The sequence below is a fragment of the Silurus aristotelis genome (genome assembly GCF_946808225.1).
Source record: "Silurus aristotelis genome assembly, chromosome: 9".
NCBI lineage: Eukaryota > Metazoa > Chordata > Actinopteri > Siluriformes > Siluridae > Silurus > Silurus aristotelis.
In genome coordinates, this window is record NC_139582.1 from 20,190,281 (window position 1) to 20,262,369 (window position 72,089).

The window sequence follows — 72,089 nt, forward strand, 5'->3', positions numbered from 1 at the left end:
TATGTTTAAACTCTGTAAATGTTATTTAGAGAGCAAACAGTCAGCTGGAGTGTTATCTATCATGGAATGGCCTGCCCAGTCACCACACCTAAATCCTATTGAACTGCTCTGGGATGTACTGCAAGAACTTCAAGAGAAAGAAATCTCCAACTCTGACAAAATAAAGCTAAAGCTGTTATGCATGCTAATGGAGGATTTTTCAGTGAAAATAAAGATCTGTACATTTATATATTTGTTGGGTCACATCTTCATTCAAATTCTTCTAATTTTGTACATATAAACAAAAGGATCATAAACCCAGCCATTATGGATGCACAAGCCAGTGCACTCTTAGTGCCGGTCCCAAGCCTGGGTAAATGGGAAGGGTTGCGTTAGGAAGGGCATCCAGCGTAAAAACATGTGCCAAATCAAATATGCGGATCACAAATGAGAATTTCATACCGGATCAGTCGAGGCCCGGGTTAACAACGACCGCCACAGGTATCGTTAGCCGACAGGGTACTGGTAGAAATTGCGCTACTGTTGGGGAAGAGAGTTTCTGATAGGGTGATGATCGTTAAGCTGGAAGTTGAAGGGATGATGATAAATGTTATCAGTGCCTATGCTCCACAAGTTGGCTGTGAGATGGAGGAGAAGGAAAAATTCTGGAGTGAATTAGATGAAGTGGTGGATGGTGTACCTAGGAAAGAACGATTGGTGATTGGGGCAGACTTTAATGGGCATGTAGGTGAAGGGAACAAAGGTGATGAGGAGGTGATGGGTAGGTATGGTTTTAAGGAGAGGAATGTGGAAGGGCAGATGGTGGTAGATTTTGCTAAAAGGATGGAAATGGCAGTGGTGAACACTTATTTTAAGAAGAAGGAGGATCATAGGGTGACGTATAAGAGTGGAGGAAGGTGCACACAGGTGGATTATGTTCTGTGTAGGAGATGCAACCTGAAGGAGATTGGAGACTGTAAGGTGTTGGCAGGGGACAGTGTAGCTAGACAGCATTGGATGGTGGTCTGTAGGATGGTTTTGGAGGTGAAGAAGAAGAGGAGGAGAGTGAAGACTAAGAAGAATAAGATGGTGGAAACTGAAGGAGGAAGAGTGTAGTGTGAGGTTCAGGGAAGAGGTCAGACAGGGGCTCAGTGATGTTGAAGAGGTGTTGGATGATTGGGCAACTACTGCAGGAGTGATGAGGGAGGCAGCTAGAAAAGAACTTGGTGTGACATCTGGAAATAGAAAGCAAGACAAGGAGACGTGGTGGTGGAATGAGGAAGTGCAGGAGAGCATAAGGAGAAAGAGGTTGGCAAACCAGAAGTGGGATAGACAGAGTGATGAGAAAAGTAGGCATGAGTACAAGAAGATGCGGCAGCAGGTAAAAAGGGATGTGGCGAAAGCCAAGGAAAAGGCATATGAGGAGCTGTATGAGAGGTTGGACACTAAGGAAGGAGAAAAGGATTTATACCGATTGGCCCGGCAGAGGTACCGAGCTGGGACGGATGTAATGCAAGTTAGAGCAGTAAAGGATGAAGAGGGAAATGTGTTGACTAGTGAGGAGAGTGTTTTATGTAGGTGAAGGGAGTATTTTTAGCAGCTGATGAATGAGAAAAATCAGAGAGAGAGAGAGAGAGAAGGTTGGACGATGTAGAGTTGGTGAAGCAGGATGTAGATAGGATTAGTAAGGAGGAATGAGAGCAGCGATTAAGAGGATGAAGAGTGGAAAGTCAGTTGGACCAGATGACATACCGGTAGAAGCGTGGAGATGTTTAGGAGAGATGGCAGTGGAGTTTTTGACCAGATTGTTGAACAGGATTTTGGAAGGTGAGAAGATGCCTGAGGAATAGAGAAGTGTGCTGGTACCGATCTTTAAGCATAAAGGAGATGTGCAGTCTTGCAGTAACTACAGGGAAATTAAGTTGATTAGTCACACCATGAAGTTATGGGAAAGAGTAGTGGAAGCCAGGCTGAGAGAAGAGGTGACCATCTGTGAGCAACAGTATGGTTTCATGCCGAGGAAGAGCACCACAGATGCCTTATTTGCTTTGAGGATGTTGATGGAGAAGTATAGAGAAGGACAGAAGGAATTGCATTGTGTATTTGTGGATTTAGAGAAAGCGTACGACAGAGTGCCAAGAGAGGAGTTGTGGTATTGTATGAGAAAGTCAGGTGTGTCAGAGAAGTATGTGAGGGTGGTGCAGGACATGTATGAGGACAGTGTGACGGCAGTGAAGTGTGCAGTAGGTACGACAGACTGGTTCAGGGTGAAGGTTGGACTGCATCAAGGATCGGCCCTGAGCCCTTTCCTGTTTGCAGTGGTGATGGACAGGTTGACGGACGAGGTCAGACAGGAGTCTCCCTGGACTATGATGTTTGCGGATGATATTGTGATTTGTGGTGAGAGTAGGGAGCAGGTTGAGAAGAGCCTGGAGAGGTGGAGGTACGTGCTGGAGAGAAGGGGAATGAGAGTCAGCAGGAGTAAGACCGAGTACATGTGTGTGAATGAGAGGGAGGGCAGTGGAGTGATGCGGTTGCAGGGAGAAGAGGTGGAAAAGGTGGAGGAGTTCAGGTACCTGGGGTCAACAGTGCAAAGTAATGGAGAGCGTGTTACAGAAGTAAAGAAAAGAGTGCAGGCAGGGTGAAGTGGGTGGAGAAGAGTGACAGGAGTGATTTGTGATAGTAGGGTATCTGCAAGAATGAAAGGGAAAGTTTATAGGACTGTGGTGAGACCTGCGATGTTGTATGGATTAGACAGTGGCATTGAGTAAAAGAAAGGAGGCGGAGCTGGAGGTGGCAGAGCTGAAGATGTTGAGGTTTTCGTTGGGAGTGCCGAGGATGGACAAGATTAGAAATGAGTTTATTAGAGGGACAGCGCATGTAGGATGTTTTGGTGACAAGGTGAGGGAGGCGAGATTGAGATGGTTGGACATGTGCAGAGGAGGGACATGAATTATATTGGTAGAAGAATGCTGAGGATGGAGCCACCAGGTAGGAGGTAAAGAGGAAGGCCAAGGAGGAGGTACATGGATGTGGTGAGGGAAGACATGCAGGTAGTTGGTGTGAAAGAGGCAGATGTAGAGGACAGGGTGGTATGGAGACGGATGATTCGCTGTGGCGACCCCTAACATAAGCAGCCGAAAGAAGAAGAAGAAGAAGAAGAAAACAAAAGGATCATACATGTGTCTTTTAAAAAAAATAAATAAAAAAAAATAAAAATACACAGTGTATTTCGATTCACAGCTTAAGAAGTAATGAGGTGAATTTCACACAATTTCACCAAAAAATTACTAAAAATAAGTAAATCTTACATTTAATTACACGTGAAGTTGTATAGAAGTTGTTTAGTGAATTTAGATTGGGGCATATTATTAGAAAGTACTAAACTATATATACCTCTGTATATTATTTTAGTTTCTTAGGTTTGTAAAGTGGTTCTGTCTGGAACCCTTTAGAATTAAGAAACACAGTACCACACCTTTACAGTATCCTTAGTGCTACCAAAAGTAACTATTATTTGGTAATAAAATCATAATATCATATTGATGTCATGATGAGTGAAAATTTTATATAATAATGTATCCCTGATGAACCATTCTAACCTCCAAGAACTACCGTCTCCCACTTGCTGAACCCTCTGCACCATCCCCCTGCTTGAGTTCTCCATCCTCTCTCCCCTTCACCTCACCCTTGGCGGTCCTGCACCTCTGCCAAAACAGCACAGGATGTTTTCGAGTTGCGGGCGAAGGCAGCATGACAGCGAAATTGATATCCCTCCCCGTCCTCTTCCCAGGCAATGTGTCGCCATTCTGGGACTTATCAATGTGATTGATGGGCAGGGTGGACAGCAGGAGGGACCCCAACCTTAATCAAATCCAAACACCCTCGACAAATTGGACAGTGGTAGACTAACATGTCCACTACCTCCCGACACTTAAAAAAATCATCTTGGAAAAAATCCTACAGGAGATACAATAAGAGGAAGAAAGAAAAAGAGAGAGAGAGGGAGAGAAGGAGAGAAAAACAGAGTATCACAAGACAAGATATGAAAGTAAAACAACATTGTAGTGATGAAAATCCACACCTCTACAATGCAATAGTATTGTCAGGTCTTATTTTCATTGTCATGTTGTATTGACAGTGTAATATTACACTCACTATATGTGTCCCCTTACCCATGCTTCTGATCACAAAACATAAGTTTATTGTATTAATTTAGTTAAAAAAAAAAAGGTTTAAATATGCCTTTGCTCGGTCGTTGCGTTATTGACATTGAGCGCGTTCCTCTTTTCAAAGTGCATTCACCTGCTCACAATGCACAGTGTCACATCCAGCGAGATAATCGCACAAAGCCCATCTCACATCTGTCCTGCAGCTGTCTCGCTGTATCGACAGTGTCACATTCTTTTTTGTGTGATTTTTTTTTTTCTCTTCCCACACCATTCTTTTCGAATTGTTTCTCCAAACTGCCGGAAAGACGGTTTTCCGATCACCGATTGATTACCGATAACCTACCTCTCGTTCCGTGACATCTCTCTGTTTTCTCATTCAGATCAAGTTCAACATCCTCGTCTTTGATTCGCATATCCCGCTGTCTTTCCTCTATTAGTATTAGCATAACAAACTATTCAATGAAATCCTTACACATCTTAGCTTTGTGCTCTTAAAAGCTAGCAAGCCCTTCCTCTATGATATAGTTTACAGGAATCTCACATCATCTGATTTAGAAACCTTACTGATGTGCTAGTATTTTTGGAGTATTTTGTGTATCCTGGAATTATGGTAGAGGACAATCATGAGCTTTTCCAGGTAACACTAGGTGTAAGCAGGGAATACACACTGAACGAGACACCAGACAATGGGTTAGCGGTAGGGTTAGGGTTAGGTTTCAGGTGCCTTCAATTGGCGAGCAAATACTGACAGCATAACAAAGTATTACAATTTCAAAAATTTATGAACAACCAGGAAATGAACAGACCCCATTACAGTACAGTAAAAGTGTGAATCATGTCTGGGATTGCAATCAATAGTCCACATGCAGTAATGTGTAAATTTTTGCTGTTGAAATTCATAGTTGCCATACAGAAGAATTTTAGCCTTGTGCATTTTCAATCATTGTAATTCAAACATCAGGAAACTGAAGGATCAGGATCAGTGCTTGAATTAAGGGGGGGCTGGGAGGATCCAGGACCCCCCGTAAGGCATTAGGGACCCCCATGACAAGTAAAACAGACTTAGTGGGGTCTTCAAGAATATTTAAGTAAAAAATATATGAATTAAACAACTGGGGTTGTACTGCTTTAAAAAAAAAAAAAAAAATGCACATACTGGTTTGCAAATATTAAGAATGATTTGAAAAATGTTCCAAAGCAACTGAGAAACACTGACAATAAATATGTGATATTGGAATTCGTTTTGGAGGTACATGCGAAAAAAAAAAAACATATTGCGGCAAACAAATGTTCTTGGTTCGTCCTTGCACATTAACGCATTGGTGAATGCTTCCCTCTGTAAATAAGTTAGAAGTCTGGGGGTGTAGAAGTCCGGATGCTTGTAGATGAGATCGGGTCGTGTTGAGCGCAGTGATTCCCTGAGCACCAACATGCAACCCTGTGTACCTCACTGCACTGATGGTATCTGTGGGTAGATTGATGGGTACCTCCGGCTTAGCCATTTCTGCAGAGAATGGCCAGGCTCCTTTGCCTAATGATGCCCCATCCATCCTGAGGCTGAGAACGCAAAAGAGGGGCAGAGAGGATGGGTAAGCTGCCCCTGATCATGCTCTTATTGGCAGCAGGTGCAGTGTTTATAGGAAACCCTATGCAATGCCCATTAATATTATATATAGATACCCTTGTCAGGGATTTACATCCCGTGATCCGAAATCCAAGAGCCAGGAAACAAGGGGCTGCTGGTGTAGAGGTGATTGATTGTATAGAAAGTTGGTAACCAAGGGAGAGAAAAGCAGTGGGAAAACACAAGCTGAAATTTATTAGAATGCCTATGATAGGGTTTTTACTACCAGGCTTATCATTCTAGAATGGGTGAGATGGCTTGGATAATTACAGTCCACATTTGAATAGATTCTCCATGTAATACTTTTCAGCCATTCTTTTTTAGCAGATGCTTTATCCTGGTCAGAATCATGGTGAAGACTGGGTGCACTGTCAGAGAATTCACCCCAGTTGGGATCACAAAATCCCATTCACACCTAGAGGCAATTAAGGCTTACCTGTGTACATACCTGTATGCAGAGATGGGAAGTCATAAAGTACAAATACTTCGCTTCACAATATTTTTTCATCTCATTACGCACCATTTTCAGCCCATCAACCTATTTTAAAGTCATTGTGCAGCTTTTTCGACCTAGCACTGGCGTATAATTTCGTGGCTATCAAGCACCACAGACGTAGGCTGAGACGTAGATAAAATGTATTAATGTTATAAATGTTATATATATATATATATATATCTTTTTTGTCTGCTTAAAAGGACCAAACAAATTTGTGTAGCTTGTATTAAAGCAGTTAAGATTTGGTGCTTCTAGTACAATTCTCTCATACTGACCACTGGATGTTTGACATGGCACCTCATGGTAAAGACTCTCTGAGTATCTGAGAATTATAATTGTTAAATATAATTATAATTGTGCTCTCCACAAACAATTGTTCAATTTTTTTTGCAACAGTTTAAGGAAGGATCACATTATCAGATGTCTACATAGTTTTGGCTATATAGTATGTCATTTGAAGAAAGCACTGAAATGCCAGTCCACTTGAATTCTGCAATATATATATATATATATATATATATATATATATATATATATATATATATATATATATATATAAATATATATAAATAAAATAAAAAAAAAGAAAAGAAAAAGGGCATTAGATGTATTAAATACTTACAAAAATGTATTTGATAAATTATGTCTTTGGCACCATCTATTTTTATAATAATAATAATAATAATAATATATTTTTTTTTTTTATACTTTTATTGACCCACAGAGAAATATCTAATTGCTAACCCAATAACCACTGAGCTACAATCTCAATAATTATTATTATTTGTATTATTATAATACCAGTACCAGGATAGCACTATTGGAGCCCCTCCTGTGCATGGTGTGATAGCTTGACATTAATAAAGACTGGACAATCATGTCAGACAGCCATATTTTCCTCAAAGCGATGCCTAACTCCAGCTGACATGTTATCATGGCAGGAAATCGATACGTTATGGATGTAATGAAGTAATAAGTGTTTTTTCCAGCCCCTGAAGCAATCACATGCAGCTTTAGTCACAGCCACAAAGCTTAGCTCATTTTAGCTAACAACTTCATTTCCCAGAGTTTAGTTACACTTCACTAGAGCTCCTCTCTCAGGAAGAGCAGGGCTGAGGCTGTGGTGTTGAATTGCTATGCTGAATATGTCAGGTTTGAGTCCCTACACGTTGTGGAGTTGGCCATCAGCTTAATCAGCCCGCCAGTCTTGATTAAAGTAGTAACATGTACCGACCTCATCACACCAAGTATTGGCAATGATTTGATATATTCGGGCAGCTCATTGTGTGTTTTTTTTATTTTTTTATGTGATTTGGTATTGATTTCCAAGCCTTTGCTCCTAAGACTGAAAAGAATGTGTGTTGTTTTTTTAACATCAACACTGCCTTATTAATTGTAAATCGCACAATGAGTCATCGGATAATCGTAGACACGCCATGCATTTCTGTCTGTCTATTTGAAAAATATTAATTAAAGTTTCCTGATGTGTGTGTCTTACATGCTGCTACACTCCAGTCCGATGGTGAGTAAGTGATACCGATCGATCGGTTGACTTAATCTGATTAGGATTTGTGCAGGAATGCGTAATTCACCTTGAGAAGCATTTCTTTAGCTTAATCTAATATTAAATTGAGGGTGTGAATAAGGTGATGGAGAAATCGATATTTGTCGATGTCGAGAGACTTCTAAATACCAGCTGCAATTTTCTGCATTGTTTGTCGGGACAATGTCATTCCTTATTTATGAATTGATTTTCATTTTAGCTTCTTGAGATTCAGCTCGCTCGGTTAATGGACGCTGTTGTCCTTTCTATCGAGTCAGTGCTCACTTGATCACATTACGCACGCAAACGTAATGACATTAAGAAATATGCTGAATCAAAGAAAGCCTTAATTGTCCTCGGTTCTCTGTGATGTTTCGCGAAGAGACCTTACGACATCTGTGCGACTAACTAGTTTCTACTGTAGTCCGCCGCTCCGTTATGATGTCTGATCATTTGGCCAAACTCACGCTAGACCGAGTGGCACTGTGTGTTCTTTGTCTGCCAAGGTTTCTCTTCGCTGTGAAAACATTCCTGGCATCCCAGCGTTTCAGGAGGAAAAGTCAGGAAAATGTTCTCGGGGACCTCTGTGCTTCAATCAACCAATTATAAAACCAATGGATTTCACATTGTGCAGGCTGACAATCAGCTCTGCCAATTAAACACCCTTCTGGCCTCATGTGGCCATTCCATTACTGGGCTCTTGCGTTCGAGCGGGGCAGGCTGATCAAGAAAAATTATGCCCCTAATAACAGCGAAACGAAAGAAATTTGGACAAAACGACTCTCTGCATCACAGATTTTGTTTACTAGTGGGTAATTAATTCTCCACATATGTTGGGAACATCTGTCGCAATGACCTGCCATCGTATCAGGGAAACAACTGCTGTGCTGTTCCTCCTCCGGTCATTAGCGCAACCGTTTGAATTACTCTTCCTCTCTCCGCCTTGACCAAAGAGCTTTCCAACTTTGTTTTCCAAACATCGCCAGCCCTCCTCCCTTGCACATACCGTACCCTCTCACTCTATGCAGTCATGTTAATGAATGGCCAGGAATGTATGTTAATATACTTAACATAATACTTTATGTTCATGTTCATATTTGAACAGGTGAATCGTGGTTTCTGTTTCCAAAAGATCTAACTCTAATTCAATTTTCAATGGACTTTGGATCAGAAGGTCACAATTTCAATTCAATTCAATTCAATTAATTGTTTAAATGCATGAATTAGTTTTTGTATATTAGGTATATGGAATTGGGTAAACAGATGGTCCCCGAGTTACGATGGTTAGATTTTTTCGATCTTACGATGACGTTAACGATACGCCAAAATTGTAATAAATTGTAAAACTTCACACAACAAGCACAGACAGCAGCATATGATGTACGATACATTGGACGTGTAGCTGGGATGAGCGTATCTCTCGGCCTGTAAAATTTCCCTGCTCTCGCTAGCGGCCGACGGATTAAAGGTGTCTCAGTGCGTATGTTTTTCTGTTTTAAACGGATACAAACAGCAATTTTAGTGATAAAAGCATGTCTTCCAAGTGCCCAAGTATGTCTCCTTCTTGTAGGGAAAAAAGAAGAGGAAAGCCATCAGTTTAGAGCAGATAATGAAAATTATAAATCAGCATAAAGCAGGAAAGGCTGTCACAGTCATAGTACCATCTTTAACTCACAATATTTTTGACTTACGATGGAGTCGTCGTAACGTATCTCCATCATAATTAGGGGACCACCTGTATGTGGAGAGCCAGATTTCTTAAGGAGGAGGAACTCAAAGACAGGTGTTTGTTTTATCTCTCAGGTTGTTTGCTGAAACAGAGAACAATTGTTTCTTCACTTAAATTATTTTTTCCCCACTTTAGAGGGGGTGGATTTTTAATGTCCCTCATTAACCCCAAAAAATTTTAGTTTATGTTTAAAAATGTCCAATGTATTGACATTTTTAGTTCCAAATCAATAACATCAAACACCATTAAGTTCAAAAGTAGAGAAAATAAAAGCGTAGTTGTGTTGGGTACCCTAACTGATGTTGGTTTATTTTCCTTGCATTGATGATCTAGTTGTTTTTTTGAGTGTATAAACTTTATTTTTATTAGAAAAAAATCGTAAATGAAAATGGACACAAAAAATATTAGAAGCCCTGTAGATCATTGTGCCTCATCTCTCATATCTTTATTTTCCACTAGAGGGGCGTGCCTCACAAGAATCTAGCAGATTTATAGAGATAAAGCACTTATAAAAGAATGTATAAGTTTGGTACTTATATTTCTAAGTTTGCCCCTAATGAACGAGCCAGGGTGAACGACTGAGGCAAGGAAAATCTCCCGGAGATGTTGCAAGGAAGAAACCTTGAGAGGAACCAGACTTAAAAGGGAACCCATAATCTGGGTGCCACCGAATGTCCATTCATTATAGTTCATCATAGTTAAGTTGTGCCATGATTAAATGCAATATGGTCCCAAGCCATTGTAGCAGACTGGTGATATTAATTCCAGTACAAATCCATCTTCAAAGCTTTTGTGTTGCTCAGTAATTTCATGGATCTTTAGGCTGTTTGATGTGGAACCATCCCCAGTTGTACAAAGTGGTCTCAAATTAGAGAGATCTCCATCTAGATTTAGGGCATCGGGATGAATCAGGCAGATCCGAAGAAAGACATGGGACAGGAAAACTGTACATGTTCAATCCCACCACCACCACTAAGCTGCCACTGCTGGACCCTTAACCCTCAACCGCTCAGCTGTATGAATGTGATAATTCTAAGTCGCTGTGGGTAAAGGCGTCTGCCAAAATGTCATAAATGTAAAGGTAAATGTAAACCCAAAAACAGAACGCACCCTTTATTAAACATCCCATTGAGCTTTGCAGACCACGATCATGACACCTTGACTTCTGTTCAGGCCAATAAATGTATATAGTGCAGGAAATAGAAAGTCAGCATAAACATAATCCAATATGTGGAGGAGGAAGTGTGCGAAAGGGTGCGTGATGCTCGAGCACAAGCTCCCATCTTTCTGCGGCAAGACTTCCCTGTTTTGTAAGTTCTGGCCAATTACGCAGAATGGCTGTGAAACGTTGGACTGAAAAGTGACAGGTCTTTGACCTTTGCTAGAGTGGAACGTGCACACGGGGGACAGACTTGACCATAAAGTCTCATGAATTTTAGTAGCTTATAGGGCTGAATTTTGAAAGGCTAAAGAATGAATAGTAAGAGTCGGGTGCATGGTGATAAAATTTCAGAGAGATAAATTGGAGCTGACTTTTTCCTGTGACAGAACACAGTGTAGAAGGAACAGATATTAAATCGCAGTTTTGCCTTACCGAAATGACCGTTTCATTTATAGAAATAACCAAGCTACTCAAATAATGAAAAAAGAAATAAACTCAAACACACCCTTGTCCAGTGTTTGGGTAATCTTAGCCACCAGGAGTCCAATGACAGACAGCATCCTTAAACTGCCAGGCCATCGCAAGTGTGTGAGGTTGGCAGCCCATGGCTGGGGGGAGCCTGTCCCTCTGAGGAGCGCTCTGAGTAAGCGAGTGAGATGGGGGAGTCAAGGTCGTGCCTGCTGTACTGGTAGAGAACAGTGTTGATGCCAGGCTGGAAAAGGACACTGAGGTGACTGCGGCCAAGGTGAGATGTCACACATGATATCATCACAAGTCCCTGATGCTGATGGAGTGCTGACAGCCATGAAACAAATCTGTACAATTCTCTTGTGTGCGGATGAGTGTGAATTGTATGTCCCACATGAGTGTGATTACACTAAAGAAGTAGAATCTGCTGTACAGTATTTAAACCCTATCACCAGTTATAGAATAAATATTGTTTTTATTTACATTTACACTCTATCACCTTCAAAACAGTCCCCTTGCACACCAACACAGCACCCCTCGTGTTCCTGCTACTTCTGCAATATGTCCTAGAAATCTTCGTTTCGAAGCATGTCATGCACCTTCTGTGATTCTGTCATTTTGTAACATTTATGGTTAGTGGTGAGCCTTGGGATTTTTTGTAATGCCTCTGGCTACGTCTATACTAAAACTTTCTTTTGGCTTCTCCCATTAGGGGTCGCCACAGCGGACCATCCGCATGCTTGATTTGGCACGTATTTACGCTGAATGCCCTTCCTAACGCAACCCTCCCCATTTATCCAGGCTTGGGACCGGCACTAAGGCTTGTGCAACCCTAATGGTTGGGGTTGGTTCCCCGTTCCCAGTTCCCTGACTAGACCACCAGGGAACTGGCTACATTTACACTAATCCGGATAAATTTGGAAACAACATTTTTGTTTAAATATGCTCCGCATCCACACTATAGTTTTCAAAATTTTCCCAAACGTTGCCCATCCACACTACTTCCATCCCTGTACTGTGCATGAATAAAACAAAAAAAAAAGATGCTTTGACCAGTGTCATTTCCACCTGGCTTTTAATTTACTTTCATGTCGAGGACGAGCACCATCACATCACTATTAATGCGTCATCGTAAAGCCTCTGTTTTCACAGCATTTTCACATTTATCCACTTTGGAGATGGTTTTCAAAAAACGGCATCTCGGTGTGGATGAAAGGCCAAAAACCGGGGAGAAAAATATGCGTTTTCAAATTAAATTCTATTAGTGTGGTCATGGCTTAAAAAAAAAAAAGTTGAAAACTGGAGAAAACTACTAAAGTTCTGATCATACTGACGCTGTAAACGAATCATGGATGACCCCCGCAACCCAAATCCCCTAAATGTATTCTCCTTTCCTATATTACACCCAACTAGTCAGTTGATACCTACAGAGCACCAGAAGTTCCCAAACTTTTAGATTGCACAAAGTGGTCCTAAATGAGATACAGGTTGATGAGTTCAGCACTTGAGTTACTCAGTGAGAGGTGCAGTAATGAGAAACAGGGTGGCTGGCCAAGTAGCACAACCCAAAACAAACTGCACAACAGGGTCAGTGTAATCAATCCCTCCTCCCTCCATTCACTCAGACAATGACAAAGTCTCCCTTTTGTCTTTTGTCTTGACCATAGTCCTCTAAACAGCACCACCCCAAAAAAGGTGATCCCAATCCCAAATCTTTCCCTGCTAGTTTCATATGGAATCAATTGAACGGTTTTGGGGAGTGGGATGTGTGTGTGTGTGTGTGTGTGTGTGTGTGTGTGTGTGTGTGTGTGTGTGTGTGTGTGTGTGTTAGAGCCTTCCCTGTCTGTGATCTCATCTGTTGTTTAATGCAATTGTCCACTCTGAGTCGTGCCATGTGGTGCATAATAAAGTAATAAGTCTAATCTGATTTTGCTGTTACTCCTCCAGAACGACACGGCAGTTATTGTATTAGATACGTAATGAGATTCTGCACTCCATCAACACGAGCGCGTGCTAAGCGTGGAGGCCTCTTTCTTCAGACAGGGCGAAAAAAAAAAAAATTCACCATTTACATTTGATCATTAGCTTAATACAAATGTGCCCTTCAGCAAACGGACCCACTCGGGTTTTCTTCCTTGTGAAGATTATACAATATAATTTGACATCGACCAAACACTGCATACATATAGGCAAAGGCATATATTAGAGATGGCAAGATATGCTCATTCGCACTGGTGCAACGGCATAAAAGTTAACGATATGATGCATCGATTTAAAAAAGTGTGCATTAACATTTTTTAATTAATTTATTTTTATATAACTGTAGCCCTCTCACTGATTCACTGGCTCAAACTATGTCTAGGGTAATTTTTAGGGATGCACCGAAATGAACATTCTTGGCCGAAACCCGAAAAAGGAGGAAAGCAAGGCTGAAAACCGAAACACCGAAAGAAATTATGGCAATTATTATTACTATTGCATTTATGGCCATGACTGTGTACTAACCTTACTAAAATCAAGGCATTTCAATTGCATAAATTATTATTAAAGTCTCAAAGAATTAATCAATTACAAATTATGAAAATATTTATTTATAGCACATTGCAACAATGCACAGGATGAAATAAATTAAAATTCAAACAAATGTTTAACTTAAATGCACTCATGTGTACATTAAATAATAATGTACAGGCCCTCTGGCCTGCTGAAAGGTTGTACAATTAAATATGTTCTTTCATAAAAACAAAGTGCATTCAGAACAAGTGCAACTGCTTAAAGATACAGTACAACAATATCACTGGGAAACTTCCTGCCTTTTTAAAAACGTCCGCCACAGACGGAGTGCGCATGCTCGGAGGGGTTTTGCTTTTCTGTGCGTTTGCGTTCCTCTGATATTCAGCATAGCGATCGGGATGTTTGGATTTCAAATTAAACCCGACGTGGAGAAGGTTTTTGCAGACGAAATTTCGGCATTACATGTTTTGCAAATCGCTATCCGTGGGTCTTTCTCAGATATACTGAAATACGTCCACACCGCAGACATGTTGTTTTGGACATGCACGTGCAGGACGCGGTTTCTGTTTGCGTCATCACAACAAACTGTTTCGGTGATCAAAGTCTTTCCCAAAAATTTCCCTAATATTATATGAACAATAAACATTTATCAACAGAAACAAATGTAAAGAAATCAAAAGAAAAAAAAACCCCACAAAAGAAAGTAGTACCCAGCTGGGATTTAAGTCTCTGGTTGGCGCGCTACGTTGGAGCTCATGTGAAAGTGTGTGCAGTTGCTACTCACGAAATCCAATGGAACAGTGAAACTTGTACACGAAGCACACACTTGGATTATTCGTTCAATCGATTTGGTTTTCCCTGGTGTTCATATACGTACACGCACTGTGAGACATCCATCCGATGATGTAAACGAGACAGAGATGCAGCATAGACCACCACGTGTCCTCGTGTCGTCCTTCTCTCTCACACTTCACTTCCTCCCTCCCCTCTCACCTCTGACCTCAGAGGTCAGTCAGAAAACTCCTTATTCTTTAAAAAAAAATTTTAATAACAGTTTTTTTTCTTAGTTTTAAATAAACAAGTTTTAACTCTTTATGTAAAAGAAAATAAAAACCAAATAATTTTTAGACCCTAATTTAGCAGGGTTCTACATAACTATTAGTAGATGATCTATACTTTTATCATTTAGAAAGTGACCAATAATTTGTGACCCATATTTTATACCTAGATTGATTTCTCCTCGCTAAACTGTTTCTCAACTGCGTTCTCGCAGCACCACTGCTGCTATGTAAATGTGACACATCGCAACACTACAGAGACCGAGGCATGTCCTGAGAGTCACATAGAATACAGATTAACATGGCAGAGGTAGAGCTGCATCTTCCTGGAGACAGAACAAAAAAATTTTTTCTCTCAAATGAAGCCAGAGGCTGAAATCATAACATCTCAGGAGAGCTAATCTTGGACAAGTTTTCCTGCTAAATTCTTTTCCCATGTGTAAATATGTCACTCTTGAACAAAAAACCTTCAATAACACTAAGGTTGAGCTCCAAAACTTGGTGTTCTCTGTAGGACTCACTAGCTGTGAATGACAAACGTTCCTCTTTTTGCTCGCAGTCCCAGATTTGTAAAATTGATCTGATCGAAGCTGCCCGAAACAAGGTGCTGACTCTTTAAGAAAAGCTCCCTTGTTTACAGAGGCAATAGATCATACCTAAAACAGAGTGTTTGCACATGACGCTCCTGCCGCAATCATTGCTAACCATTTGCAGAGATCCTTGAATGCTAAATCATTTTGCGATGCATCATTGGGCGTTTGCTTGTTTTGCCAGCAGATGGGTCCTCTTGATCCATCTGTTAGAGGAAATGTCTTCAACAAGCCCCCCTTCACCTACAGCCGAAAAAATGAGAGAGAGCATTTTAATATTCATACTAGCCGAGGGTCAGGGGTTCGGTCACTGTGCTGGTTAACTCAGGTCATAAAATTTTGGACACCAAATGAGGGGTCTTGCACTTGGCCCAATTAGCACTGGGAATTGCAGGAATGTGTGTGTGTGAAAGAATCAGACTGCACACTCGCTTACAACAGATTATACCATCTCCCCTGGTAATTATGAGGGATGCATCTGTTGGAACCCAAGTGTTTAATGTCCTCGTTAACTTTTTTCTGAACATTTTACCGTCTGCAGTAGAAGTAAGCAGTAAGTAATCCGTGCAGACTATGCACCATTTCTAACCCTGAAGTGTTCTCTTTTACGCTTTGGTGATTAGGAGTGGTGAGAGTGCACCACTTGTACGATTTTAGCACTCTTTTAAAGTTTAGGCTCCTGTGATGGCCTCTTAAGCGGAAGACTGTAATGTGACCGTTTCAGTGTGTGATTGTGGAAGGAGTACGTAGCCTAATGAGGCCAGAACAGCAGCTAGGTCAGTAGTCCTCGTGTCACACTCCTCAGTGGAATTCTGGGCTATAATCGACCTTCTCAAAGCTTGTTTCTGAACCTCTGCATATGAAATTTGATTCTTGTACGAACGTAGACTTGTAATGACAGGCTAACCCCTTAACCTCAATTTAAGATAGTGTCGCATTATTTTAAGAAAAGGTCTTCTCCGAGACCACTCCATGGTTCAGTGGCACTAAATTGATTTGCTCTCTTGCTGAGTTATTTCCTTGTTCGGTTAAATGGTGTCAAGCTCCCCGTTCTAGAAACATGCACTGTTTAACATAAGTCATTACTGTACGATGTCACTTGTGTTTATTGCAAACACGTGTCGATGATCCATTGATAGTTTGACATGTACTTAGTAGAGGAAAGAGAAGTACAGACAGGGGAAAATAGGGAAAGTAGGTGCTGGAGGGAGTTCTGATGGCAGGACCCATCCTGATTGGCTCCCCCTCTGTACCGACCTACGCTCCACTTCTGATCTAATGAAGTTGTTGGAGTGTGGAGACTGACAGCTTAATTATCTTTTATGAAAGTCGGACAAATTGAACTGTGTCTTTCCATCAGTTTTTGATATAGCAGTAGGCAGCAAGGGGGTCCTGAGGCAGTTCTCTTGTGAATCTTGGGGCTAATCTACTTGGTCTGCCTCTCACACTCTTGTTCTCCGTCATTCCCCTCATTCCTGTCCACTAGAGCAACCAAGATGTCTATTTGTGCTTTAAGTATTCTTCTCTTTTTTTTGTATAAAAGAGTCTTACTCTTCCGGTACACAACTCATCTAATATAGCTGACCCCTATACTGCCTTTTCTTTCTCCCTTTGTTTGTTCTCTCTCTCTCTCTCTCTCTCTCTCTCTCTCTCTCTCTCTCTCTCTCTCTCTCTCTCTCCTCTCTCTCTCTCTCTCTCTCTCTCTCTCTCTCTCTCTCTCTCTCTCTCTCTGCCCTGACTCCAGCTCTGGCAGAGACTGCACCTGACATCCATATGTTAGCTGTCAGGCCTGGCCCAGTAAATGATGACTATATCTAAATGTTGATGATCTGGAGATGCGGACAGGGGGCTGTGTTTGTAAATGAAGGCTTGTTTGCAGGGGGGGAGACATGGGAGTTTTTGGCTAGCTGGCAGATGTCAAACAGTGAAGAGAGAGAAAGAGGAGAAAGACTCATGCTTCTTGACAACTCTCTCAGTGGCAGGGTGGTGGACAGATGACCTTTCACCTTCCTGCTGTGTGATGCCTGACAGGGGTACCCATATTCCTATTGGGTCAGTGGGGGACCCTTACATTTTTCTCTGAAATAGAAATATGTTGATTACTGATAGGTCAAAGATCACAATATATCCCTGAGATATTCTGGAATATCCCCTAACAAACTTGCCTTGATCATTTTATGTAGTTTGATGCACTTTAAACAAGGTCAACTGATCAAAATTTATTATCCATGTAATCAAGGAATTTTTTCGAACAATTGTATATTATTATCTAAATAATTATACTGTGTAAAAAATACGAAGTTATACTAACCGAATACCCAGGATGATATTACCATTGAACATTTTAATGATATGGTAGTTTTACAGTATAAAATGAGTAAAGATTTGTATCAAGGTTCAATAACGCATGCACTAAATACAATGAACGTTAGCGGCCGTTTTGTCTCACACGCATGAGTGAGATCGACCGGAAGCACCTCCTCGCATGCACACACACGGCGCCAGTTAGATGGTGGAGCTGTTCGAGCTCTTCGGACGCCCGTGGGCTATGAAGGCATTAACAGCATCGCCCAGGTGACCAATAGCGTTGTGCTAACTGAATGAGCTGTGCTTTTTACCTTTTGGACCATCTGGTCCCGCTGTTGGGCAAGCCTCCCCACCTTCTCCCCTGTGGGCTTCTGTCTGAAAGGAGTAGGCAAGACGAGGGGCTGATGAGTGAGGCCTCCAGGCCCTCCATCACTCCTCGCCACCAGGAAGGCACCAGCTGTCTGCACTCATTTGCATTCTCTCTTTCTCCTAGCCCCCGCCAAAAAGAAAAAAAAAAAATAGCCACAAGTTTCCTGAGGTGATACAAGGCACAGTTAGACAGGATGCAGCAGTGGGTGTGTATGTGTTTCTGCAGCTGGAGCAGGAAAGGTCATAGATCTCTATTGCCATAATGGGGGTTCTCTTTGCTAGGTTTGCTAGGTTCTCTTTATATAATACACTACAGGATATATTAAGATTTGTTTTTATTTGTGTATATAGGAAGAACGAGTTTTAACGAGTCAATAAGACATTGGTAACATTAAATGTGCATTAACGGGACGAGTATATAAGCAGATAGAGAGTTCGATGGAGAAAGGGACAGGGGTCGGAGCAGGTAATGCATGCTGTTGGACTCCCAGAGGGAGCAGCTCCCTCTGCCGTTTGCTGCCCTCCTCTGTCTGCATGGGTTAGATTTTTGACAGGTTGGCTGATTGATTCTCTGAGTGGAGCCAGGCAGGGGCATGAGCCCACACACTGAGCTGTACCTGTCCACCCTGCCAAAACTCGGGCGCCCGTCAGGGCCAAGGGTCACTAAAGGTGGGCAGTAGCTGGCACCTTCCTCCAACGTTTATTGTCAGCATCTTGATTGTTTTTTCCTGCTCCCCTATCAGATTGGCTGTCCGGGCCAGTTGACACATCCTGAGCACTGTAAATACCAGGATGTAAATACCAGCATTTCTACAGAAAGACAGTATCATATCTCAGACAGATTCATCTTGTTTGTCCTGTTTTTGGGGTGATAAGTTTGATAAACTGTACAAATTAATGGTATTAACTGCAGATTCCTCCTCCAAATGCATTTCTAAATGTCAGCACATCCTGTCTATCAATACCGCCTCGTCATTCAGGCAGCTCATGAGTGCCAGAGGCACATACCTGCCAATACACCTTTTACAAACAGACACCTGTCCCTTTCTCATGCTCAACACAGAACTAATGCTTGTCACCTCCTGTTCTGATTGGCATTCATCATTGCTGTCGAATTTCATGCATCATCTGCATTTTACGGCTGGCTCTCGGATGTGGACTCTGACGAAAAGTCCAAGGATTAATCTTGCGAACGAGGCGTTTGTAAAGGACTCGATAGGTTTGCGTTAACCAGACAGAACAAGTAGCACTGTATGGCTTGGGTTGCTGGGGTGGTGGAAACGGTGATCATTAAGTGGAATTCCTCATCCACAACTGACACTGAATCATGAATTAGTCAGGGGAAAGACATCGGAGCCGGGGCCTTTCTGCATTTGGTGTGGCAATTCAAACTGCCTGCTCGGATCTGCATGAGAAATGTAATTATGGAATCACCCAAGTGAGCTGGGCTACACATCTGGCATAGCATCTGGCACTACCCTCATTGCAGCTCGCTCGCTCTGTTCCAGACAATTCGAATAGCGTTCCTACAAGCACATTACGCTTGCTATTTACTCAGTTCATGCTCCGCTTATGGAACAATGGAGACAATTTAATATCCGTTCATTAAAAAAAAAAATTACAAATTGTTGTGTCACGAGGGCCATTTCATGTAGTGGGTTGGGAACAATAAGATTTGATGAAGGAGAAGAATACAAAACTGACATTATACAATGCATTCTTTTTAAATGTATTTACATGTACATATACATGTTAGAATATATGTAAAATATATTTATATTTGATAATACGATTATTATACTTTATACACTGATCAGGCATACCATTATGACATCAAAACATTATGACCAGTGAATAAATAACACTGATTACCTCTTCAGCATGGCACCTGTTATTGGGTGGGATATATTAGGCAACAAGTGAACATTTTGTCCTCAAAATTGTGCGGCCAAATTGTGATGGCTAGACGACTGGGTCAGAGCATCTCCAAAACTTGCAGCTCTTATTGGGTGTTCCCGTTCTGCAGTGGTCAGTATCTATCAAAGTTGTCCAAGGAAGAACAATGGTGAACCTGCGACAGGGTCATGGGCGGCCAAGGATCAATGATGCATGTGTCAAGCAAAGGCTGGCCCATATGATCCGATTCATCAAAGGAGCTACTGTAGCTTAAATTACGAAAGAAGTTAATGCTCGATGGATCAGGATTGTTTTGGCAGCAAAATCGGACCAACGCAATATCAGTTGTGCTTGGTCGGTGTATTGTCACGTGCTGTGCAAGAAATGCTCGCATGACTTACAGACCACTAAACCAGTGGTATAGACCTAGGTCCATAACACATTCACTCATTCTCCTGAACCTGTCAGAAAAGAAATAAACTAAAATTTTGTGAGCTATTCTAATAATACCCATATACAAACACAAACATAAATGGTCACATTATAGGATTTAACTCACAGCCTTACAGCTGCAGTAGATCACACCCTGACAGCTCTAGGATCCTGGGTTGGATCTTTAACTCGGGTTTCACATGTTCCTCCTGTGGTTGAGTGTTTATTTAGCTCTGTTTTCCTTCCACTACCCAAAAATCTTTCAGCTGGATTGTATATGATATAACTGCCCATTGTGAATGCATGTGTGTGTGTGTGTGTGTGTGTGTGTGTGTGTGTGTGTGTGTGTGTGTGTGTGTGTGGGGTGCCCTAGGATTGACTAGTGTCATGTGTGGCAGGTGTTGGCTGTATAGATTTGCTTGAACTATATATATATATATATATATATATATATATATATATATATATATATATATATATATATATATATATATATATATATATATATATATATATATATATATAAAACCTGGCCTCTATATAAACCCTCATAAAGCATCATACACAAAAGGCATCCGAGTCAAACCAAGAATTTTCTTTTAACAGGTATAAAAATAGATGTTAGCGTAGTGGTATTACATGCAACTGCAAGTGGCTAGTGTGTCCTATTACTAAACGCACATGTCACGGGGCCGGTCCAGTGATTGTTAATCCAGGTAGCAGACAACGGTATTACATGGAACATGGAACAGCATGTGGTGATGAAGTGTCTTGTGAACGAAGGCGTAAAACAAGCGGATATCTACAGAAGACTTCCTAAAGACGAAGTGAAGCATGTTTTTCTAGGACGGTTCAGGCGTACTGACAAATCTTTTAATGCCGAATCTTTGGAGGCATTTGTTAAATGCTGAGATCGGTGTAGAAAAGTTGCAAAGAAGTACGTTGAAAAATAAATGTAGTTTTGGTTCTTTTAATTTATAAAGTCATGGCTTGACCTCATAATTGATACTTTTTTGGTGTTGAGATCCTAAAAAAGTTAATAAAGTTAGTAAATCCTTAATATTGGAGATTTCTGAGTCAGACAATGATGTAAAATCAAGACTTTCTAATTTGCCCCAACACCATTTTTCATTGCAGCTGAGTGTCTGGTTTAATGAAAAAAATTATGTTTGACTAATTGACTGGTGTGGCCATATAAAATCTTTATGCACAGTCTGGAAGAGAGTGTGAGCTGTTAATCTGCACAGAAAACAGAGCAGAGAAGATGGACAGAGCAGACAGACAGGTAGGAGATAAGCCAGCTACTCTGACATGTCCTGCTGTGACCCAGCGGTGAGCTCAGACAGCCCATCACTTCACTGTCAGGCCTCCGACCCACCTCTTCTCCCCAGTGGTCGAGTCCGTTAGCTGGGTTTAAGAGGAGGAGGAGGAAAAGGAAGACCAGCTCACTGACTGAGCACTCGGACCAGCAGCCCTGCACTGACCCACATGATCAGCACTTCTTACTGCTTTACAGCTTTGTGTTAAGAAAGCTTTTTTTTTGAAGCTCAAGTAAGATACAACCTTGTAATAGAAACATTTTACCCTCATGATCGAAAATCTGAAGCATGAAAAAAATTCTTAAGCTATTAAAATCTATTTACAGTAATAAAGTAACATCTGTATAATAATTCTTCACACAGCTGCTTTACTGTAAATGTATTTTAATGTACATACCTTTTTTTTCTTATAAGTGCTTCTAGTAGAGTCTGTTTACCTGGTAGCCATCTTGGCAATGATCCTAAACAGGTATTTTCATTGATTTGAGAGTTTTTTTTTAAATGGGGGAAGATCCTCAATCAGAAAGAGAACAACAGGATGACCTCCTAAACTATAATTGACACGAAATTGTGTTAAAATGGATAAAAAATGAGTTCAGCAACTCCAGCGTTCTACATAACAATCTGATTATTGCTAAAACCTAACAAATTGTACCATGTACTGAGGAATTGTAATTGAAACCAGGCATTTTCTTGAACAAAGATGACTAATTGGCTCACTAGTGGATTGAATCTACATACAACCGCCAGTGTATTGAGTATAACACACAGGCCTTTAACTCCTACGTCATTCATTTCATTTCATTTGTAGTTGTGTAGCGGTTTTAACCTTTAATAGACACTGGACATTGTCTCAAAGCAGCTTTACAGAGATAAAGAGGTTATAATGTTCTATAAAAGAATGTATAAGTTTAGTTCCTATAATTTTGTTGCTTAGAATTTTAAGTTTATCTCTAATGAGTGAGCCAGTGGTGACAGTGGGAAGCAAAAACTTGAAGAAGAAACCTTGAGAGAAACCAGACTGAATAATGAACCCATCCTCATCTGGGGGACACCCATTACAGTGTGTACTGTAATTAAGGTATTGATGTGGTGAGTGAAGACATGCAGGTAGTTGGTGTGAAAGAGGCAGATGTAGAGGACAGGGTGGTATGGAGACGGATGATCCGCTGTGGCGACCCCTAATGGGAGCAGCCGAAAGAAGAAGAAGAAGAAGACTGTTCTATGAAAGGTGCAAAAATGCAGAATGATGCTGGGAAACTGCAGTCTTAAACCATTGCATTTACAGCATTTTACAGACACCCTTAACCAGCGCTTTTTCTCATTTAATCAACTGAGCAGCTATGGGATTGAGGTTGTTATTCAGGGCCAAGGTACGGCTGGGATTTGAACTCGAGACCTTCAAAGCCACAGTCCTATGCTTTAACCGCTAAGCTACCGCCTTCCTTAAAGCTGTCTCATTGTAGCAGACTATATTGGTCATTGGTTTTCAGCAGTGGTGGACAGTAATAAAGTAAATTTGACTTTTGTTACTGTACTTACCGTATTATCCGGACTATAAGCTGCTACTGTTTTTCAACGCTTTGAACCCCGCGGCTTAAACAACGAAGTGGCTAATATATGGATTTTTCCTGGGTTTTACCCGGTTTCACAAGCTTCAGGACAAAAAACTGAACCCCATAACATTAGACCAATGAAATTGCAGAACGGGTTCAGGTGAACCAATGAAACGGGAGAAAAGCTTCACCGATGGTGATTTTTAAACGCACGACGATGCCAAATGATAAACTCCAGAGAGAAATTATTGTGAAAGAAAGGAGGAAGACAGTGAACAATGACTTTCTTGGTAGGCTACTGTTTAGATACAAGCTGTGTAACAGGCACTGTCTTTCGTTAAAGCCTGTGTAAAATTCATTAGTTTTGATGTAGACAATGATGTAAAAATCTTTGTCAAATTCAGTGGGTGCGGCTTATATTTGGGTGCGCTCAATAGTCCGGAAATTACGGTAAGTAGGTTTTTTCGTGGAGCTGTACTTCACTGAAGTATTTCCATTTGGGAACATTTTTACTTTAACTTCACTACATTACAAGCAACATACCTTTCTTTTTTTCTCAATTAAATTTTTAAATCAGTAGTTTCTTTTTATTTATGAGTGGATAAAAACTTCACACGTCAAGCCACCAATCAGGGTAGAGCGCACTCTCTGTTTTAAACTTGTTTTGATCGCCGCTTGGTGGTATCTACTCAGAACGTTTAGAGCGGCATGAATGATGGAAGAAACCACTGACTTGAACTCGCCACAACTAACTTGGCCTTATGTATGCATTTTTTTTTTAAGTAGTTGAAAAGAAGGTTTTGGGCTCATGATAAATCTTATAGATATCAATCAGTGTTTGACTCATTAATATCATTCTATTAATAGATTGGTGTGCTACGTATAACATAAACTGAGTTCATTAAGCAAAGAGTTTTGTGACAAAAAATGATAATAGGAACATTATAGCCATAATAAATCCTAGTACTCAAGTACATTGGAAGGCAAATACTTTTGTACTTTAACTCAAGTTTAAATAGACCACTTTTTCTTTTACTGGAGTAATATTCTACCCAGTGTATCTTTACTTTAACTCAAGTACATAGTTCGTGTACTTTATCCACCACTAGTTTTCAATCATCCAGATCGTTTGAAATATATAGCATTACTACTCTATCTAATTAATTCACCATCCATCTGATGATAAACTCAACCTGATTTAAAGATCTAAACCTATCTTTGAGATTTCTCGTACCTGTCTTCATTCATTAAAGCATTTTATCACTGCATATGGCCTTCAGACTGGCAGAGGACCTCCTGCTGTTGCTGGAGCAACTTTCACCGCACGCATTGGCTCAAATCCACACTTGAGCTGCAGCCAAACCCAGCACATGCCCTGTGAAGAACACACTGCACGACTTGACTGGGAGACTTATTTCTATTGCTCCTGCCTAATGAAAATGTTGATGCAGAAGCAATGCGATGGTTTAAGCGATAATAAGAGATCATTATGGCACAATGAAGAAGCTCTGGTGGACTAAGTGAGAAGTACGATGAGCTAACCAAGAGGTATAGGGAAGTAAAGTGGGATGGCCAAGAGGTATTCTGAATTAACTAAGTAGGAAGATGTGGTAATTGAGAATGTATAGTGGGTTAAATGAGAGGTATACTGGGCTCAGTGAAAAGTGTTATGGGCTAACTGAGAATATAGTGGGATAATCATGAAGTATATTGGCTGAAATAAAAGGTGTTCAGATTCAGCAGAAGGGGCTGGTAATGGGTTAAGATAATGACCTTCTACTCAGAATGTTGTGAGTTTAAATCCCACCACCAATATGTTGATTTGTTTGTCAGCTTTGACAATAAAATGTTTGTATATGATACATGTCCCCAAATTTTAAATGAATTCCCAGCAATTACCCATAATTTCCTGGTAAGTTCCCAACTTGATATATTCCATTATGTTGTTTTTGTTTGTCAGTTTATGACAAAAAAAAAGTTTATGTTTGTATATGATAGTTTATATAAATATTTTAATAATTAAATCTCTTAAATTACAATAAATTCCTGGTAAGTTTCCAACTTGAAATATTTCCACAATGTTGTTTTATTTGTCAGCTTATAGCAAAACATATATTTTTATATTTATGCTTGTATATGATACAGTTTATATACGTTTCCCAAAAATTCAAATTCATTTATAAAAATTCCCCATAAATTCCTGGTAAGCTTCCATCTTGGAATATTTCCAAAATTCCCCAGATGAAGATCCCATAGTTTTCAGAAATATATTGAAAATTTGTCACCCCTTAGCTGGGCCCTTGAGCAAGGCCCTTAACTCTGAACTGCTCAGTTGTATGAATGTGATAATTGCTGCAAATGTAAAAGTAAACCTGGAAAAGACTATGGGAATGCTGATCAGGAATTACCTACTTAATGTTCAGTGGTTGGGTTGTGAAAAATATAGGTTCTTGTGTGAACCCTTCAGCTGTAAACAAAAAAAATCACTCACATTTCATGAATCAATTCGAAAACTGACTTTCCCACAATCCCCTGGCCTTGTTTCAGGGGTCCTGCGTGGATTACCAAACTTGGTACGAAGAGCGAGCAATCAGAATAAGTCGGCAGGGCTTTTTTTTTCTAATCGGCTTGATGGAAAACCGTGTATCGCTCTGATGGGAAAGCAGCATTTTTTAAGGAACGAGTCTGCAGCGGCTTGAGTTATTGTGAAGTGATGGACTACCGCAGACTGAAAGCAATCAAAGAGATAGCTTGTGCATCTGCAAATTATCGCCGCTTCTGCCACTGATTCATCAGCAGGGGTGGTGGAGATGGTCGCCTGCAGGCTTCACCTAGACGCACACCACATGGGTATATACACAAACACAGACACACACACACTTACACCACCACAACAGAACAAAGCACTCAGAATTATTTGTGGAAATTAAATCTCTGTAGGAGAAGCCTCACTTGGCCGACTTCGCCTTTCTCGCACTCAGTGAAATTAAGGACATTTTTTTCGTTCTGTGGAAAAACTCAGGGGGAAATTGGCCGCGGTTCCAGGACGAGGGAAAAATTTAAAACGTGCAATAAGGTAGCTGCCTACTTGCCATGTGTCTCCTGATGGGCAGCTGTCCATCAGCACCACTAAGTGCAATAGTACTAGAATTACATTTCTTCCAATGAAAAACAAAACAAAACAAATACTTATATATAAAAAATGTACCTAAATACAATGGAATTTAATTCAATTTAAATGAATAGATATTTATTAATAAAAATGCAAAAGCAAATCCTACCATAAGAATACACACACACACACACACATATGTGTGCATGTGCATGTGTGTATATATATATTTATATACACACAATCACAAAATTCACAGTTCGGTACGTACCTCGGTTTTTAAGTCACGGTTTGGTTACATTTTGCTACAGTTTGGGGAAAGGAATGCAAAACATAATATATCTTGTCATTTTTAATAATTAACATTTGTGAACATCAACATTTAGCATTTTCTTTTCCTTTTTTTTTTTATTTTTTATAAAATGCCTGCTAGATAAAAAGAAATAATAAAATAAATAAATAAATTAATATATATATATATATATATATATATATATATATATATATATATATATATATATATATATATAATTCAAATAGAATAAATGAAAAAAAAGTTGAGTAATTGATTAAAGAGATACAAATGAAATTAATTAAATAAAATTAAATAAATAGGAAAATTTTAATAAATAGTTTACACGTGTTAGACACCATTTCTATAATACAGATGGTTATATATATGTGTGTGTGTGTGTGTGTGTGTGTGTGTGTGTGTGTGTGTGTGTGTGTGTGTGCGCATGTTTTACATTAAATATTCACTTTTCTAAAGATATGTTCTACTTATTTCTGCATACTTTAACGATGTCTTCATTTAAGAAACTCACAAAATATTTATTTATGTATTCATACAATTTATTTATTTATAAATAAATTCAGTCCATCCATCCTTTGTTCATTCATTCACTCCCTCGATATGCTGAATTGTCAGGAACCTTTCCTTTTGAAAGAAAAATATTCTTAAAGCTGTACATAAAACGCAAAAGCATTCATGTCGATAGACTGTCGTGAGTTTTTGCACTTGCACAGTACAAATTATGTTTCCAGTACGGATCGAGAAGCCAGAGTGAAAGGAGGCAGAAGCTAAATAAACTAATATGTTCATGAGGGGTTTTTACCACTGTCTGCCTGCCTGCCTGCCTGCCTGCCTGCCTGCCTGCCTGCCTGCCTGCCTGCCTATCTATCTATCTATCTATCTATCTATCTATCTATCTATCTATCTATCTATCTATCTATCTATCTATCTATCTATCTATCTATCTATCTATCTATCTATCTATCTATCTATCTATCTATCTATCTATCTATCTGGCATAACATTATACCCGCATGCCTAATATTGTGTAGGTTCCCCCCATTTTCTCATATATCAGTCCTGCTCTTTTAAGCATTAACAGCATCAACTTCTGCAGCAATTTCAGCTACAGTAGCTCATTTGTTGGCCTTCACGTGCATCTGTGATTGGTCGGTGCATATCCTATTGTGCCTATTTTCTTCATTGATGCTAAACGATTTTCCCTGCATTGGAGTAAAATCGTCCAAACTTGTCGAAGACATGGCAGGTGGTGAAGACTGTTTTGAATGGCTGAAAAAGAAAGAAAGATTTAGAAACCATTAGATTGCATTCAGAAAACATACTCCCAAAAAGAATAACTAATAATAATAATAATAATAATAATAATGCTAATAATAATAATAATGTAATTAATGAATAACTGCTGGTAATATATAGCTGATCATGGCAAAAAAACTTACATTCATGCTCATTTAATTGTTCTGCAATATATATATATATATATATATATATATATATATATATATATATATATATATATATATATATATATACTGTATATATACACACACACACACACACACACACACACACACACACGCACACAGTAATACCTTTGTACTGAATCTGACGAGTACCAAACAGCTATTATTTTTAATGCAGTTCTGTACTGTATAAGAAATAAAGAAAATGCACAAAGTCGCTTTTTTCTTTTTCTTCCATTGTTGCTCTCCTTAATTGGCATTTAGCCTTATTCCTATTCTTTTCCGAGACCGAGGCTTAAAATGCAAAGAAAGCACAGTATGGAAAGAATAGGAGGGCACTCTTGCACTGTTCACAAGCTAACATGAGACTCTTCATGCATCTGTTTTACCGTAAAACTGAAGCGCTCACGAGTTTCATCGGAGTAGTAAGTGTCGAGTTCCGAGCAGAGTTTTGCAGCCGACAAGTACCGAGTTATTACTGTATATATATACACATCATATCCATGGGTTGCATGGTACAAGGAATTTGTCATGGTGTACTGTTGCTTAAAAAATGTGAAAAACAAAAAAAACTAAGAAAATCTAATAATCAAATAAAAAATAAAGATATCAACCATGCAATTTGTGCAGGGTTTGTAAAGTTAGCCAGTACAAATAATAATTTAAATGAGCCAGAGCAATGATAATTTTCCTCCTAATAAGTCAAAAGTATCCTGGTACGGTAGCGTGCGTTATCTTTCGCGGTAGCGAGTTCACTGCGCTGACGTAGTTTGCTTCTCTGTGTGTGTAATGTGATGCCGGGGTGAAGAGAAGTTGCTGCTGGAAGTTGCATGCCCTCTTCATCATAATCCTAATAGTTTATCCCGCGCTCAGTCAGCCTGTTAATGATGAATGCCAGAGCCACCGCAAACATCCTGACCTCTATTTTTGCAGCTCTGCAAAAAGTGTCAGGTATTTTTAGCTGGACTGGATTCAGCTTTTTTTTTTTTTAAAACAAGTGGCCTAGTTGCTTTGTTCCTCTCCATTTCACCAGATGAGTGCTAATGCTCATAGACGCCCCCTAGAGGTCTTAGAGATGCTTGCTAGAGCCCAGGCTAAGCAACAAAAGTGACGCAAGTTATCCGAGCGGGAAAAGAAAGGGAGGGGAAGGGAGACATTTTAATTATATATTTTGTTTGGACAAAAAAAAAAAATACGAAGGACAAACTAATGTCATAGACTGAGGCTTTTGACGATTCGCCGTCTTGCAGGCATGCACGCGATTTGTCTGTCAGTCAGCGTCTGCCGGCGTGACAATCATCTTTGTGCCATGGCCTGGGGAAATTCTCCAGACTGCTGTCCTTGTAGACACCACTCAATGCTGACACTAATGACTGCGGAGGAAATGTGAGCGGACGGAGTCTAAAATAAATTTTTTCTCTCGAACCTATAAAAAAAAGGTGTAAAAACAAGTGTGTTTTTGCAGAAAATTCGCTCGAGTCATGTTTGGACACCGCTCCGATGACGTGGAGCGTGTGAACGGTACGGAAGACAAAGAACTTGCGTCGAGATAAAGAGGACACATGGTCGGAGCTGCAGGAGCAGTCGAGCTGTCAGCTTGAAGAAGAGGTGGAGTGTGTGTACTGTGGATGCAGGGTGTCCAAAAAAAAAAAAAAACACCAGGAACCAATGAGAGTCGATTTTTCTGCCCGGTTTTGCTTTTGCGCATTTCTTCCTGCTGTTTCATGTTTTGGGTCGAAACTTCAGACCTCCGAACACACCACATAGTTTGAACAAAATAACTGGATTTGGTATGTCACGTAAGTGATGTTAAAGGTCAATTTCTTAATTTAAATTATTTAATTCATGCATTTGTCCCTAAAACATTTTATATACTATAATTAATGCGCTATAATTAGCAGGACATTCATTAATATTAAGAGCCAAGAACATTAAACTGGGAAGCACTAGCCTGGAGTCTGCATTAGTGTGCATTTAACAGCCACTTAACTACAGCTTCAGTCGGAACAGGACTTTTTTTTTCTCGTCTGCTGGAGCCATATTTAACCCAGCATTTGTTGTGGCCTTGGACTTAAAAAAAAAATAAAGAAAAACAGATGCGGGCATTTAAAAAAAAAACAAAAAAAACCCCAACTGAGATTGAATTATTTGCTTCAGCATTCTTTGACATAGAGCTATTCTGTGTTTTTTCTCTCTCCCTGAAACCAATTAGCAGGCTAGCACTTGTAGTGCAGAATGTAGGTCACAATCCGTAATAAAAAAGTATTGACTTTTCTCCGAATGTAAGCAGTGTGAAAGGGGTGCTGCGGCCTTGTCGTACATGAAGAGAGCTCCATTAATTTCACTTATTTCAAGAAAGGACCCTGTCAAGTCCTAATGCGTCCAAGGCACTTTCCCGCAGTCCGACACGCTGACGTCTCGCCGGCCCGCGGCCCGAACGAGTTTACATTATGTTCGCTAGCGGGAAGTTGATGGCGTAATTCCCAGCTGAAAAAAGGCAGAGGACTCTTTCATACACCGCCGCTTCTCGTTCCCCTGAAGCTACAGCTCTTTACGCGGAGGTATTTGACGAAGCATTTCAAAGATTTTTAAGAAACTGAGAAAACAACACTTGAAATAAAAGAAAATGTGATTCGGACTTGTTCTGATGCTCACAGGTCTATTATAGGAGATCTGAATGATGAACAGGCATCTTTTTCAGCAGTTTGTACTACAGTCGCTCTACTTCGGATTAGACTAGATGGACCAGCCTTTGCTCCTCGTGTCTTCTAACGTGCCTTGAGCATCCATTACCCTCGAATCACTGGTTCCCCTACGATAGGGCTTTTGGTAGGTATTAACACTTTTATACTGGAATAAAGTCCATAACACCTCGGTTTTGGAGATGCTCTAGAGATGTCCAGTAATCTAGACAAAGCCACTCTTTACACTCACCTATGCTTCCTGTTTCCTACTTTGAAAACTGACTACTTGTTGTATAGTAAACCACCCCCCCCAAAACAGGTGCCAATATAATGAGAATGAATCAGAATGAATCAGTGTTATCCACTATAGTGTGTGTGTGTGTGTGTGTGTGTGTGTGTGTGTGTGTGTGTGTGTGTGTGTGTGTGTGTGTGTGGAGTTTTTAGGAACTTTGTGTTAATAAAATAAATTTTCACGTACTAATAATAATTACATTTGATGCAAGAATAATTGTGCACATTAAAACATTTATGTTGTTCTTACTGTTAAATTCTTCAGTCTTTAAAATGCGAAAGATTGGAACAATATTATAATATTAAAAGAAGAAAAATTCCAGGAGAAACTATAAGGCAGAATATACAGGCAAAAAACAATCAGGGCTTGAATAAAAAAAAAAAAAAAAAAAAAAGAAGCCCTTTATGATATATGGTAATCAGTTCAACCCCGAGATGGCAATGCATAATAATTCGGCTTTATTCAGATGCTTGATGAAATATGCTTCCCACATCCTGAAGTCCTATTTTATCATCCTATTTATCTCTCCTGTGTGAAGAAGTGACTTTAAGCTCGGGAGCTCAGGTGAGGTACGAGTGTGGGAGACGAGAACAAAACAAACACTGAAACGTTTCAATGAGAAAAAAAATATATATATATATTTACAAATATATATATATATATATATATATATATATATATATATATATATATATATATATATATATATATATATATATATATATATATTTAAATATAGGGGCTGTCAAAATATTTTTCATTGCACTAACTTTTTTAACGTGTGATTAAGGCAGTGCGCATTTCTGTTTGGCCTCTTTATTAAAAATATAAATAATAAAAGTATAAAAATTTCCTAAAATTAAATCCTTCAACACAACACACATTTCCATATGGTGTCCCGATGATTTACGTAATTTTAAACACCACAATACTTCAAAACACAAACAACAAGAATATTTTGTCTACATGCTCTATGTTAGGTCTGGTTTAGCTAATAATAATTACACATTTGCATAAAGTGTCCAAACGTGTCCATGCCCATGTTGATTAGAATATTAAAAACTTTTAAAGTTTTCATTTAAAGTACATTTACAACAGATAAAACTGTGTGATTAAGTTGCGATTAATCACGAGTTAACTCATGACAATCATAAATCAATATTTGAATTGATTAACGGTTCTAATATAAACATATATATATACTGTATATATACATATATATGCGATCAGAGAAGTGTGTTTTAGTATGTACTGGACCGTTAACTATAACTCACGAATTTACTGATGTGCAAAAATAATAAAATCCTATTCCATGTTTTTCTATTTTTTAGGCACATTTTTTAAAAGAATTGCCAAAGTACATGTTTGTTAAGGTGGATTATGAAATATAAAAACAACCCAATGTGCTAACAGTGCATGTGAAATGTTTTTTTAAATATTAAATTCTATAATATCGCTGATTAATGTTGCCGTTGGAAACACTGATCAGTGCAATGCTCCAAGAAAAGGACTATTATTCGTTTTTCATGTTTACTGTCCAAGTTTTAACGACCCTAGTGTTTTTAAATATCTCCTCTTAGCCTCATTCACACCTCAGAAACCCCTCTGTCCTGCTCACAGAGGTCCTGGATCCAAGACCAATTAAATTCCGGCGTTCGCTGGATGTGGAAGCTGTTGTTCTAATCCGAGTCTTTCACCAGGGTTTAGTGCTTTCATCCGTCTCCCCGTGTTCCCCCTATAACCGTGATTTAGGAATGTAAAAGGGACGCTGCACATCGTGCAGGTGCTTGTGTGTAATCCGAATCGTTTCTCAATGTCATACTCGAACCAAGACTTTAACAGGATTCAAAAGAAAGACCTGAACACAGGTAACTATTGAATTTTTTTTTTTATCACTTTTACAAACTATTACAAATAAAGCTACTTAGCATATGTGAAATCTGTCCTTAATTTTGCTTTAATGAACGAGATCATAAGTGGAACAGCAAAAAGCGTTGATGAAGTGAGTAAAGTCTGACTCGAGCCTGTAATTTCCCATTTGTTTTGTTTCAATTTTTTTTTCTCTGAAGGAGTACACCCTTCAGATCGAATCCGCATCGTTCTTTCTTCCGGTTTAATACAAAGTCATTTCCATTTTTCGTTTCTTTGTTTACTCGTATTTCTCGCCATGCAAAATGAAGGCTGTCATGTTTGTGTGTTTGAAGGCCGAGATCTGGGGCTGGTGTGGAGAACGGACGGTGGAGAAGATATTGGTTCAGTGGAGCGTGACTATTGAAGAAGAGTGTGTTGGATGAGTCTCGGGTTCTTGTTTAATGCAAAGATGCTTTTGAAAGTGCTTTGATTCCTGGACGTACTCATTTTTTTTGTGTCAGTATTATTATTCCTTTTTTGGTCCCGTTTCTGGACATGCATTTGAATACATCGAGTCTTCATTGAGAAGCACAGTGAGCTAATGCAAGACTACATATATAATAATAATAATAATAATAATAATATTAATAATAATAATATTAGTAATAATAATAATTTATAATACAATACAATACAATGTCATTCGGACATTAAACCTAGTATAAGCGATTTGATTTGATGCTGCTCTATAATAAAAATATTAAGGGGCAAAACGGCTCTTTTTAATGTTTCGAATAGTTTTAAATTGATACTGATGCAGGACAACAAAAAAAAAACATAAATTCTGACATGATTGATGAAAACGTAACGTTCTTTGATACATATATAAGAGGCACGTCCAGAGAATTGTTTATTACGTAGCAAATGAAGGGGCTGGGAAAGTTTATCACCCTATAAAACAGGTTATAGTGAATCATCCCCAGCCTCATGGTCACTAATGCAACCTAGACCGATGTGTGTGTTTGTATGGGGGTATGAGTTTGAGATCGTAGGGTTAAAACCGAGCCCCCATCAGCGAGGCCCGAAAAAAGCTGGATGTTTTTATTTTATTTGACTTATGTGTTTTCCATACCGAGTATCTGTCGTGGTAAAACGCAAACAATCACGTCACTGTGACTTTTATATTGTTTTCTAAGCTAGTGTGGTGCCTAAGAAATAGAATGCAAACAAAAAAAAAACGATTAGTAAAGCAACATTAAAAAAAAGTGAATGAGGAAGGAATGCCGGTTTAAAAGCGTGATTGATGAAAGTCTAATGCGGGGTGATGGTGAGGGGTTTTCACGCCGAAGCACGGCCGCCGTCCGCACTTCATTAGCTTTTGTAATTAGCTAGCGCTCGTGGTGCTGATGCAAAGCTCAAAACGTGCACTCTGGCCACTCGAAGGGCAGCCCGATGAAGGGCCGTCCTCATCAAGAGGGTGTTAACTAATGTGCTAATTAAGGAGTAAGCATCGCCCGTCATCGTCGCCACCTGGACTCACGCACGGCATCGGTTTACGAAGATCCGTAGAACAACAAGTAAACACTAACAGTGCTGCCCGTCTGGTGACACGCAACACCGCAAAGATTTGACACGAAGGTCTCATCTTTATACCTGCTCCTTTTCAGTTTACAATTGAGATAAATCACGAGCTGCGTTTTCATGACTAAAGGCGTGTTCATCTCTGTACAACTCAGGATGCCTTTTTTTAAGGTGAACTAGAAGAGCAAAGAAGAAATGTAGAGAGGAAAAAAAAAGGATTATGGGTATTATTTAATCACGAATGCACCCGAAAATAACCATATCCATCATTATCTCCTCACAAAGTCGATGCGAGGGAGAAAGGAACGAGGCCATGTGAAAATTCATTATGAAGACAGGTTTGTGTGCGGCGCATATCTCACCGCTACGCGGCAACCGCAGGCGAATACGGTGCATTCATCATGCCGCAGACAAATGACACCGGGTTACTAGTTAGACAGTGTAATAAGTGCCATTTAATTTCCTCTTTAGAATCAATTTACGTTTCGGATTGCCATCAAGGGACCTAAGCTCTTCCTGAGAGAAGTTCAAGAGCTAGAAATACCGACGCATTTCAAAAGGCTCGTTGAGGTCCGATAAATATGAGAAACCGACTCGAGGTGTGGACTCGGAGTGTGCGAACGCGATGCACGTGAAGATGAAAACTGTTTTATTCTGGTCCCTGAAATGAACGTGGATGTAATTATCTGGAAGCAATTGCACTTGTTTACTGAATATGCTCTCCTAAATCTCTCAGTTCTACTCAAATACACTGTATGGGAGACCTTTTCCAAAAGTATTGGGGGACCTTTTCCAAAAGTATTGGGGGACCCTTTCCAAAAGTATTGGGACACCGTTTCCATGCATATGCGGCTTGGTACAAACCTGGCACACAGTTGTAAAAAAAATATAGAGGTCCTAGAATTAGGGGTGAGAATGCAGGGCCAGCCATTATACAGTGCCCCTTGAGCACAGAGGTTTAAGGGCCTTTGTTTAAGGGCCCAAGTCTGCCAACATGGTGATGCTGGGGTGCCAATCAGTAACCCAAAAGTTTAACCACTGAGCTACCACTTTCCATTCGCATAAGCTAGCATGACAGTGCCCCTTACACAAAGCCAGCTCCATTGAACACATTTGGGATGAAATGGAATGCGACTACACCCAAAACCTCCTCAATGTTTCACCCACATTATTACCTGACTTTACTAAGTAAATAAACACATAATCTCTGTACTCGCAGAAGTGTAGAGGCTATTAAAACAGCAAATGGGGACTGTGGAATGGGGTGTTAATAAAGCATGTACGAATCTTCTGAATGAAGGAACTGCACTGTAAAGGTTTACAGCCATAGCAAAAAGAGTGAACGTCTATACTAATTGGATTCATTTGACTTGCTGATGACCTGGAGCAGGAGTTCGAAATGAAAATACTACCTCGAAAGACTGTAATTAATTCAGCAATGTGTGTGGTGTGTGTGTGTGTGTGTGTGTGTGTGTCTGCTTTGTCAGCAAGATTAGAGACCTCTCTAGATGGGGCGTAACCCCTGATGGTAGGGGGGATCTCCCTTCTACCTATGGATCAGAGATAATCCTCGATGTGACATCCTCAGCTGCGTCAATTATGCTAATCACGCAAACACATGCTTGTTACGCTGAGCCTTCATTACTGTCACACGCCAGCAGGATCGGCTTTACACCCCTGGGATTTGAAGATGGTTACAAAAAGAACTGCGAAAGTTGTGTCATGACTCGCTGAACTTTTGAGTCATGCAACGCCACGAGGAAACCAGACAGGGGAACAATCCTCTAAACTCTGAACAGTCCTCTGCAAACTGGAATGAATAGAAAACGTGATCTTATGGGTTTCTCGTGTTTGTGGAACAGTGCGGGAACACGAATGTGAGCTGCTGAGACACGTGACATGCGCGATCTGTGTTAAGAGCAGGCGCTTATATTTATTCTGCGGGAGGAGGAGGTATTTCCAGGCAATTGCACTGGATGCAGAGGGCAGTGCCTGCTGGTAAGAGCCAATAAAGAACTTTCATCCATAAACAGCCTTCAGCAAAGACACAGGCAATTACCTAATGTGAGGACTTCTGGGTATTAAGAGGAGAAGGCTTTTTTTTCCTCTGTTATTTTTGGGGTATTTATTAAATTGCTGTGCCGGTCCCCTGGTGGTCTAGTGGTTAAGATGCAGCGCTCCCACCGCTGCGACCCGGGTTCGATTCCTGGTCAGGGAACCATCCCCAGCCACTCTTAGTGCCGGTCCCAAGCCCGGATAAATTGGGGAGGGTTGCGTTAGGAAGGGCATCCAGCGTAAAACATGTGCCAAATCAAATGTGCGGAGGATCCGCTGTGGCGACCCCTAACGGGATAAGCCGAAAAGAAAGTTTTTATTAAATTGCTGTGCCACGACATAACAATGGGGTGCCTTCGGACCTTTCTCTTTTCCATGGATCATATAGAGTAGCTAGAGTGTAGATTGTGTGTGCTAAAAGTGTACCTTCTTGCCTTGGACTTTGTTCTCCTCGCGGAAGTACTTGGTGCCGTACGCGTTCTGATGATATGGAGAATGAGTGTGGAGAAAGGCCTCATGTTCTTTGTTTCGGTGGTCCTTTGAGAAAGGCAGAAACCTGTTCAGCAAGAGGGGGGAAAAAGATGAAGTTAAGATTTATGTAATTTTATCATGCCCGAACTAAAATTAATTCTAGGAGAGGTTTAGGAGTGGTCTCCAATGCGATCTATGATGCCCGTGGTGTCACCTGTTCGCATCAGTGCATCGATATTCGGTAAAAAACTATTAATTTATATCTAATTATTAGTAGATGCACTAAACATATTATTAAGAAAGCGACCAATAATTTATATGTAGATTGAAGTCTCGTCGCTAAACTGTATCTCAAGAGCGTTCTCTCAGCACCACTGCTGCCATGTGAATATCAAAACACTATGGAGACCGAGGCGTGTCCTGAGAATTACATAGAATAGAGATTAACATGGCAGAGGTAGAGCTGCATCTTCATGGGGACAGAACAAAAACACTTGTTTTTATAGAATATTTTTTGTTCTTTTTTTTTTTGCCACTACAAACACCTGTTTGTGAAAGGGCCATATTTACGATTTACTGTCTGTCTGAACCAAAGAAATTAAAGTAAACTATTTGTACCATATTGAATTTATAATATATATGAAAACATATATGACTATATTTATTAAGGCTGTAAATCAAATAAAATATTGAATCGTGATTAATCCCATGATTGTCATGAGTTAACTCCTAATGAATCGCAACTAAATTGCACATTTATTTTCTAAATGTATGATAAATAAATTTTTTAAGAGTTTTAATACTCTAATCAAAATGGGCATGGGCATATAATAATGCTTTCTGCAAATGTATGTTTATTAGTAAAACCAAACTAAACAAGGAGCATGAAGACAAAATATTTAATAAATACGATATTTCAAATTGCGTAAATCATCAGGACACCAAACGGAAATTCTGCTATGTTTCCGCACGGATGGTATTAATTGCCGGATGTGTGCGTCATGGCGGATCGACATTGCTCGATTTAAAACATCAGTAATACAAATGTGTATTATTATCAGTATTAGTTTTTGGTGGAGTTTACTTATTCTTTTTAGCTGAGTAAATAAAGGACGTCAGTAATAAATGTGTTGCGTTGCCCTTTTTTATATTTATGTATATTTTTTTGAAAAATAGTCAAAGAACTGCATGCTGTATTACTCACACGTTAATAAAATTAGTGACGTAAAAGTTAATTTTGATAGCCCTAATATATATATATATATATATATATATATATATATATATATATATATATATATATATATATATATATATATATATATAGTGGACAAAACCTGAGGTAAAACTATACCTTATTTGGTAATAACACAGAACACGACATAAAGGCACGACATAAACCTCGGGGTGAGATCTGGCAACCTGCTGCAGCTCCTGACAACATGAGATTCGATCAACAGTTAGATTCAAATATAACACACACACACACACACACAGGTCAAAGGTGAATCTGGTGAACCTTCAGTTGGAGACTGAATACAGACGGAGAAAAACACAGTTATTAATTAATATATCATCTATTCAATCAATTATAACATCTGAATATGGATGAACTAAAAAACAAACGAACACGTGTACAGTAAAAGTGTGAAACCTGTTCGGTCTCTTACAATCAATATAAATCAATTATACAGTTCAATTCATAAATTTGTGCTGAAATTCTGATGTCAAACAGAAGGAAGAGATATTTTGTGCATTTTTAGTTGCTGTGATCCAAAACATAGTTTATATGAAGAAACACTGAAACTGTGCAGCATCACACTGAGAACACGATTAACATTGTGATGATTTTGTTTGTGACTTTTTATTCTGATGGGAATGAGATGTTCATAAACACTAATATTTACTTCTGAGAGATGAACTGAGGATTTTGAGAAAAGTTCAGGCTTTTGCAGGAAATGTGTTGTGCTGTTTGTACACATTGTTTTGAAAAATTCACTTCACTGATTTGCAAATATTAAAGATGATTCGAGACAACAACTGCAAAATAACTGAGAATAACTGTAATCAGAGATCAAGTGTGTGTTGTGATGATGATTTTCCTGTGATTGATCCTGTCGTGTGTGTGTGTGTGTGTGTGTGTGTGTGTGATCTGGCAGACGTGGTAAACGATGCTAGTATTGAAGCAGCAGTTCAGCAGAACATCACGTATACCTTGTACTCGCATCGTAAAAATCCTACAGACGTTGCACAGCCACCATAGGATTAAATGTTAAGAGAAATAAGTGTGAGGCCCTCTTAATACTAACAGTAATACTTCAAACTTGTAGTTTTTATAAAAAAAAAAAATGGTGTAAAAGGCAGATGAGAAATCCAAATTGGCACAAACAGCAGTAGGGATTTAATTAGATGCCTAAATTGCAGTAACAGCCTCGAGTTCTCTCTAGTACATCCACTCCGAGCTAATGTTTCAGCTCTTATACATCACTATGTCGGCTCATGCGTCCCTTCGGAAAACGCGACGGATTCCGGTCCAAATCGGAATGGTTTCTTAATCGCTTGATTTCTTGCGGGTTGTTAGAGTCGCCTGTGTGTTTGTTGGGCACTTGTTCAATGCAAATGGCTGTTACTTAGGAAAAATGCCAGATGTTAATTACAGCGAGGTTGATTTTGTAAATTGCACCCAAGACACGTTGCCTGGAGGAAGATTTATCCGGCGCCGTACAAGAGGTGTCTGCATGAGCACGGCTAAACGTCCTCTGGGCATTGGCTTGGCTCATCACAAAACAAACAAACAACCAACGATTCTGGCGCTTCCTGCCTGCTTTTTTTTTTTTTTTTTTCTTTAGCCACTAAAAGGCCCTTTTTTCTCCACACTTGTCATATTCATATGTTTTTTTTATGATGATCTGACAACAAACACAGGTGTTAAATAGTACATTTGAACGCAATTAAATCAAGATACAGTATGTGGAGAGAAGCATGCAGAGGCCGTATGCAAACACGGAACTGGCATTTAACAGGGAAATAAAAGAACACGTCTCTTATCAAAGCACTTTGTAAAAGGTAAACTGTCTATAAATCATTTTTGGCATATGGATACTTTATAATTGCCTCTTCTCCTGAGGGTAATCATGCATGGGGGTGGGACTGGGTACCATACAATTGGAAATCAAAAGTAAAATACCATAGATGTGGCAATCTGGCAAAGGCTAAATACACACACACACACACACACACACACACACACACACACACACACACACACACACACACGTATATACATTATATATATATATATATATATATATATATATATATATATATATATATATATATATATATATATATATATATATATATATATATAAAGAATCATTCTGATTTTGTTCTATATTCTCGTTTCACACATCAAGGAGAAAGCCTATCTATAATACCCTTATAAATAATTATGACCTAATAGCCTGATAAAGGAGCAAAAAATAACAGATACAATTTTTGATGGGGCAGTAAAAAAAAAAGTAAAAAAAAAAAAGTTTGCATCAAACACAGCTCTTTAAATAATGGCCTCATACATACATCTTTCCCCACTAGAGACACCAGCCGCTCCTGCAAGACAGATTACAGTGCAACTCATGCTAATGTGCACAAGGGACAGACAGCGCCGAGTAAAAATTAATGTGGCCCCGATGTCCTCGAATACACAATGCTTCTGCTGCTAGCCGGCTGTTTCACTTACTGCTTTCATTGCCTCTGAATTGCATTTTAATAGGCTAGTTTTTATTCATTCAAAGCCATTAAGGGGAGTTTTGGCTTCCTCACAGGGGATCTCTTGGCAGCGTGAGGTAGTGTGCAGTGACAACACACCAGGCAGCCACCAAACAGAAGAAAAACATGGGGGAAAGGTGGTGATAGAGAGACAGAGGGAAGTGTGTGTGTGTGTGTGTGTGTGTGTGTGTGTGTGTGTGTGTGTGTGTGTGTGTGTGTGTGTGTGTGTTCGTGTGTGTTCGTGTGTGTGTGTGTGTGTTCGTGTGTGTGTGTGTGTGTGTTCGTGTGTGTGTGTGTATGTGAGTGTGTAAATGAAAAAGTTTCTTTCTCAGTTTTTATATGGCATTTAAAGCTCTGCAGACATAAAAATCCTAATCCTGTTTAGACAATGTGAAAACATTTCAAAAGTCCGTTTAGTTTTAGCTATAAACACTCATGACGTGACAGCTTGTCACATTATTGAGCAACACTAAAGCTCAAAGCCGGCCATCCGAGCTTTTATACTACACCCGAGGTGCCTTTTGCAAACAATAAATAAATGCATACTTTCCAGAAATCGCCAAATCAACAATTATACCTTAAAAAAAAAAAAAATAATGTAATCTACTGTACATGACATTCTTTGTTTAAGGAATGTCCACCATGTCAATGCAACAATACTATAGAAATGATACAGCATTTAAATGAGTACACTAATATAAACCTGTGTTTTTAAATACCCTACTGTCAGAGCTACCGTTATAGCCATACACCTTTTAACCAATCAGAATTGAGAATTGAAAACCACTGTGGCATAACAACAAGAAACACTTCTTCCATATAAATAACCAGTCCAAAAAGCTACAAGGCTCCAAGAAAATAACAATCAAATATTTCAATATACATTTTAAGCCTGTCCATAACCATTTTTTTTAAGTTATAGTATGTCCCAGCATAGCCTGAATGGCAAGATGTCAAGGATGTGTCCCTTAGATCCTGTAGTAGTATATAGTGTACAAGTTCAGGTACTGGTATACCATTTCACACTACATATTGGGACATAGATGACTCAATTTCCACTGACATGTCTAACTAATTTCCACTTTCCTCACCAGACACTATCTTCTTCTTTTAACTGCTCCTGTTAGGGGTCGCAACAGCGGATCATCAGTCTCCAAATCATTTTATTCCACTTATTTAACCTCCTCCTTGGCCTTTAAAAAGTTTAGTACTATTTTACATGGAATGTTATGTCTGTTTGTGTTTATCCAACATTCATTGTAAAAAACAATCGGTTGATTAATCGCTTATCTGCAAGTACGTTCCAACCTATCAGTAAAATCCACTCGGTCGACCTTTAGTTATTAACATAGTCGAATTATTTGTTAGATTGACCCACCAAACATATGCATAAGCAAGTAAATGTTTTGATTTTAATAGCAATAAATATGAAAGAATGTCATTATGACACAGCGTTTTTTGTTACATTTTCTGTTACAGACCAAACCGGCCCCCCATTAAATAAAAGAAAAATTATGTGGCCTTCACAGAAAAAGGTTTGGGGACCCCTGTCTTTGAGCATTGATTGGAGGACTTTGCAATTGAGACAGACCTTAAAATTGCCGTCTTCCTCGTCAGTGCAAATTGAGACTAAATTCGATTTAAGACGGTGCCATAGAAGGGAAAATAAAGCTTTTCTGTAGCATTTCAATAAGTGTGTTGGTGGGGGTGTGTGTGTGGGGGGAGGGGGGGGGGGGGTGGTACACTGAGAAGAGAACGAGATCAACAGACACGGTCTAATCACACCTCAGCATGCCCCAGAGCTACCACATGTGTAACGCAATTTGCACAGTAACTACGCCCCGTACCACGGCCTGACCGGAGTGGTCGGTGTTAATAGGGTTAGCTAATTTACTGTTTCAAATTGGAGCCATCCTCATTAATAAACACTGCACACTAAGCTCGCAATTCCGATAAATGGAAAGGCACTCGGAACCGAACCGTCGAAGGAATATTGTTTTAAAATGTTATTATGATAATCCACTGAAATCATTATATTCACGAGAGGCACTTTAATAACGTTTCAGCGAGGACGGAATGCGTTCGGCGGGACGTTAATAGCTGCGAGAAGGCAGTGTTTTATGCGATGATTTTCTCCCTAACTTATTTAAAAAGGGCCCCTTCTGAGTTTTTGCCATCTGCTCTGAAGTTTTGGAAGGATAAAGCTAGAAGCTTGGTTGCCCTTTAAAGCCAGAGTTGGTGGTTTTTTTATTTTTTATTTATTCATTCATTTTTTTCTTTTCTTTGCAACTTTTGAGCCACTGGAAAAGCACCAGCTGGTGGTTAGGTATCCTAATTTTTGACATCTGAATATCAGATGCAGTCTGACACCTTCCCTGCTGTCAGTGTGATCTATGGTATTTGAGTGTACCCATAGGCTAATGTGTGGTCATAGAAGGTTGCGTGATCTCCTGCTTTCTATGTTGACTTGCTTGTTTATTACATCGTGAGGAATATGTATAGCCTAAATTTCACGGGTTGGTCTAAATGCCTTTCTGTTGCATGCTTGTGTGTGTGTGTGTGTGCTGAGGACTCACGGCTGGTCGATGAGGCGAGTCTCCCATTCGCGCTGCCGCAGCTCCTCTCTGGCCTCCTCCAGGGCCGTGATGGATGTGGCCACGCGTAGACTCGGCTCCAGGGGCCGCTGGCGTTGCCGCTGAACCTCTGCAGCTGGCCTGAAAGGCCCCTGACATGAACGGGGAGGGATAAAGTAAATGTTAGATTGCTTACCCTACTTGTTATTGATGATTCCTTCTTGCAGCCAAATGCCCCCAGGCTGCACTAGTGCTGTGGTATTAAAGCTCAGTTTTAGTCATGCTAAAGGCATGAAGATGATTAGGGGTTAGGGGTAAAAAAATAAAATAAAACGGTATACTTATTTCACCCTGTGGTACCACATATACAAACACACACACACACACCAGGCGGTTTGTGTTAGGTGTACCACAGTATTTCTTATAAAACCGTAAAAAGGACACGCAAAACCGAAATACATTACATTGGGTGCCAATTTAAGATGAAATTGTAAAAAAAATGTGTAAATGTTCAAATAATTAAAAAATGTATTAATTATTTCCATGTATGCATTTACCCAAGTAAAGCATCATGCAATACTGTAGCAATTATACTGACTACAGAAAATAATCAGGAATTACATGCGCAGTATCAGTCTGTTTTCATCTTCCGACCAAAACTACTTTGTTGCTCTTTGTTCCTTCATGTGACCTTCAGCTATTGTGGTTGCTAATTCATGCAGGCACAAATGCCCTTGATGCTATCAAGACCAGATCAGCACCCGGGCACTGACCAATCCTCTGGCTTCCCCAAATGGCACACAATCAATCCATCACTCCCTGATGCTTATCACAAAGGGGTGGGGGGGTGAAAGTTACAATGAGTGAGGAAGAGATCGGTGCATTTCGTAAGGGTGAAAATCTGGATAAGGAATACACCCTTACTGTTTCTGCTTGTTTGAATTGCAACTAAGCGCCTTTTATCTAATCCAAGCATATAGGCCACTAATAATGCAGAATGGCTCATGCGTTTATTTTTGCTCACTTGCCTTTTACACAAGTAGAAACCGATATATGAGAATCGGTCACCACAAACAACACAAACAGCATGCGTTAGAATAATAATGATAAATAAAGATTGCTTCTATACCCAAACATAAAAACTAAAAACAATACAATGCTTTGCCCTGCGTCGTTTCCCACAGCAGATGAATTGCATATCTTCAATTTCTGTGGCTTTGAACTGACACGGAGGGTGATGTCAAAAAGTATACGACAAATTAAGAGATGGAAATATACATACAGTGGAAGATTATACAGTTGTTTTGGAACGGAATGGGCCATGTGACTTCAATTGCGCCATCATTTTTGAACAATTTCAGGTCTTGAAGTTTTCAGAAAAGTGACAGAAACACGTTTTTCAAACCAGAATACCTAAAGCCATTTCTATAGACGTGCTTTTCACCAGTTTTACTCTCCCTGGCTTTTACATTTACAGCATTTGGCAGATGCCCTTAGCCTCCAGAGCGACTTACATTTTTTCATATATACAACTGAGCAGCTATGGGGTCAAGGGCCTGGTTCAGAGGCCCAGGAGTGGCAGATTGGTGTAGCATGGATTTGAACTCACAGCCTTCGAATCCAATGTCCAATGCTTTAACCACTAAGCTAACGCCTCTTCAGGGTGCCCTGATCCTACATCAGTCATGAAAGCTTGTAATCTTCTATGATAATTAACTGCACACTCTGCCTTTCATTATTATGTCTGAATACTGGAAGTTATGTCTTTCGCTTTAGGTACTTCAGCCGACTATTTTGTCTACGTAGCAATAATATTTTTAATTGCTTCAAACTAATCTATTGCTATTTTTAGCACATGTTCTTGAAATGAAGTTTGTCTTGTGACTAATAAGTTATTTTTATTCTAAAAGTAATCAGAGTTTCTACACATTTTTTTTTTCAAAATTCTTACTTTTTTAGACCCTGAATATGCTGACTGCACTACAGATTTTTTTTAACCATATACAACATCTGAAATAATGATTTTAAATACTGAATATAACATGTGTTATGTTATAATCTCTGTTGTATGTCCGAATCAAAATTTCTGATCTTTTACATGTTTTTAGGCGCACGGTTTTGGCCTTCCGTCCACACTGAGACGGCTTTTTCCGTCAATGGAAATGTAGCTTTTCGAAAACGCTCTCCAAACTGGATACATTTCTTTTCAAAGAGCTGAAAAAGTAAATAAACGGCAGGCGGAAATGACGCAGGTCATTTGCTATTCGTGCTTGCACAATACATTTTCATGTGGATGTACAATTTTCGGGAAAAGATTGAAAATGATTGTGTGGACGCGTAGTGTTTTTAGAATGAAAATCAAATGTAATCCAAATGGATTTGGATTAGTGTAGACGTAGCCTTTGTTTCATAAAAAAATTTATAAAAAAATATAAATCAGAGTAACAAAAAATAGATTTTTTTTTTTAAAACTGAATAGGGCAATAGTATGGAAACACAAATCTTTTCCAATAATCAGTATTCTTTTTCCATACTAATCCAAACCTGGAAATCACTCAAATCAAATTCCATACTTTTCATATTTTTTGCGCAGGAACGCTAAATAATGTAAATTCTACAATTTTTTAAGCTTTTTTTTCCGAAACCAGCTATATTTGTTAGGTCATGCTGATTTTGTAGTCTCCTACAGGTATTTTAGGCCATGTGGTGCGTCTACCTGTGGCGTCTTGTGTATCGGAGGTAGTCTCTCGATGCTAGACAAAAATCCAGACGGCTGCTGGTCAGCTGCTCTTTCTTTGGGAGCGGATCTTGCCCGCAAAGGCTTTACTGTCCGTAACCTCAGCTCCATTTCATCGGGCTCTGAGCGGAACGGGGAGTTAAACACACCTGGGCGCTGCAAACAACACACATACAAATAGAATTTCTAATATACATCATTAACATAGGACTGAGGCACTCAGACTTTTCCAGTGGCCTTGAAAAATACCTCATTTGTGTGTTTTCGTTCTCACTTTCCACCTATCGAAGGTGTTCATGCAAAAAACGCACACGCCGCACATAATGTCGACGAGCCTGCTTTTAATCACTCAACCTCGGCAAAACAATTATACTCGTCGCCTCCCGTGAGTAGACGTATATCTATCACGCCAGCGCCTGTCAAGTATTCCACCTAGCATGAACGTTAGCTTCGAATGTTAGGAAGACGCAACCTTGATGAAGAAGATCCGGCTGGAAGGTCTAGCTGTTATGCGAGATATACCTATATAAATATATATATATATATATATATATATATATATATATATATATATATATATATATATATATATATATATATAAATAAATATCATGTGCTAATGAACCGCTTTGGGGGCTTTTTTTGAAGACGAGTGCATCTGGTAGGGGGCTACACGGTGGAAACTCCTGACTTGCCACGGTGTTCCAGGGAAAAGAGCAATGATGTTGACCCTCATACTGAGCAACTACATCTATGTCAGCACAGCCACTTTTGTCCAGCAGAATTTTCTCTGGTTAACGATGAACCGTTGGAGGCCCATTCATTTCCTCCCGACAAGGTCAGACTGTGGGAACAGAAGTTGCCTAGCACACACACGCAGCGTGCGAGTGACTAAGAGGAAGTGCATGAAGACACAAAGATAGTAACACCAGCTCTTGCTTTATGGAGGGTTCAGCTCGGGGTGCGTGACCTTTTTAAAGAGCTTTTTATGCACGCCGCTGAATAATGCGAAGCTGACACCTGCACAGGTGAAAATTTACGCCGCCCTGTTCCTAGGAATCTATCTATCGTTTCGGTCCGAACGGCTAATTCGGCTAATGAGGCGCACTGATTATCTACAGCAGATGTGTCGGGTTAAGCCATAGGAATGTAGTTGTCCAGGAAAAGGCGAGCAGTAGCTGTGCAAACACAACAAAATAGCCAATGATAGCCATTCTCCGATTCCCCTCTCGACAGTTTTCCCCCCTTTCAATCCCTTGTCATGCTGCTTCCACACATCTGTTCTCCATTTGCGATTAGCTGATACGTTTTATTACCTCATTTCCGCATACTGACCGCAGAGCGCCGCCGATGGCATCTTCCTACCCTAATGTCCATGGTGGTAAATGATTGTCGATACAAATTGGCATTTATATCGTGATGCATCGTTTTTCGCGTATTTCTTAACTGTTTCTGAAGTACTTTCTCATTCATTTCATTCAGACGCGAATATGTCACTACAAAGGCCTGTTTGTGAAAGAGCCACGCGTTAGAAGCCAGAAGGCAACTAAGTAAATTTGATCATTTGCTGTCTGTCTAAACCAAAGAAATAAAAGGAAACTATGTGTAACATATTGAATTGCATAGAAACATATTTTGCATTGTGTTGAATCGAATCTAAATCGAATCTCACTGCAATGTAATAGGGGTGAATCGCATCGTATCGCCTCGGTAGCTGCTTCATTTGTATCTTTAATGTATCGTATTATGGTGTTTTCAATTATGCAAATCATCAAGTCACCAAAAGGAAAGTTTGCGATGTTTTCACACGGACGGTTTTAATTGCCGGATGTGTGCATCATGGCGCCTTTTGGTAATTTGAGACAACAGTAAAACAAATGTTTAATGAATAAAAATGATTCTTCGGTGAAGTTAATTCTTTTTTTTATATCTGAGTATAAAAAAAAAACTTTTAATTTCGCCTCTTTTATAATTATTTATTTATTTATTTATTTATAATTTTATAAAAAAATGGGCAAACAGAAATGCGCGCTGCGTTAATAAAATGAGTGCTGTTAAAATGAATTAGCTTTAACGCGTTATTAATGAATTATATTTATATATATGCTGACCTGTTTGGTGCTGAGGAGGAAGTGAAGTCGTTGAGCTTGCATGTATTTCTCCTTCTCTTCTCTTTCTATGGCGAGGCGCTCTCGCTCTCTTTTCTGCTGCTCTGCTAATTCCTCGAGCTCTTTCCTTTAAAAAAATAACACAAATCATCACACACACAAAAAAAAACAAGATTATACTTTTTTTTTATTACTTTAAAATTGTTTATTAATTTACTTTTAAACATTGTAATAAAAAAATGCCCTATATGTGTTATATTTTATATCCACACAACTGTTTGTAGTAGAGTAGAGTAGAGCATACAGCAATCACACAATACACACAATGCACACACAATTAGTAATCCTGCTCCATTTCTATTTAATCTACACATAAGTGCCCAGAGAAAGAAAGAGAGAGAGAGAGAGAGAGAGAGAGAGAGAGAGAGAGAGAGAGAGAGAGAGAGAGAGAGAGAGAGAAAACGAGAAAGAGCTCATCCCCGGCTCTCACTTTTCAATTATTATTCCTTTTTACATATGATTATGGAACTGAGTATATTGACACTTAAAAATCACCACTTTTGCAGAACCATGATCCCCCCCCACCACCACCACCCCCACATCCCCACTCCTTCTCTTCAAGCCGAAGATTAAATTACGAAATGAAATATGTAAAACGAAGACATTTTAGTCAGCAGGAAACGGACTTCTGTATTAATAGTGAGCGAAATCTTCCAGTTAGCCTGATCTTATTTTTGCCCCATTCCACCGAACTCTTCCTACCTACAGTACAGCAGCTTTCCCCTTGTTATCAGCATGACAGACAACACTGGATAAACTACACACCATAAAAATCTAGATTTGTTTTTCGGAGTGTAATATTTTACGTTGTGCATTTTTTTTTTCCGTCTCAGTACTCTGTTGTGTTTTTTTTCCCCCTGCTTCAGTCTGTGTGACCTCGCTGACCTATATCTCACACTTATTATTAATTGCACTGTAGTGGACAAAAGCCAAACAGATTTGTAACCGTGGAGGGGATCTCAATCTGTGTCTGAGCAAGGCGATGGGGAAACACATAAAGCTCATTAGGGCTGATGGACCAGTGGGGAGACATGGGAGCGGCGCTCGCAGATGACCTTTGAGTGTCCTCGAAACCACAACACATGCGCACAACACACACACACATCGAACTTCGCACTTTTTTCATCCCGAATGCCTGTACATCTGAAGAGTCATCGAAACCTGTTTAACCATGTCATACAGTAGGAATAGTGTTGAAATGAAAATCTCTGCATCACACAGTCATTAATAATTTCTTTGTTACTCTGATAAGGTTCCCGGCCTTAAATGCTGTGCAAATGTTTGCAATACATTAAGTGAAGGAACTCCCCCCCCCACAAATGCCCTTGAAAGATACGCAAGAGTCACGAAAGTAGCTTTAGCACTAGCAGTCCATCAATTCTCCTGCTGAGGAGCTAAAGACTTGCCTTGCCACAACATTGCAGAGAGACATTTATCTGATTACGGCTGTAATAATTACCCAGCTGTTTATTACAGATAGAGAAATAATTCATGCGGGAAACAGGCCACGGTGGCAATGACACTCCGCGTTTAGTAAATATGCAAGCCGCTCGCTTCTAATTACTCAAGCCCAGAGGAAGCCCTTATTAAGCGAAGGAACTTTAAGTGTCTTTTCGACAAATGATGAAGTGTTCCATCGCACAAACTCTTGCTGTGGAATTGCCGCGCCGAACCCGGGGCCTTGACTTCATTAAGATATGCGGGCTGAAGATGGACACAGGAGCAGTGGCCCCCTTTGTCATCAAGGCTCTGCTAATGAATAGGCAACAGTGTTGTGCTTATTTATTTATTTATTTATTTATTTATTTATTTATTTATTTATTTATTTATTTATTTTTTTGGTTGAGATCTTTCATTGTTGGCAGTGAGAGAAGGAGGGAGGGAGAGAAGGAGGGAGGGAGGGAGGAAGGAAGGAAGAGAGGGAGAGATCGAGGGAAGGAGGGGAAGAGAGGGTCACTGACAGCTTAAGCCAATTGTCTTATGTTCAACCAACCCTCCCCATTTATCCGGGCTTGGGACCGGCACTAAGGCTTGTGCAACCCTAATGGCTGGGGTTGTAAAATTCAGATTTGGTATTGAGCTTGCGCAAAATCCTTCCACTTTTGTTTTTACAACAGTCGTTAATATGGATTCTTTAGCATTTCATGTACGTCAAGAATTCTCTTATAAGGAAATTCCTTTACCATATGGAGAAAGTGACCGAATTGTTAAAGTATTAAGTAGAACAATGAAATATAACATCTTTAAGAAGATCCAATATTAAATGTAAAACACACACTCGCACGCACACACACACACACACACACACACACACACACACACACACACACACACACACACACACACACACACACGCACACAAACACTTAAATAAATCTGTATTACCCAAATGGAGTCTACCAAATGTATACTGCTTCATTAAATTTTTCCATTTATTAAATTTTATTTAATCAGTTTCATTTGTGCCAATTTAATCGATTACTCACTTTAATCAATATAATAAAAAAGTGTATTGCATTAATTTGATTTATTCTATATTATTTGTATATATTTTATCTTTATTAAATCTGAGAGAGTCAGATATATATAAAATCATATATGGTATCATAAATGTAAAGTATTACACATTTGTTACAAACTATTCATCAAATACAATTGGATACTGTCATTAAACCCACCATTTATATATACAAAAAAAAAATCCTCAGTGTTTCAGGCACATTAGCAAAAGTGACTCATAGGTGAGAAACCCCATTAAAAGCAAGTAGCATCTCTTAAGTGACTTCAGTCTCTGGTGGCTGGAGGCGGCGATGGGGAGCTGGAGTTACAGATCCAAGGAGCACTTAACAAATTCACATTTAATTTTAGGAAAAACCCTAAAGATATTTTTTTTTCTGCCACAAAATATATTGGCCACATTAACATCTGACTCAAGATTTTATCAAAAGTAAAAGATGGTAAAATTTTTAGCCTCAAAGCATGCGTGTTTTATTAATGTAGAAGCCGGCTGAAATGAGGGGCTAATTTTTTTTAATTTTGTAACATTCGCTGCTGAGGAACCCGTGGGCAAGGAATTTCTGGCATGTTGCTAATCGGCACGCTTTACACTTTATAGGGAGTCATTTATCTTTGTGGAAAGTCATGGATTTAAATAGCAATACTGCTGAGTACAAAATAGTGTGAATTTATGTGTGTGTGTGTGTGTATGTGTGTGTGTGTGTGTGTGTGTGTGTGTGTGTGTGTGTGTGTGTGTGTGTGTGTGTGTATATATATATATATATATATATATATATATATATATATATATATATATATATATATATATATACTGTATTTGTGTGCGTGTGTATGTGTATATCTAAATACACCCAACTATAGAAATTCACCTAAACTAGCGGACCCAAACCTGTTCCAGCATGACAATCTCCCTGTGTACAAAGCAAACACCAGGAAGGTATGCTTTACTGAAGTTGTGGTGGAAGATCTCCCACTATCGAGCTCTGACCTCAACCCTACTGGACACTTTGAGGATGAATTGGAACGCTGCAGGCAGCCCAGACCTCCTCATCCCAACTACATGAGTACCTGCCTTCACTAAAACCCTTCTGTCTGAATTAGCAAAAAAAAAGAACATCTCCCCAGAAGAGTGGAGGTTATTATAATAGCAAACGGGGACTAAAGGTGGAAAGGGATGTTCAAAAAGCACAAACGGTTGTCTATATAATGTATGTGTATAGTGAGATATAATATAAAAATATAGTGACATACACACACTCACCTGACTTGTTCATTCTTTTTTGCCAAGTTTTCCAAGTAGCTCTTCCGTGCATAGTAATTGTGGACGTACCTCCTTACGTAGTAGCCTCTCCATGTCTTTTGTATCTGTCGAGAATATTCAAAATTGTCAGGATTATCAATTAGGTTTTTTTTTTGTGTGGTCGCCTCCTTAGTTACATGAATGTGCTCATTATTATAAATAAAATATTATTGTCTTTACATAAACAAAGAAGGTTCAGGCGCAGCCGTTACACACAGTTACACAACCGAGCGTATAGGACAGCATTACTAGTGCACCCGAGTGGACACATGTCCTTCAGGATAATTGGGAGACTAAAACATCAGCAGGCGAAAAAAAAAAAAATGATAAGGCAAAAACAAAACAAAATGAAAATTGCCATTGATCAGCAGTCAATAGATAATTCTAAATAAAGTAATTGCACGCCGCAAATCCGAATTCTCGCTGACCTTTCAGACGAGTAAAATCGATGATGCGTATTGCTCACTTAGGTCTAATACAAATGTGTGCAGCCTTGTAAACACCGGTTTCTATTAACGAGCTAGCACTTTGGCGTTTGCTAAAGAATGTGTGTGAGCAATTGAAACTAAATTAGGAAAAAAAGAACACAGAAATTGTTATTGAATTACACTAAAATCAAATGTAGATAATTGTAAATATTATGTTACTACCTGTTTTAGTGTCACGCTGGTAACTGGACCTCATGTCATATTAATATATTGATATAAAATAATTTCAAATTTTATCTCATAAATGTATTCAGGCTAAAAAAACCACTATACAGAACACAAGCAGAGAAAAGATGATGATGATGATGATCAGGTGATCATCATCATCATAATCTTTTATCTCATAAATGTATTCAGGCTAAAAAACCACTATACAGAACACAAGCAGAGAAAAGATGATGATGATGATGATCAGGTGATCAGGAATCAGAAAGAGTATGGATGAAAACCAGAATAGCCTTGTAGCAAAAAAAAAAGATTGGCTTGGTGTTGGCAAGCATGAGAACACTGAGTGTATACTTTGCAATGGGTATGTGAGCTGAGAGTCAAATCTACGTGGCGAGTCTGTGGTTAAACGTCTACATCAGGGGTCTCCAAATTACGGGCCACCCCCGCATTTGGAATGGCTCTCTGAACAATGCTTGACATATTTTGAAAATTTTATTTTAAATGTTTTACTTATATCATATTTATATTTATTATTAATGGTTGGATTTAACTAAAATTTCTCTTATTTTTATAAAGATTTTTATATATATATTTATATATTTTATACAGTTATTAATAGAGATCGAGACACCGATAGCTGATTGCTAAAACTATTTTCTATCAACAAAAATCAATACAGATAGTTTTTCCGGCTTCTGATCTGCTGTCGTTACGAGAGCGGCCTCTAGAGGCAAATCACGAACACCACGTACTGTTTGTTTTTACGTCAGATAACATGCTGCACGGAGAGCGCTATATTCATTATTGTTTATTTATTAATTATAGAATTATATTGATTACTAAATATATTCATATTAATTTTCTTAGCACATTTTTTATCATTTAGTACTGTTTTTTTTTTTTTTTTCTATTTTTGAGATAAAGTTTAGTACTGTTTACATAGAGTGTTATGTTGGTATGTTTTTATCCAGTATACATTTTAAAAACTATCGGGTGATTAATCGATTATCAGCAAGTACGATCCTAACTATCGGTATCAATCGACCTTTAGTTATTAACGTAGACTAATTATTTGTTATATTCACCCACTGAGCGCATCCATACGCATAAGAAAGTAAATGTTTTGATTTCAATAACAAAGAATTTTGAAAAAATGTCATTATGATAGAAATAATGCTCTTTTAATAGGTTTATAGTATATATATATTAACAAACTAATCTTGCATTAAGAGGCAAAATAGATCAATTTAAAATCATAATAAAATCTCTACAATAATATTGCTAGTCATTCCAGCCCAATTCATTTTCTGTTACAGACCGACCCGGACCCGTGTTAAAGAAAAGAGAAAGTTTGTGATGGCTGTGCTGTGGCCACGTGGAACCGTAGTTTGACAGCAATTCATACAGCAAACACTGTCATGTGGAAAAGCTATTTAATATCATAGATAAATCCTTCTTTTATATATCAATAGCTGCTTTATCCTGGTCTCGTAAATGCAAAAAAGGGATAAAAGCAACCATTTTTTAAAAAGCACCCATAAATGATCAAATCAGAGTCTTTTTTTATACACGGTCTTATTGGATCTATTCTTCCATTCTCACACCGGCCCCTTATTTCCCCCATGATATGTTTTTTACATTTGCTTTTTCCTTCCTAGTCATAACAGTCTCTTCTTTTACAAGAGCTATAAAACACATCTGCCTTGTTGAACAGCTTCTGTTTGTGTCTAAGTGGTGACAGGACCTTCAGCCTCGTGCACCCTGACCTCAGGGAAGAAGGTCAGGCTCCATCGCTCCAATTAGACTCATGTAACATGAGTGGACAGAGAGCACAGGCTTAGGGCCTACATTCAACATGCCAATGAATATATAAAACTACACTCAATTCTTGATTTCCAGTGGCCTTTAAATATCACAGTGATATCATTCATCAGTGGGAACCTGCCACTTTTCAATAAATGGGATGGTTTTTTTTTTTAAAGTGTTTTAAGGTTAAACACCAGGGAAGGAAAAAAAGTGCTACATGGGATTGTAAAGCTACAGTTTCATTGCATATTGATACCCCAATAAAAATGTCAATGCATCGCTCAAATATAAAGCTGCTACTTTATACGTCTTAGAATGCACCATGCGGAACTGATAAAAGACGAAAAGTCAAAAAAAGGAGGGAAAAACAAATACTTTAGTCTGTTTTTCCTGAGTAGCTGATTATACAGAGGTTCATATTCCTGTTCTGAGGCTAGCACATCTGGACAACCACGGTTTTAATCATGAGAATAGAACACACACACACACATACACACACAGACACACACAGACACACACACACACACACACACACACACACACACATATATACATACACACACATACATACATAATACAAAATCGTACTATGTGTTTTCTGATTTTTACTCAAAAAGCGAGAAGTTCTGCTTGTAGATTTCAACAAAAATACAAACTTGATACCAAGTGAAGATGTATTCACCTTGACAGCCATCTCATTGTAGAAATTCAGGTTCATGAGACAATATGCGACCTGTGAAAAAGAGAAGGGGACAGTGTTACATTACAGGGACTGAATCCTGTGGCTTTCTGAAGCATTCCCTACATGCACGAGAGGAATCTGCTTTATACGTAACACGTAATAGGCAACAAAGAGCTTGCTGCAAGTTAAGTCAGGCCTCATATTGAAGGGACACGGCTGTTCTTAATATGTAATGCAGCGGCGACTGAGGAAAATCTATGCTAGGCAGACTGGAACCTAATAGAGATATATGGCAAACCACTCTATGCTGAGTTTGATAATCAATGGTGTCCCAAGGGGAATAAAACTCGAGAACTGTACCAGAGAATAATCGCTACAGGAAAATATGTGATTTATTTATTATAATACAGTATTTAGGTATCGCTAGGAATAGTACTTCCGAATTATTGCTACTGTTAGGCTTCTAATTCAGTTTACTTAAGCAGTTACAATCAAGAATAGAAAATATTGTCAGAATTATTTGCACACTACATAAAAATGAGCAACAGTGCTAAATAAATAATGCATGTGAGGTCTAGAGCTAAACTGGTTGAAACTTATCAGCAGTTCAAAGTGACATAAAAGATCACAATCCATGCCATCCTCGCTCTCTAGGTGGAAAAGATGGCAGCATTATGTAATCCTTGGCTAGTCTCAGTAAGCTCATGGACGAAGAGGATAGATAGCACTAATTGTCTAATATATTGCAATATGACCAGCAGATCTGTTTTTTAGGCGTGTTATATGCATGATTGTGGACATGCAACCACCACACCCATATATGGGTCTTCCCCACATTATTCATTTTCAATGACACACATATATAAAATATCCTTGTTTGCCGTAGCATTAAATTTTCCCTCCAACTGAAACTGAAAAACTCTTCCAGCAGGACAATGTCCCCATGCACAAGGTGAAAACATTGTATTCCAAGGTTGGAGTGGACAGACCCAGACTCACCCCAGACCACCTCACCAGACCTTACTTTTTGACCAATTCCTGATCTCACAATACTCATGTGGCTGAAATGATCACTGAGTTCTTCACCTTTCTCGAAGAGTGAGGCGTATTTTAACATTGGAAGGGATATCTGGAATGGGATGTTCAATGGACATTGTCCCACTGCAGCTTCACAGAGATAAAGAGGTTGTTAAATAAGAACATATATGTTTAGTGACAATAAGTTTAGCCCTAATTTTTAATAAACGAGCCGGGGGCAACAGAGGCAAGTAAAAACTCCCTGAGATGGTAATAGGAAGAAATTTTGCGAGGAACCAAAGTCAAAAGGGACTCCATCCTGATCCGGGTGGCACTGAACCATAATAAATGAAACGATTCATTATAGTTCCATCCTTGTTGGAATGTACTGTTCAGTAAAGTGCTCATTACTGTCTAAATCCATCCTCCTAGTTCTTGAGTTGCTCAGTAACTTCATGGATTTTTACATGTATAAATGTGACGTTAGCTGTCTACAAACATTTGGTCATATTGTATATTTTAAGTGCATTCTATGGAAATATCAGATTGTACTTTCCTTTTAACGGTTAACATACAGAAATTTTATACGCATTACCTAATAGCTCTTCGGTTTTCCGTCCTGATTGAGCCTCATACACGGTTAAAGGCAACAGTTATTTCTGAAGAGCCATTTCTTTTATGGTTAATGAAAAGTGATCCATTTTAGTGGGTGACCATGTGCTTTACATGTATATGATGTATTTCTTAGGCTGTCTAATTTTAAAATACATCCATTATTACAAAAAATAGACGAATAGTTCCTAAGTATAATAATTTTTTTTTGAGTGCCAATAATTCTGAAATCGGTTGTTAACGAACCAACATTAAACAATACCCGGTCAGCGCTCGGGAGAGGAATAAGTGCGCTACATCAGCAGCCTCTCTCCGATAAGGCCTTTCATAGCTAATCAATACATACTGTCAAATTACAAAGCTACTTGAGGTGTAAGTCGTGGCACGTCTGTGAACCGCTGAATGTTAATGAGGGTAATCATAACATAATCGATATTACACAATGGCGCAACTTACCTTTACCCTTTGCCTAAAGTACCGTCGTGCGCTGAAAGCCCGCCACGTTTTCTGTATTACCGTTGCGTTCCGGTGTAGATATCTGAAACAATATTTCTGAGTTAATCGCCTTTCGCTAGATATTAGCAGTGAAAGGAGCATTTAGAAAGCTTCCACCTAAGAGCCCTAAGTGGTTTGGGCTTCTCCGACATTTGCATTCATTTATCAAAAAGCGTCCCCTCTAAATGCATGTCTATGGTGATGCGGGCCTCAACAAGGCCATCTGTTTGAAAAAAGACCCTATTTTTATAACCCTAGAAAAATCAATGCGTATATAGGGAAGGTGGCAACCCGAGTACTGCACTTAAGGCGCTCGGATTGTGCCTAATTAACCACTTAACACACTGATCAATTAACTAAAGTAATCTAAATGAACCTACTGTCTGTGAGTTTGTCTGCTGACTGCACAGAAATAGATGGAGGTTGACATTGCTAGAGCACCAAGTGCTCCTGCTAATTTCTAGGTCTTAAGAACGAAATAGACAATGATTTAGCATGCAGAGGTCACCGGAAATGTAGCTCAGGGGCCTGCAATTGTCCACAGCACTTTAGGCTTATGAAAGAAAAAAAACGTGCACGCTGTAATGGATTACCAGCATGTGGAGAAAATGCTCTTTTCGGTGTAACCGTTGTACATTCGTCAACTGACTTTTTTAATGCTTGAAATACTATGTAGAAATATTACTGAATGGAAGACTGGTGTAAGAAATGTGTCATTAGATCTTTCAGAATGAATGGGAATACCAGGTTCTACAATGTTATACGATTCTACTAACATTTCTGAGAGACTTTGCTGTGGAGTACAACCAAGGTTCTCTTTTATTCAGAACCGATGGTGATCCAATAGGCTACATAAAACCATGGATACATTAATTGGATCAGGTTTTATTTTTAATGAGATCAGTTTTTTGAAGGTCTCACAATGAGCATCAAGTGAATGATTTTTCAATTGATTCTGATGAATAAAATGGCTTATATTCATTCATTTTCAGAAATCTATACTCAGGAGGATCTAGAGCAGGGGTCACCAACCTTTTAGAAACTGAGAGCTTCTTCTTGGGTACCGATTAATGTGAAGGGCTACCAGTTTGATACACACAGTTTTCAGTTTGATCTAAAATAACATTTACCTTTTATTAAATGTTATTATTAAAAATGTATGATATTCATCTATGTGAAGACACTGATCATGTTAATGATTTCTCATGATAATTATCAACAATGATTTAGCAAAGTAGGAAACAGCTATTTTTAGAAAAAGGCCCACGGGCTACTCATGTGGTCCTTGCGGGCTACCTGGTGCACCATGTTGGAGACCCCTGAACTAGAGAATCTACTTGGACCAGGTGGGATAACATATCCTGGCTGTTCATCATCACAACCACATAGGGGAAATTTAGCTTTGATAGATTGGGAGTTTTGGGAGGTTATTATTATTATTATTATTATTATTATTATTATTATATTTATTACGATTTGATAAAGCTGGCGGTGGGACTTACACTTACATACTTACACGGATACTAGAGTAAGTTTGATTTGACAGAAATTCTGACAAAAGAATCCTATTTTTAATGTATACAGTACCAGTCAAAATTTTGGACACACCTTCTCTTTTTTATTTGTATTAATTTCAACATTGTACATTAAAACTGCTTTTCCATCACTCCACAGTTCAACTGATCCCAAATCATCTTCACTGGATTTAAATCAGGTGATTGTGGACACCAGGTCATCAATCCGTTGTTCTTCAGTGGACGTTGAAATATGTCTGCCATTTGAACTCTGAGAAGCAAGTATGTAATTATGCAGTTTTTGAGGCTGGCAATTCTAACAAGCTTATCCTCTGCAGCAGAGGTAGCTCTTGGTCTTTCTTTCCTGGGATGGCCCTGTTTCGTGATAGCACTTGATGATTTTAAAGACTGCATTTGGGGATACATTGAAAGTTTTGGGGATTTTTCGGATAGACGGACCTCCATTTCTTGAAGTTACGATGGACCATCCTTCTCTCTTTTGTAGTTGTACAGTAGTAGCACTAATAGGGCTTTGTACTCACCCTTTCCTCTTTGCAAGACAACTGATGATTTAAAGCACATTAAGCAAAAATGAAATGCCACAAATGAACTCGTGATAGGGTACATCTGTAAACCTGAAAACCATTCCAGGGGACTACCTCGTGAATCTGATGAGACATTGCCAACCTGTCATCAAAGCTAATTGTAGCTACATTGGAGTTAACACTTTTCTGTTGATCACATAATTCTGCTTGTGTTTTTTTTTTCATTGTTTGGAAAAAATTTCAGTATGTTGTTGAAAACAAAAAAATCTACCACTGAAGTGTGTCCAGACTTTTGACTGGTACTGGACATACTTTCTAAGTGTGAATGATGACACTGCTTCGGAGCACAGGAGCTTATAGGGAACCCATATGAGATACAAGAAATATATTCTTACAATAAGCCACTTTGAAAACTTCGATTTGGAGAGTTTCAACATGGCGAATATTAGGCAAGATAAGTTGTTGGATGATGGATGAAGAAAGTAAAGGTAAAAACGTGAAGTCGTTATTGATCCAGTGTACCTGAGGTAGGCGCGCTCCCGACAGCCGTGAAACCAGCTTTGAATTTTCACTGCAGCTGCATTTTCCTTCTGCCGGTTTTCTTCCGCTATTCTATAATATAAGTCGATCAATAATTAAAAAAAATTAAATAAACATGAATCATATAACTGCATATTCCCCAAGTGTCTGACTGTTTTGTTTGTTTTTTTACACCTGGGAGCCATGATAATATCTCATATATATATATATATATATATATATATATATATATATATATATATATATATATATATATATATATATATATATATATATATATATATATATATATATATATAAAATCTTTTGACTTTACCTGTTTCTGATAAAAAATTGCTCTTTAATGTGCTCTATCTGATCGTACAGCTTCACCAGCCGAGCCATGTCTGTGTTTTACTGGTATCCATGACAACGAGGAAGCGAACACAACAGCGGAAGCAGGGGGGCGGGGCTACGACTCCCAAACCACAACACAGGTGTAACCAGTGGTGGACGAAGTAAACAAACCATGTACTTGAGTTTAAGTAGAGATACACTCGATAAAATATGACTCCAATAAAAAGTAAAAGTGCTCCCTTTAAACTTTCATTTAAAAGTGTAAAAGTATTTGCCTTCAAATGTACTTAAGTATCCAAAGTACTATAAATTATTATGGCTATAATGTTCATATTATAAGTTTATTTTTCACAAGACTCTAATTTTATTTTTTACACATCTATTATTAGAATGATATTAATGAGTCAAACACTGATTCATGACCGTAAGCCCAAAAAAAAAAAAAAAAACTGAACTGATGCTGAACTGTATGTTTCATGTTGACCAGTTAAGTTTTATCCACTCATAAATAAAAAAAGAAACAACTGATATCACAAAATGTATTTATGTAGATATGAAGTGAAGTTAAAGTAAAAGTCTCCCAAAATAGAAATACTTCGATCCTTCTGGGGGTTCAGTGTTTAGTCATTTGATTCAATTCAAGATGTATTTTTATAGCGCTTTCAGCAACCAACATTGTTCCAAAGCAGCTTAACAGAGATAACCTATCATTATGTACTTCCTAATAGATCTTTATATAACATCTCAAGTCAAGTCAAGTCAAGAAGCTTTTATTGTCATTTTAACCATATATAGCTGACGCAGTACACAGTGAAGTAAAACAATGAAGCTGATGCTTCATACAACAACAATCACAGAAACATAAAATCACAGGGCTAAGGACTAGTAAGTGTCCTCGCCACATAAAGTGCATGTGTGCAACCTGGTGCAAATAGTGCAAAGACAACACAAGACAGTGCAAGACAAATTCAAGACTCAATTCATGCATGATATACATGCTTTCACACACAACAGTGTCCACAATTCACCCAAAATAGAGCAGAAAGGCAAGTGCTATTGAGTGAGCAATAGGTTTATAGGTGGGAAAAAAAAATGCCTTGATAATTAAACATGAAATCAGAAGTGTCATGTCATGTGATAAAAATCACGGACTTACGTTTTCCTATATTTCTGTCTATGAAAATGTTTTGAATAAATCCCAATAGTTTAGTCTCGTCATTTCAAAGTGTTTCTCTGGGGGGCGCTGCTCCAAAGAGCTGTATAGAGTTTCTATCCAATCCAAGAATTAAGCAGTCATATCACATTGCCGTAATGACAATAAACTTGAATCTAATCTATTTTAATCTAATCTATGTACTTACTTATATATTTATTTTAATGTATATATTTATTTATTATCATTATCGATTCCATTTTATCTTATTAAAAGCTGTGTGATGATGATCTGTGGCTCCTTCCTTCACTCTGCTCCTCTGCTGGACTTTTGCTTCTCTCTTGATGGCACGAGTCCACCCAGGCTCTGGACTATAAGCCGTAGTAATTACATGCAGAGTGCTGTTTTGACCAACTGGATGACAGTAAAGCCATTTCCCGCTGCACAGAGACCAGCATGTTTTACACGCGACATGGTGGCCCGCTCTGCGCCAAACTCCACTTGACGGGTCTGGCATTTTCGATGGTTTATATGATTGTTTTTAGATGTATTTTTCTTGTTGTGTCTGATGGTCCATCTGCCGTAGCAGGTTAAAATATAGCTGATATGTTTCGCCACTGTTATATACGCGTGCGCGCTTTCATTTATTCTTCATGAATTTAGTTTTAAAGTATTGCTTTTCTTTGTGTCCTGTTTTAACGATGTCAAAACGATGTTAGCTTCGAAATTGAGCATTTTATATCTATCCTGCCAATTTATCCACTACATACGCCACTGGACCTAATAGTTTTGAAGATGATGTTCTCGAGCAAAAGTGATTACTTCAAGGGCCCTAATGTAAATACAATAGAATCTAGACTAGAAAAAAAATTTTATCCCCAAAATGTGTCTTGACACTAATTATTTTCTGCATTCGGTGCTTGAAAATGCTCCAGTCCTCTCTTGTACAGCACAGCATGAAAAAACGTTTCCTTCTGCAGCTTGTTTGAGGAAGCCATTGCCTGCAGAAAGTTGTTTCATTCCGGGAACTATCTCACTCTACACGTGTACCTCTGCGTCATCAATCTCGAGTCTTTTTGTTCCAGCACCATGGGGGATACAGAATTGAAATAATGGTCATTATAGCCCTTAATTTTTTTTTTTTTTTTTTTCAGCTCACCTGCTGACGTTCCGTCTTTGTTTGCCCCTAATGGATAAAAAAGCATAACTGTTCCGGATGGGAAAGAAAATCATATTTTTATTAGCTGGCCCTTATCTAGGGGGGAAATTGAGGTAATGAATGAAGGATTGGGCAAGGCGCTTTAATCTGCCGGCGGTTTATCATTATTTGTGGCGTGCTTGCGTGGAGACAGAGGTAATCCATTAAGAAGGGGGATGATCCTGCGAGGGGCCTTGATGAAGTCCAGGATTTCAGTGCCGTGTGTGGAAGGGCATTTAGTGCTGCCGGCCTCCGCTGCCACTGCGCCAGATCCATCATTGGCTTACTGTATCTCTTTATCATTCCCAATACCTCCTCTGTGTTTCTGACCAGCCCGGCCAAAGACATTCATACTGTACAAGGCAGGTCATGTTGGGCGAGCTGTGTTAGCGCTGTTGTCAACGCGCCACAGCAATTAACTGCTCGTACTTACGGTACGTTCGCTACAGTCCCGCGTACTTCATCACAATGTCTTCTTCCTGGTTATTATTCATTATAAAAAAAATAAAAAAAAACTCCTTTTCCTACTATTTGTTTTGTCTTTTTTTTTGTTGTTTTTGTTTTTTTTTTAGATTGTAATACAGCCCAGAGGGCTATGCTTTGTTTGTATGTGTTTCATTTCCTGAAGAAAGGCTTAGCCTGTGTTTGATTGAGGTCTCTTCCATTTCATCGAGCAGCGTTGCACCGGTGTGCTGTCGCGAAAGCCCGAGAAAGGAACCCGGTTTGATCGGGCGAATGATAAAATATGAAATCACGTGTGTTGTCGGTGAGGGCGTCGCCGCTTTTCCCGCTGCTTTCAGTCGCATATGTCTAAAAATCCCAATCTTTTCCGTTAATGAAAAAACACACTGCTGGCTTTCATATTCCAGAGAAGCAATAAGAAGAAGACGCAGAACCTGCTGTGTTTCCTGTATTTGCTCCTAGGCCTGTCCACCCGAAGCTTGGCTCTGTCTCTCACTGTGCCGTTCGGAGATCAGTCAAATCTTTTATCTCTATAGCAGAGAGACATAGTAGCGCTATAGCTGAAGATCAATAAGCAAACTAGGCATCGCAGCTTCGATGACTGTATTACGGTCTGCTCTTTCTGTTTGTTTTCTGTGTAAAAAGCAAACTTGCTTGACTGGGGCCAGCTTATTTATTTCGAAAGTGGGCTGTAATTGCTGGGAATTGAATCTGATCTAGACAATACCTCGCCTGCCTAGCAATTCATTTTCAACTAGAGAGAGAGAGGGAGGGAATTGGAGGAGGGAAGGCGGCTGTTTAATAAAGACCTTGTCCCATGAACTCTGGCCTTTTTTCTGGCCCTTGTTTTTTGTCACGGTTCAGTTCTGTTCATCCAGGCCCCGATCCTATTTCTGCTTCTTGGTCTGCTCCAGTGCACTCGAACCTAAACGAGGATTTGTTGCCTGTTTACCTGCCCTTATTGCAATGACTGTATCTGGTTTTATATGAGCTATTACTACAGATAGATTTGTTTTCAAGGGGCCTGATGACTCCATTAAGTCGCATGTTTAGAAGACTTTCACACCAAAAAGTTATTTAGTTTAAGTATCAAATCAGCAGATCAAGCGAGGCACAGGAGCCTGGATTTTTGGAGCTAAATAGAATTTTTGCTTAACTTGCTGAGTATTTTGTCATCATTTGCAGGTTGGATTGGTATTTCTCATTTTCTTTCTATTTATTTTTTGCACTGAATTATTTTGGCTTAGTTTAAATTTCATCCATTTTAAAGGTCATCAGAAGAAATTGCAGCAAATCAAAAGAAACAAATAAAGTGCATTCTTTTTGCAATCATTTGGCCAGTTATCTCCATGAGATACACTCCATGAGATACACTTGAGACGCTAGAGGTTATTAGACGTACAATGTTTTGATTCTTGTATGCAATGACAGCAGGAAACCACATCTGATGATCTCAATTTCACCCCAAATCAAAGCAAATCTAAAGCAAAAAATAACAAACAAACAAAAAGAAAACTCAAGAGAACCCAATTATACTAAACTTAATTATATATATATAGCATGAATTGTCCAGCTGGTGGAGGTGGTGTAATGATGTGAGGTTAGTCTGCTTAAGCCTTAAAAATGTGATGTACATAAAGTAATTATGTGTTTTGAAACTAGATCATTTCTCTTAATTTTATTTAAAATATATTCCTTTTCAGTTATGATGTAATGTTTTCTCCAGTAAACATCTTATGGAAAAAAAAAACCCTATTTTGGTCCGGTTTAATAATTAAAGAAGCAGAATCAGTGTGAGGTCGGAGTAAATGGAATCGATAAAGATGGCAGTGCGCGAGTCAGATAGCTGCTTTCCCTTTGAGTTTTTGATTAACATGTCCAACAGTGGATCTGACAGCAATATAACAGCACCAGGTGTGAGTGGATTCCCTCAGGCCCTCTCTTTTTTGTCTTTTCGCAAACCTCTCTGGATCTGTTTGATTTTATAGGCATCTTTGCATCGTCGTTGTGAGAACGAGACTGCGTTGCCGTCGCTCTAATTTAAGTGTGTGTTTTCTCGTTTTTTTTTTTTTTTTAAATTTGAAAATATTCTTCAGCCTGTTATCGCATCCTTTCCCGAGGCTATGAATTGATAGCCTCATTACACACAGCGTCAGCACAGAACAACACACCGGATGCTCACGCAATTAAACCGCAGCTCAAACCGGCAGTATCTTTATGTGAAACGACGGACACCGGGAGCTCTTTGGCTTTAAGAAGTTTCTATAGTCATGTATAGGCCTATTATAGTAAAATAATAGGCCGAAATTCTGCACATGATCTTGTTTACTAATGATCGATCACTCAGCCCGGCCAGATCGGGTCATCGGAGAGGAGAAGAAGCCTGGGTGATTTATTTCAGGTGTTGGAAAATAATTTGTTTTAGATCGATTAGCATTAATTAATGATGGTAATTATGCAGGATGAAAATAGATGTTGTTCTCTTCAAGAGTGGGCTTTAATTAACACTTTTGCCTAAAAATAATGCAAACTTCTTTTGAACATCTTAGTATGGTCAATTAATCAGTTTCCTAGAAAAGAAAAAACATTTCTAGAGTAAACTGCAATGGTGTCGCTTTATACATTTACAAACTATCTTGAAAACACTAACGCTATCAGGCAGCCACTCTCTTGTTCCAAGATGTCCTGCAGCACAATGCCGTGCACCGGCCCCTTTTCCTCAGCGAACGCCTGTCATCACTAGCTGCCACTCATTCGCTCTTCTTGTCTGTCAGGCTGTGATATGATAATTCACCCTGGCCCACTACAGTAATGACTAGTCTGCCGGGTGTGATTAAGCGTCCCGTTCCTCCATGTGACCTCGTGAACCCGGACACACAGCTACCGTGACCTGCACGTGACAGCCTGAGGCTCCTGCCATTGCTCTGTCAGATAACAGGAAAAATTGTCATGTGAAACTTTTCCACATCACACACGCATTATTATTATTATTATTATTATTATTATTATTATTATTATTATTATTATTATTATTATTATTATTATTATTATTATTATTATTATGTGTAGTAATTATATATAATAATTATGTGTTATATGTAAGGAATAAAACATGAAGGCCCATGCTGCTATTTAAATTTTTTACCATCTCCAATAACAGCATGTGGTTTTTAGTTTATTGTTATTCATTAATATGTGAGGTCATTTTTATTGCTTTTTACAGTAGCTACAATTTGACCTCTGGATCATCCAAGTTTCAACTTTCTGTTATTAACAAAATTACATTAAATCCACGCCAGACTGTCTTTTTATATACATTGAAACCAGTCATTTTGTCTAAGAAGCTAAAATACACAAAATCCCTGACACTGGAGACTCCTACCATGAATCTCCTTTACAGAAGGGTTCATCGTACTAAAGATTATACACTACACTTCAGTAGAAACATTATACTAACACCGGGTTGGTCAGGCTTTTACTCTTATAAGATTGTTCCACAAAATATTCCAAACATTCCTTTGAGATTTTGGTCTATGCTGATGTGGTTGCATCAGTGCAGGTCGCAAACATTCCATAGTCATGTTTCAGGATTCAGATCTGATGACTGGGAAGAACGTGAAGATCACTGAACCCAACGGCATGTTTTTGAAACCGGTTTGAGACGAATTTCACTTTAGGTGCATTTAGGAACATTTACTTTGACGACATTTGGCAGACACCCCTTATCCAGAGAGACTTACAACTGAGCAGTTGAGGTTTAGGGGCTTGCTTAAGCGCCCTGTAGTGGTTCATTGGTAGTGCTATGAACTTGACACCTTCCAATTCAGAGTTCCAACCCCTTAACCACTGAGCTACCACCACTCTTGAAGGGATGGACATGCAATAAAGTGTGCCAAGAAAGCATTCCTCACATCATAACAACACCTCCACCAGACACATTTACCACATTATCTCCATCTCTATTTAAAATTCCTATCATCAGCGTTACGCCATAACCCAGCCATTAGGGGGGCACAAGCCAGTGTACTCTTAGTGCCGGTCCCAAGCCCGGGTAAATGGGGAGGGTTGCGTTAGGAAGGGCATCCAGCGTAAAACATGTGCCAAATCAAATATGCGGATCACAAATGAGAATTTCATACCGGATCGGTCGAGGCCCGGGTTAACAACGACCGCCACAGGTATCGTTAGCCGACAGGGTACCGGTGGAAATTGGGCTACTGTTGGCCGAAGGAGGAGAAGGAGAGGAGGAAGGCGTCTACAGAGACGGCAGGAAAAGGAGCAGTGTAGGAGAGTAGAGGTTCGGGTTGGTACTTTAAATGTTGGTACTATGACGGGTAAAGGGAGAGAGATAGCTGATATGATGGAGAGGAGAAAGGTAGATGTGTTGTGTGTTCAGGAGACCAAGTGGAAAGGGAGTAAGGCCAGGAACATTGGAGGTGGGTTTAAACTGTTTTATCATGGTGTGGATGGGAAGAGAAATGGTGTAGGGGTGATTCTGAAGGAAGAGTACAGTAAGAGTGTAGTGGAGGTGAAGAGAGTTTCTGATAGGGTGATGATCGTGAAGGTGGAAGTTGAAGGGATGATGATAAATGTCATCAGTGCCTATGCTCCACAAGTTGGCTGTGAGATGGAGGAGAAGGAAAGATTCTGGAGTGAATTAGATGAAGTGGTAGATGGTGTACCTAGGAAAGAACGATTGGTGATTGGGGCAGACTTTAATGGGCATGTAGGTGAAGGGAACAGAGGTGATGAGGAGGTGATGGGTAGGTATGGTTTTAAGGAGAGGAATGTGGAAGGGCAGATGGTGGTAGATTTTGCTAAAAGGATGGAAATGGCAGTGGTGAACACGTATTTTAAGAAGAAGGAGGATCATAGGGTGACGTATAAGAGTGGAGGAAGGTGCACACAGGTGGATTATCTTCTGTGTAGGAGATGCAACCTGAAGGAGATTGGAGACTGTAAGGTGTTGGCGGGGGACAGTGTAGCTAGACAGCATCGAATGGTGGTCTGTAGGATGGTTTTGGAGGCGAAGAAGAAGAGGAGGAAAGTAAGGTTTGAAAGAAGAATAAGATGGTGGAAACTGAAGGAGGAAGAGTGTAGTGTGAGGTTCAGGGAAGAGGTCAGACAGGGGCTTGGTGGTGGTGAAGAGGTGCCGGATGATTGGGCAACTACTGCAGGAGTGATGAGGGAGGCAGCTAGAAAAGTACTTGGTGTGACATCTGGAAATAGAAAGCAAGACAAGGAGACGTGGTGGTGGAATGAGGAAGTGCAGGAGAGCATTAGGGGAAAGAGATTGGCAAAACAGAAGTGGGATCGACAGAGTGATGAGAAAAGTAGGCAGGAGTACAAGGAGATGCGGCAGCAGGTTAAAAGGGATGTGGCGAAAGCCAAGGAAAAGGCATATGAGGAACTGTATAAGAGGTTGGACACTAAGAAAGGAGAAAAGGATTTATACCGATTGGCCAAGCAGAGGGACCGAGCTGGGAAGGATGTACTGCAAGTTAGAGCGATAAAGGATGGAGAGGGAAATGTGTTGACTAGTGAGGAGAGTGTGTTGAGAAGATGGAGGGAGTATTTTGAGCAGCTGATGAATGAGGAAAATCAGAGAGAGAGAAGGTTGGAGGATGTGGAGTTGGTGAAGCAGGATGTAGATAGGATTAGTAAGGAGGAAGTGAGAGCAGCGATTAAGAGGATGAAGAATGGAAAGTCGGTTGGACCAGATGACATACCAGTAGAAGGGTGGAGATGTTTAGGAGAGATGGCAGTGGAGTTTTTAACCAGATTGTTTAACAGGATTCTGGAAGGGGAGAGGATGCCTGAGGAATGGAGAAGGAGTGTGCTGGTACCGATCTTTAAGCATAAGGGAGATGTGCAAACCTGCAGTAACTACAGGGGAATTAAGTTGATCAGTCACACCATGAAGTTATGGGAAAGAGTAGTGGAAGCCAGGCTGAGAGAAGAGGTGACCATCTGTGAGCAACAGTATGGTTTCATGCCGAGGAAGAGCACCACAGATGCCTTATTTGCTTTGAGGATGTTGATGGAGAAGTATAGAGAAGGACAGAAGGAGCTGCATTGTGTATTTGTGGATTTAGAGAAAGCGTACGACAGGGTGCCGAGAGAGGAGTTGTGGTATTGTATGAGGAAGTCAGGTGTGTCAGAGAAGTATTTGAGGGTGGTGCAGGACATGTATGAGGACAGTGTGACGGCAGTAAAGTGTGCAGTAGGTACGACAGACTGGTTCAGGGTGAAGGTTGGACTACATCAAGGATCGGCCCTGAGCCCTTTCCTGTTTGCAGTGGTGATGGACAGGTTGACGGACGAGGTCAGACAGGAGTCTCCCTTGACTATGATGTTTGCAGATGATATTGTGATTTGTGGTGAGAGTAGAGAGCAGGTTGAGAAGAGACTGGAGAGGTGGAGATATGCGCTGGAGAGAAGGGGAATGAAAGTCAGTAGGAGTAAGACAGAGTACATGTGTGTGAATGAGAGGGAGGGCAGTGGAGTGATGCGGTTGCAGGGTGAAGAGGTGAAGAAGGTGGAGGAGTTCAGGTACCTGGGGACAACAGTGCAAAGTAATGGAGAGTGTGTTAGGGAAGTAAAGAAAAGAGTGCAGGCAGGGTGGAGTGGGTGGAGAAGAGTGACAGGAGTGATTTGTGATAGAAGAGTATCTGCAAGAATGAAAGGGAAAGTTTATAGGACTGTGGTGAGACCTGCGATGTTGTATGGATTAGAGACAGTGGCATTGAGTAAAAGACAGGAGGTGGAGCTGGAGGTAGCAGAGCTGAAGATGTTGAGGTTTTCGTTGGGAGTGACGAGGATGGACAAGATTAGAAATGAGTTTATTAGAGGGACAGCACATGTAGGATGTTGTGGTGACAAGGTGAGGGAGGCGAGATTGAGATGGTTTGGACATGTGCAGAGAAGGGACATGAATTATATTGGTAGAAAAATGCTGAAGATGGAGCCACTAGGTAGGAGGAAAAGAGGAAGGCCAAGGAGGAGGTTCATGGATGTGGTGAGGGAAGACATGCAGGTAGTTGGTGTAAAAGAGGCAGATATAGAGGACAGGGTGGTATGGAGACGGATGATCCGCTGTGGCGACCCCTAATGGGAGCAGCCGAAAGAAGAAGAAGAAGAAGAAGAGTTACGCCATCAGAGTTAGCAAGTCTTTCTCTGTTTATGTAAAATCTATCAGAATCACTAATTTACATTTTAATATGTAATACTTTTCCCCCTGTGAATATGTATTACATTATTCCCAGTAGTCTATTCTCCTAATCTTAGTGTCTGTTTACGTTCAAGTTTCTATCCAATTAGATTTCAGCCATCACCTCACGTGTCCCCAGGGTCAAAATCTGCCGTGAACCTTAGAAATAAACAGTGCAGGCGCATATAGTTTAAAGTATATGTTGCTGAAACGCTGTTGCTTTAATCAATCAGATTTCGAGGCCATCTAGCAGGCATACAATAACATTTGGCATTTTTACATCCTTTGATTGAATATTGATGGTTTCCATAGTCGTGGCGCCATATCCCATGCATCCTATACTTTCTGCTGGAATGAGTTTCTGGTAGAAAAAGTTTTTTTTTTTTACCCCAATATGAGGCTGCCTGTGAGTTAAAAAGCCTTGTTTATATACTGAACGTCCTTGTGGGTTCTGGGTGTTTTATAGACACTGCCTGTAGTTCCATATGTCCGCTTTAAAGCACGGATTAAAAAGTTGCAGCGGCCAGTCTATATCAGCTGACAGGAAATGTCACGCTGGAGAAGGTTGATCCAGAGTTTGATCTCGAGCGAATTTCTATCTCGTCCAATCCGGCTGCTTTTGCCCTCCCTCGTGGCCCCCTTTGTGGCTTAACCGCATGGATTTGCTGCTGGAGGTTTGAACAGGTTCGAAATTAAAATGTATTGCTCATTCTCAATGTATCGATTCATACCTCGCTGTGTCAATATTAACTTCAGCTAGTTTTCCAATAAGAAATAAAGATCTGACAGTGGAGGGAGTCTCTTGCGAACACCCCCCCACCCCCAGTTTTTTTTCACACACACACAAACATACACACACCTATATACTGTACACACAAACACACACATATATATATACTGTTCTCCTGTGCTTTCAGAAACTCATATTGTAGTACACCATGAATATTCCCATTTACAGTCACATAATTATTCCATACAATATTTAAGAATTATTATAGCTTTCAGACACTTTTATATGATGTATTGCACTTGTGATGGATTGAACATGCTTCTTTCCTGATGTTCTTCAGAACTCGGAGCACTTGAACTGGAGAGTGTTTGTTACAGTGCGCTGCGAAATTAAAATAGCCTTCCATTACAATCCTTTTATTAAATCTCCATCTCCTTTAATTCTGCCTCTGTCCCCTCAGTGCAGCGGCCCCTGTCAGCCTAATCCTCTCTCCTCTTCTCATTGTCAATACCCATCTAATTCTACTTTAACAACAGTAATTGGCTGATAGAGTCGAGCTATAGATTTGCTTTCCTCGTGACTCCTTGACTTCTTCTTCGTCTTTTTCTTCTTTTTTTTTTTCCATCGGTGATTCTAATAGAATTTCAAATCCTCGGCACTGCGACGGTGCCACGAGTAGGTCAAAAGTTATGTCAAGGTCCTATTGGAAACTTCGCTCCTAACATCCTAATTTAGACCCGGCTCCTCCTTCAGTCTTCTTTCTTTCTTATCTTCCTATTCCAGCATTTCTTCATCACTTAGTCATGTACTGTATATACAATTCTGAACAACCCCCTTGTCAAGTTACAGTATATACAATTCTTCCATCATTTCAAAAAATTTATTTAATTCCATTTGCATGCGAATTACTCTGGAGATGATCGTGTCTCCAGCTGAAGGATTATAGATTTGATCCCTGTTCAGCTGCCACCTTCGGGGAGGGGACCGGGAGACTCATTTGTTTTTATTTATAGGCTTTTGAATTGAATTTCTGA

General features: G+C 39.4%; 1 protein-coding gene and 1 long non-coding RNA gene across 2 annotated transcripts; both read right to left on the reverse strand.

Annotated features, from left to right (window-relative positions):
• Positions 1-8,519: 8,519 nt before the first annotated feature.
• LOC310731154 lies at positions 8,520-13,262 on the reverse strand. Its single transcript, XR_014535082.1, has 3 exons — positions 12,075-13,262; positions 10,383-11,844; positions 8,520-10,200 (listed from the first exon to the last, which is right to left on the reverse strand). It is a non-coding gene; the product is annotated as an uncharacterized lncRNA (long non-coding RNA).
• A 14,226-nt stretch (positions 13,263-27,488) lies between these two features.
• spata17 (spermatogenesis associated 17) lies at positions 27,489-60,388 on the reverse strand. Its single transcript, XM_083550521.1, has 10 exons — positions 60,283-60,388; positions 59,949-60,038; positions 57,329-57,410; positions 55,244-55,294; positions 52,061-52,164; positions 48,226-48,349; positions 46,094-46,270; positions 43,381-43,529; positions 36,992-37,121; positions 27,489-27,908 (listed from the first exon to the last, which is right to left on the reverse strand). The coding sequence occupies exons 1-10, from the start codon at positions 60,348-60,350 to the stop codon at positions 27,828-27,830; spliced, it is 1,056 nt and encodes a 351-aa protein (XP_083406647.1). The 5' UTR covers positions 60,351-60,388; the 3' UTR covers positions 27,489-27,827.
• Positions 60,389-72,089: the final 11,701 nt, after the last annotated feature.

What these genes read in the sequence shown, in the direction of transcription:
- spata17 (XM_083550521.1), bottom strand. Translation starts at nt 60,350, where the DNA reads ATGGCTCGGCTGGTGAAGCTGTACGATCAGATAGAGCACATTAAAGAG. An exon ending in AAAAAGAATGAACAAGTCAG is followed by an intron (nt 48,350 to 52,060) that starts GTGAGTGTGTGT and finishes ATTTTTTTAAAG; the next exon opens with GAAAGAGCTCGAGGAATTAG. An exon ending in ACTCGCCTCATCGACCAGCC is followed by an intron (nt 37,122 to 43,380) that starts GTGAGTCCTCAG and finishes CTTGCTGAACAG; the next exon opens with GTTTCTGCCTTTCTCAAAGG.